The following is a 60,948-nucleotide window of genomic DNA, read 5'->3' on the forward strand; positions in this document are numbered from 1 at the left end:
ATTCACTCTCCTATAATAGATTGCCAGTTGTTAATTTCAAATATATATTTATTTGGATCTGTGCATTTTTAAGTAATTTGGCGTCTGCAGTGAATAAACTGTTAGGGAAAGCCACAAATTGCAGCAAATTGATCGGTTATCAGAAACATCCCCATATAATGCTGTTCACCTTGGGAGTATTGCAGGACCCCAACTACCCTGGCAGTGTACCCGCCAACCAGCCGGGCTCCTCTGTGCCATTCCGTTCATTTATAGCCAGTAATGGGCAACGTGTTCTTTCGCAGTAAAACTGAGATCCCCTGAATATCAATGCTGCCTTTTGGAATTGCGACTGAGATACGGAGCTTCGGCATTGACCTTCTTATTTCAGAATCTCTCTATAATGCAGAATTTTGCATCCATTAATTAGCTGCGGCCAAGGCTGCGTGAAGATGTCTGACAGGAGCTGGCTGCTTCTCGGTGCTGGTGCTTGAAGCGTATCTGATTGAGGGTCGGTACCCAACAGACCATGGTTTGAAGAACATGAAGTGGGCATCAGCATCCGCAAGACCGTGCCCTAACCCATTCGCTGCCAACCCGTCTGCGCAAGGGTCCGGCTTACTCCATAAAGCCAAACTGTTTAACTTAAAAAAAAAAAGTTGAATCATTCGTCATCCCTCCTTACTTCACAAAACATTCTTTTTAAATGCTTCCAAACATTCTTTTGTTTAACAACATTATAAAGTTAAGACTTTTTAAAAATTTAACATTTAAAGCATTTTTTTACACTAAGAATATTGCTGCAATGAATCCGTACTGGCGCCCGGAGGAATGTTTAACTTATTCTTTGTAAGATGAGTTTACTGTAAAAAAAGAAATCACAGAATGTCGCAGAGAAGGATGGATTGTTGTAAAGACGGCTCTGCAAAGTATTTTAAACAGAGGATGGTCACTTTAACCTTAAAACTCATGTTACAATATGGAGGAGCGGAGATGAAAGGCATTACTGCAGAGGACAAGCACACCTTTAACAATTTATTGATTTTACCTGCGCAGGATCACAACTCCCATGACGCCGGGACAATGTATATTCCGACCTTGAGTTCTGGAATCTGATATTACAAATTACCCAAAACTGCTTCGCGTTTCAAGTTATAAATGTGGTTTCCTGGCCCTAAATCTGTGCAAGATTGGCATCGCCCAAATTGGCGCCTCATTAATCCAGCCAACCGTTTAACCCTTCAAAGCAGATTCTGCGCATAAGAACAGCTAATAAAACAGCACAAGTGTAAACACTGAACATTGTAACAACATTAAAGAGCCATCCAAATACCTGTAGTTTTTGGAATAATTGAATAAAGATTTTGGGTTCGAATTTCATGAATTCAAGGTTTTTTTATGCATATACTGGCTGGCCGGGCCTGATCCCCGGCTGAACCCAGAACATCTGGAGTGGACACGGTGAGTGTTACGGAACTCACTGAAAAGTACTCAGAATTTGGGCAGCAATGCAAATGTTTCCTATATATATATTTAAGGCTAAGGAGAAAAGTGCGCATGGAAATTCAGAAGCAGGAGTGTACGGAGCCGTATTAGATGAAGTGCAATTTCAAGCCCATCTGAAGGAGGATGATTAAGTAGTAGGAACGTTCCTGGAACAGCCATTAAAGTCTCGCTTTTTACTCCGGCATATGGTTTGTGTTTAAGGATTTGCTGAGCATTTATCTCCCATGTCACGTATTTCCATGGCAATGCGCTCGGGGACCCAAGTCACAAAGACGTGTAGAGTTGGGGATGGATGTACGTAGGAGGCAAGAGTGGTGGGAAAATTGGCGTATCCAGCAATGGCATCAGAAGGGAAGCTTTCATCAGCGGCTCCAAATGCATCTGCACAATGACATGTCCCAGTGCCTCCGATACAGTGCAGCACGTAGAGACACCTGCCAGATAGAATTACTATAATGGCCAAATTGCCGAGGCTAGAAGAGTATACGCTCTTTGCGGAGAAAACTTAAGGAATCCGTTTATTGCACGTGGCTCATAATGGTCCCTGCTCACATTACTCAGCTTATAGCTGCTGGAAAGAGATCGTTTGTCTCAGGAGTCCGCGACTTAAAAGACAATTTAAAACAAATACTCCAGCACCTTGTCACTTTAACCCTTCCTCTTAAAAAAAAAACCCCTGAAATGCATTATTCAGCCATGGCGTACGGGGCCCCTGGCGGCAGAGGGACTTATAGGTTTATTATGTTTCAGTTGTGCAAAAGTAACTCGTTCCAGTGCTGTGCTCCCTCTGCAATCAAATTGTAAACAGGTCTGGCAAGCTAGCAAACTGTCAAGGACTCCCATCATGCTCAGAAAGACACCTTATGAAATATCCCACTCCTATTAATGTAATTGTTTTTTAACAATGTTTTGTGGCATCATAAAAGATTTTGGCCCACACTATCCACATTATCTTACTGCAACAAAGTCCGTGAAAACGTTTTTTTAATCACACGGTCGAAGATATTTTCCTCCTGCTTTCATTTTACCATTTTAGACCTATTTACTGTGTAAACGGCAGCCTACAAGGCATTTTCTATTCTGATTGGGGTTCCAATGCAGAACTGTACTTAAAATAGGAAATGTTTGGTGTCTTGAACGCTGCATTTTTGTTTCATTTCATGGTATTTGCTAGCCCACAGAATTCCGTGACTCCGTGTCGAAGCAAAACTTGTCCCAAGCAGATGCTCCACATTCCAAAAAATACATGCAACCAGACATATTGCATAAAGCAGAATTCTCCCGTAATCCTGGGGGACATTATCGCAACGCATTCCAGTCTTGGATTCCATTGATTCCAGAGAACTCCATTTCCACAATTTATGAAATTACCCTATCCAGGTGTATGGGCTGAGGTGGTTAAACAGCTGCTTAGGGGCCCCATCACGTGAAGCTATCCCTGAGCAGATGAGACCCATTGTTCATAAAGTTTAACGATGTGTCCCCATTTCAAACAGACTTGAGACCATAACTTATACATTAGGCCCCCTAAAGAGCATTACTCTTGGTAGCCTAAAATTTCACGGGACACAGAAATCCCGGCACAAGTCAAACTATTGTTGAGTAGACACTCAGAATCATCTGCATTTGATACATTTATCTACAGTAACTGATTATTCTCAAATGATCTAAAACAGGAAATGTAACCATAAAAACAGTATTGGGTAACACAATCTAGAGCTATCATTGAGTCCGGAATCTCCACTCTCTCGTGTAAATTAAATAACTTTAGCATCGTATAATAGAGTAATACTCCAGAGCTGCATTCTAGACAATGGTGCACCACCACCTCTTTCCTCATTAAGTTTCGTTCCAAAGTTATTTTCTCATCTGGTTCTAGATCACAGGATACCACTCATAGGTTCTAGGTGCTTCAAACGGTTTAAGTGCAAGAAATATGTAAGCTTATTAAATATCCAGTTCTCATCCTCCTAACGGTGCAATTAATGTCATTCGTAGAACCTCTTATTTAACATCTTCCAAATTCTATATAAAATTGAGTCAATTTACTGGTTCCTCCCTAAGCTATTGGATCATCTCCTGTCTGGATTAAGCATTAAGAGTGAACCCAAGATAACATCAGGGTATAACCATGTTGCATTTATCACGTGTGCAAAATACAGTTGCAAACATATTCTCTTTCCTTGGATGTTCACAGATCACACATCATTACGGGGGGTTCGTTTCATGCCAGCTACGCTTACAATGTCAGAATGACTCCAGAAATACTGTCTCGTTCACCTTACGCAAGTCTTGGCCGCGGCTTTCTTTTCCATCTTTGGGGAAATCTTTTGCAATGAAAACACATTTTTTTTATTTTTGAATTCCGTGATGAAAAGAACTTGGAGGCAGACAGCGGGAAATCTTACATATAGTGCAGATGGGCATCAAAATACAGAATTTAGCTCATCTTAAGAAAGAAAGAGAATGTCTTATATTACATTTATTTATATAGCGCCAGCAGATTCCGTACCGCTGTTACAATAGAGTAAATCAAATAAATTAGAATCATACACAAAAACAAACTTGTACAAAAGGAGAAAGGGCACTGGTCTTGGGAGCTTGCAATCTCGGAAACTTATCAGAATTTAAAATACATGTCATTTTTAACTATGTATATGCCAGACATCTTATTCTGCTCTGTCTTGCCGTATACAGAGCATAGTCCGAATAACTAGACTGAATTCATTATTTTTTTAAGGGAATCCAGAACATAATCGATAACATCGATAACATAGGAAGGGGTGAGCTATTTTAATAACGGTGTCATGTATAAATCTTACTTTTGCTTTATTTTTAAAATTGTTTGAATGAGTGTTAAGTATTTGAATGGAATAAGAACATGCCAGACAAGAAATCAATTCAAAATCAATAGAGATCAAAAAATTGTAACATTGTTGCAGTGTTTTAAAATATATTTTATCTAAAAAAAAAAAAACTTTTCCGTAATAATAATTAGATGTCTTTTCTATTTTGGCCGAGCTGTCACACACGGGCGATAATCCCTATATACATATGTACAGGTGATAATTGTTTCATTGCCACATTTGACGGTTTTATACAGCTCCCCTACTGTTATGTTACTCTATTTTAATACTGCCTTTTCTCCCTGTTAACAACGTACATTTATCCTAAGCTTTTTATTCCCGAGACAATGAAAAATAGATATTAAACCATGTTTACATCCGAAAAACAGATTGTGTGTGTGTGTGTGTGTGTGTATATAGATATAGATAAAAATATATATAATATAAATCTGTTTTCCACTTACAAGCACCCAGTAATCAGCAGCTTTTTGGAATAGTTAATCACCAGATATCAGGGATAAACAATATTCTATATAATGATAGCTAATATATGCAATATATAAAGCTAATATAAAATTGCTAATAGTGCTCTCTCTCTCTCTCTATATATATATATATATGCACAATCACTGATTTTAGTTTTTTTGCCATTTGTGCTTTTTCATTAAATCGGATTTTTTAAAATACACTCAATCTGATGGTTAATGTCCTTTTGAAGTTTTATAAGTTAATTTTCTCCTCCCTTTTGTTTGTCTTTACTTTATTTTCAAGAATCAACCCAACCACACGCTTTATTTTCTTAACAATAATGTTTTTCCCCTAATGAAGATCACATGAGTTCATTCTAAACACAGGAACCATTTTAAACTGATAAATAACACAGTAAAATAAACAGAATCACATTAAAGGCAGCATGGACAAGAAAAGCAAGCGGGGCGGATGTAAATTAATCACACGGCGGCATTGGGTCAAAGACAAACTTTAGACCTGTGTCCTACTACACAACTCCTGTAACTCCCAGTGGATGATGGGCATTATAGTCAAAACAGGTTGAAGCTTCCCAAAGCTTACAATAAGCTTTTAAGATATTATAAATAGGGTGGCTAGAGATCTATACAATCTGGACATTGAGGTAGATGTTAATATAGGGTCTCCCTTGGCTGCCAGGGCCTTTATGAGAAGAACATGTCTATGATCAGTTATAACGTTCTCGCTTCAGCGACAAAGGGTTTTGATTTCATTAAATACATTAAAATGGCTAAAAAGTCACATATTTATACATACTGAATACAGCGTGGCCAGCTTAACTCTTTTAACATGATTATAGACCTAAAACAGAGCTCTATTCATACTCCCCGTGAAACCATCATAATCGATACAGAAATATTACAGCTGTCCACGGAAAACGGGACATTGTTTGCTGCAAACGGTTTGTGGTTGACGCTGTCCTGCAGCCAAATGGCACATCTAAAAAGCTTTATTTTCTTCGAGTCGATTTAATGAAATAAGAATGTACAAATTTTTGTACATATATATTTATATATCCGGTGCATGCTTCCACCCCAGCTTGGCTCAGGCTTCGGATCTGGAATCGCGTCTTAGAAAGCTTTTGACAAGAACATGGACGCGTAGTCGCCGTGTCCAGAAAAGGCTCAGATTAATCATTACCGAATGTCTGAAGATTGTCAGTTATTGGGGTTTGCCTGGGACATCTCTAAACTGCACAGTGTGAAGATGTGGCAATCTTGGCCATGGAAATGGGGGAATCCAGGACTTTTCCCTTCCCATAACGTTTTTTTTGTTTTTTGCTATGTTACTAATACTTCTTGTTCCAAGATCCTTCGGGGTTCTAATGGGCATTGGCCAGCTCCCTCTCAATCACTCTGTTAAAAACTGAAGAAGGAAGACATAACATTTGTATGCAAGGACTATGATCAGGGGTAAAGAGATTGCGTTATTAATGTCGCTCGGATGAGTTTGATGCTGTCCATGTAAATGGTCAATAATGTTCAGCCACTGCGTTCATCATGAGTCGGTTATACCATGATTCCAGATCTATCCCCAATCCTTTTAATTCCACTATATTGTATAAAGCCCAGGGATGAAACGTTTTAAATTACGATCTGTGACTTTAAAATGAGAAATAATGTAACAGATATCCTTTTTATATACATCACCCATACGATCAGAGGAAGACAGCACCACAAAGATTATCTTTGTGTTCTCTTAAAGTTAGGAGAAACATCGCTGTCCATCAAATGTAAAGATACGTCTGCCAGATACATCACATGGAATATTCTCCTGACGCCGGCCCTGCCTGAGTTCGTCACGCAGTCGTTGATATGTTTGTGGACGTTTCTCTACCGTGTAATGTCTTCTGCAGATCTTTTTTCCATCTTCTCATTTTCTGTATTTTAGTTTATTTTACAAACACTGCTGAACAAGCACCAAGATATTCCATGTGTGGTTAAGCCTTCCAAATCCAAAGTTGTGGGCAACAACTTGTCCACCTCCGTCTTTTACATGGGGCAGGCTTCCCTTTAAAGAGCTGCGGCTATCTGTAAAGCTAGAGAAAGGGCCGATAGGAATGGGCCAACATGAAAACATTGGCCAGATAACTGTGGTGGTGTTTGATGATGCTGATTAGTTAGAAATTAATAGTGCACCTTTATTTTATTTTTTTGGAAATCCAAAAAGTTACCGAAGTTACCAAATATTTCTTTTTCGGTTTAACCTGGTTCCTGATGGTCAAATTTCCATCGATTTCTCCAAAATCTCGCTCGGTCTCACAGCCACCTTGGCAGAACTTATTCCAACACTGTCCATGAACAATACAGCTGCTACATTATGTATCCAGACGCACCACTGCATTCCACTACATAATGGAGATTTAAGGAGCGTATTTATTTGACTTTATGAGTGTGCTTTCATGCAGTTACAATAAACATTATCACAAGGCAATGGGAGCCTTCCAGTAACAATAACCACTCCGAGAGATTTCTTTCTGTGACTATCTTCTGCTGCAAAGACTTGTAATACTTATCGCTCGAGCCAATAATTTTAAATATGTGTTCACTTAATGACAAGGAGCTACAATTAATTACTAATCCTCCGTTCATGTATATTTTTCATCGCTTCTTCATGAACAAGAACATCACACATTGGGAAGCAGGCTGGGAGGGAGATGGGGCTTTTTGCTCTCTGGGTACTCTGAGTAGGGTGTTTGGTGATCCAAGGCTGTAAGCAGCAGTTACCCCTGTCTGGATCTTTTCTGTGATCCTTTCTCTGTGAGGTAGTTGTTGGTGAATGTTTGTGGGCCTTTTGGCTGGTCTTGTCTCTGGATACGCCATGGCTGTATTGTTTAGTTCCTGGCCTGTTAACACTCCCAAGGTGCACCTGCTAAACAAGATCACCCTTCAAAAGTTGTGCTAAACAAGGAAATCCTAAGAGTTTAATCTGTTGCTTTCCATGTTGATTCCCATGTACAATTCAATGCACCGCTGGATTCCGTATGAGAACCACTAACAAGGCGTGTGCATCATTCTCTTTCCCTGCCACCAATGCTCGTAATATTGTGGTCGGTCACGGATGTTTTTTGCGACACGTATGATGAACCTGTTTATTATAGGAACAGGTTTGCAGGAAAAACTTGAGAAATTATCTTTTTATGCAGCCATTACGGATCGGGTGTATACTATTCCTGCCTAGGTCTTCGAAAAACAGCATGCCTAATAAAATACGTCGCTCTACGGTTGTGAATCATGATACCTCGCTTACTAGCAGAGAGTTTCCCGGTGCTCGCAAATTACCGAGAGATGCCAGAAGTGAAATGCTGTGAGAAAACTCCCTGGAGGACACAGGGAAGTCCATGCACTGATTCTAAGGTTTCCCTTCTGGAACCTGAGCATACAGTACATGTTCCAGCTAACATGGCAGCGAATCCCCCAGCCTGGGAAATCTCAGCACCGCACCTTCCATGCCTTTCATGGCAAGAACATTACCCTCCTGCTCTAGAACTCTAAAGTACAGCGCAAGCCAAACAGACACTTGGATACAAAGTTCTACGTGTTTCAGCCTCTGTACGCCGTTTAAACCCATGTCCTGTATTAGTCTTGGCAGCTGCGACTCTTATGACATAAGGTTCTGGTGCATGCAGACGCGGTATAGTAATGTGAAACACGCGGTATAATTTATGGTATCCTTACGTGGATCTGGCCAGTTTGACTGAAGTCGTTTGATGGTCCCGCGGCCAAGCATGCACTTACATACTGAAACCTTTGCCAGTACAGGAAAGACACGGCTCTCATTTGCCTCTTGTAAATCTTCATTTATACATTACAATACTTTTACGCACTGGCAATGTAAAGAGCATTTATGTTGCTGCAGTTTTAGCTCCGTTATACACAAAGAATGAGTGACTCAATGGGCAGCTACACTAAGGAAAATATATTTCACAGTTTTGTCGTAGATGCTGAATAAAAAAGGCTATTTTTTCCAGGTGACTATTGTATGAAAATTCTACAGAATTACCTGTACTTGAGGTAGGATTTGCCCCTCCGCTCTGCTGAGATCACTGGGGGACTTAAGCTGCACCAGTTTAATCTGTGTATATGACACTGCCACCTACATGGGAGGGTTAGTACCAATGACCCAGTAACATACAGGCTAAAAAATGTATCTACTGAATATCCGGTACCGTAAAACACGCATTCAGCAAAAGAGTCTTTGTAGAACATTCCATGAAAGGAGCATGGAAAGGACCTTGTTGGTAGTAAATGAGCCCTAAAGTTACCCATGTCCACCTTGTGGCTGTATGTAGAACTGCAGGTAAAACACACAAAAAAGCTTCATTAGAAGAGCAGCACAGGGGGTTATTTCTTCCCCTGCCCCCTTGATAGCCCTCCCCTGGCTAGACATATTAGAAGGAACTTGTAAGTGTTCCATTTTGTTTTGGGGTATTTAAGTCATATCCCATCATAAGAAGCCACAGTCTAACATCATCCCTGGCATCAAGACGAGTGATTTCTACAGACCAGCGTCCTTCCCATGAAAAACAGCTTTAATAGACCCAATACCTCCTCGGGCAAGAATCAGACATGAACCTGGAATGGAGCAAGAGGAACCGCTTCACACAGCCCTCGACGGAATAGCTATTCCCAGCCTCTGAACGGTCGAAGGGCTTTTCCTGAATGGATGTGAACACAGATTAGCCTTTTTTTAACGCCGCTTGATGTGTTATTTGCCTGAATTGCCCGTCAGTGAATAAATATTTCAACACCGATTTCTTCTTTACAATTTCACTAACAACCTCTGATGCGTACGGAAACATTTTAACTCTGACAAAATGTGCATCTTTTATTCACCAGCCTGTGATCTTGGGACTAAATGGCTTTCTCATTATCTTGTCCCTTGGTATTACTTCGGGAGGAATGATATGAAATGCCATTATACAGTAATGTTCCCTAGGATCCTGCAATCATATTAGCAAACACAGAAGCTTATACGGATCGTGTGTAATGCTTGCTGACAGTTAAAGGTTTATTAAATCAGTGGCACATGAAACAAGAAAGAAACGGCCCTTGTACAACCTTGTAGATAGAGTCACCGGGGATTTTCAGGGGCTCGCTCTGAGCTGATATTTTGGGTCGGGGTAGGTGGGTTGTACCGTATGTCGGAAACATCTACTACCCCAGCCCTGCTCTTCAATCCTGATTGACGGAACGTAGACGGATACAGTCTGATTTACCCTGGGTGGGTTACCCACAACCCCGGGGGTACCCCCACATTACTTAAAAACGCAATATTACCTGTTACAGTCATCTCCAAATCACACCTTTACAGCCATGTTAAGCAAAACCGCAGCTGGTTAATTATAACGTTTTACATTCTATTGATTTCCATGGTGATTGGTCCGAATTTTCACTTCAAACTGGAATTATCCCTCTTTTTTCCTTTTGAGTTGGAAAAAAACAGTATTTTGCTGAAAAATTTATAAATAAAGCAGAAATCCGCATTATTCATCATTCGGGGTTGTCTTGGAGAAGTTTGCATTTGAGTTACGCCGGTCCAATGTTATCAGAGGGTGTTAGCATTAAGGTATTTTAGTGGATTGGCTTAGCTGTGTCACATGATGCATGGAGTGGTTCCGGATTGGCTGTTGCTGTTGATTATTACAGTTGCACAATACAAAGATTCATCTTTTCGTACAGTTCAGAAAGGTGCACATTCTGTATTGTAACATTAACCTCTGTGTTGGTAAATATGAATTTATAGGGCAAAGTCAGATGTTTCCTCTGGGATTTTTCTACATTTACGTAAAATCATGATTTGCATGGAAAACGTTCCCATAATTCATTCGTAACACCCTTACACAAGGGGAACAACATTTCTGCAATGCCAAAGTCGGCGGTTCTGGTAAAACAAAGGGATCTAGTGCTGCATTAGGCAGTGAATTATATCTATATACCGTTACAAATTAAAAACGTCATAAAAGGGTTATGAAGCAGAATTAAATATTACCAGGACAAAAACGGTTCAAAGGAGGGATCAGTTAGGGGGTAAATATGGAAGTGGTTGGAAGACCCCAAAATATTCTCAGTAGACCCTCATCGTCCTCATTTGCTTCTTGGGCATTCTCTACATTCTCTAAATTCAAACAGTGCTGTTAATCAGTATCCGGTGCCAGGCTTACCGGTCTGGGATTCCAATACTGAGATCACAGCCCTTCCAGTTTTTACGGCTGCAAATGGTATGTTTATACTGTTTTTTATTTGTCCTAGTCCGGAACATGATGCAGCGGTTATAGATCATAGGGGGGGAAAAACCGACTTATTCATTACTACATCTTCTTTACTCCTGCACATCTTATTTTTAATCTAAAATACTACATTCAAACCCTGCCAGTAAAGGGTGCACCCGAGATGGACTTCGTCTTCCCTTTCCCCGCAGTTGCAATTCCTTTTCACGTTAGCTCAGAAAGATGTTATTGCTGTAACTGCGTCTGAATCATAGCTCTTATAACTGTCATCTTCCTCCGTTTGCTTTGGATCACTTAGTTTCTTATATGTATCATCTTTATCTTTTCACTGCTTGTTATACGCAATACAGCAATCTCCCGGGATGGCCTCTGTACACAGTTATTCCGTCCTAACTGTTTGAGCCGGACGTACACTCCTATCGTTTTGATCAAAGGCTCTGAGATTACACTCGGTATATTTTATACCATACGGAGCAGGTAAAGGATGCCTTTGGCAAATATCTCTTGACCTCCAACTCAAGCCAAGAAAGAAGAAGAAAGCTATGAGGTCTTCCAGTCCGGACTTTTAGTAGAGTTCTCCACATCGACCTCTAATATACTAGTTGGCTATAAAAATAAAAGAACTTGCCCAATAAAAAAGTTATCACTGCGGTCTATGATGCCCAAAATTTTATACTTACACAACCAGTCTCTCTCTTTCTCTCTCTCTCTATATAGCTATGTGTATATATGTATGTACAAGTTTTTATTTTTTCAGAGCCAAAAATATTCACATTTTGTTCTTTTACATTTTATAATTAATTCAAAGCAGACTTATGTTTTTGAGATGGCTTGCCGGGACACACACTAAACTGCACATCCCTTTAAAAATGTGCTAATCGATATGTTTGCCTTCGCTGGCGGTGAAGAGGTTAATTTGGAAAGGGGGTCTTGCTCGCTCAGAAACCTGATTAATGTTCTAATGATGATCGCTGTTGGATCTACATGAAGAAATTCCCTTTAGTAACACACAATACAGAGCTCCGCTAAATAAAAGACTCCTTATTTATTTATGAGGTTGGCGTACCCCCCCCGCGTGTTTGCTCTGGCGGAGTCCTGATTATTTATTTAGCACTCGGGGCCCCCGGGGGACACACTTCTTGTATTTGCTTTGTACTCAAAGCATCTGTCTTATTTCATTACAAGCGGGTGTTATCATTTTAAAAGTGGGCAGCCAAGTGAAAAGGACTGTACAACTATCCCCCTGCGTCCCCGGGTCAAAATAATGGTTTCCCTGTCTTGGAAGTTTCAGACACAGTTCGTAATACCGACATTTAATCTTTCTTTACACAATGGTACTCAAAAATTAGAATAAAAATTCCCTTAATTATTAAGTTTATGAGAAATTCTTAAATAAATCATACTTTATTGAATAAACCTAAACATTCCAAAAGTTTTTTTTTTGGATTGTACGATACTCAGAAAAGATTAAAAAGTATATACATATTTTAATAACATTTTCCATCTCCTGAGTAATTACCCTAATAATTTCAGTACATTTGCTGACGAGCCGTCTCTCATAAAATGTATCCCTGGGAGATTTCAGTCTAAGGCAAACAATTAGACTTTTTTATTTGTTAAACATTAAAGTTAAGGGGATATCTATGGAACCGGCAGATGAAGTGGGGATGAGGTGGGATTTACTCATAAAACGGATTTTAAGCATGTGTTTAAGTTTTTTTTGTATGGACCCAGAGCAGCAGATGAGGGTCTGACAAGGGAAACCGGAATCCTATACATATTGGAGAAGTGGTCTGTTCTGGTTTATAATCAAATCTCGGAAGGACGCTGTTTGGTTACGCTAGCAGGAAGTTTAAAAGGCTTTGAATTTACAAATAACTTTCAAGTATGTTCGTCAGAAGTATTAAAATCTACAAGTAGGAACTAGAGTCGCAATGCGCTGCATTTCAATGTATACCCAATCAACATCTGTGAGCAACTTGAGCACACGTTATAATCAGGTTTAAAGAGCTGAAATGTAATATGGAGCCCTGATACAACAGGCATTTCATTTAGCAAGAGAAAAGTGCCTTAGAAACGGCTCTGTGGCTTTCTCTCAGTCCCCAAATCAAGAGCTGAAGAGTCATTTAAACTTCATACTGTTTACAGAAACCGGCTTTGATGCAAGCACAGGAAATCGCCCCTGCTAATCGAGATCCTCAAACTGCCCCTGGGGAAAGAAGACTGCGGAGCGCGGAGCCCCTTGTGTTTAGACTCGAGCCACTGTGCATTCTGTTTCAGTAATGTGACATTTCATGGGGGTCGTGAATGGGAACTTTCATCAGCTGACAATTCCCATTAAGGCCACGAGCCAGTGACGCTCGGGGCATCTGCATCCTCAGGAGCTCATCAAGTCTCATGTAGAATTCCAGACCACGACATGCGAAACCCTCACCATCGTGTATTGACTTGGAACAATTTGCCATTTGCTTTGATACAGCAACATTGGAAATACTATAAAGCTCAAGAATCGATGAGTTTCTGAGTTAGGGTGAGGCAAAAGATTTTAACTTAACAACGCATTGTGAACGGTCTAACCTTCTCCCAGGAGGACCAAGTTGTCCCTTCCTAATACATAACCGATACAGCGGTGATATGGCACTCCTTCCTGCATTATACTGCTCCATCTCATACACAAAGGATTAGTAGAAGCTTATTTTTGAGAATGTTTCACACCCCAGGCTTTTAATCAGACCACTGGCAAAGAACTTGTTTTGCTATCTGTGCGTTGTGAATGGCGTGCCGTGCCGACAGCTTGTCAAACAACTGAACATCAACTTGGCCTTGGCAGCTGTTTGGGATTTCATGTCCTATTAGATCCTTACAGGGAAGGACTTTGATCAATGGCTCAGATGCTGTCATTCCCAACATGTTTGTCCTGGCAAATTCTCCAGCCACGTTTTAGACCCATCATTCACAGTCAGATTTTTAAATAATTAAACACCATCCATTAAACAGCCATGGGATTGTACTGGATCTGGTGGTGTCCTTGTGGAATGTCTGTTTTATGGCCAAACAAGAGTCGCACATGAGCGAAGTGATCACAAGTGTTAGATGGCTGCACATGGAAGTGACATTGTGACTCCTGAGTATCCTACAGGAGTGGAGTTATAATTTTTAGAGGTTTTTAATGCTCGTCTCAAACGTGCCCATGAATGTAACGGTGAAATGCCAAAAAATTAACCAAATATAGAAAAAAAGACCATCATCATCATCATCTTTTCTCCTTCACAAGAATCTCCGCTGGGTGGTCCAGGAGTGGACATTTTTAACCCTTGCAACCATTTTTAAACATCATGTGAGAGTTGTCCAGAAAATATAAAAATTGGATAACGTGAACGTTATTTTTTTTTTAATTGTCATTTTTATACTTGTCAACACAAGTGTAAAAACATGTAAGGGGCCATAACAATGCCCCCCAGTTCCCCGAGGTCTGCGTTGGATCCTGCTGCTACTTAACTACCCACTAGGGGGTGGAAGGCGACAGGTCTCCGGGGACTCCAAGGGTACCTGAGCTGAAGCTGCCCCCTCCTTCCCACCCCTGTGGATACACCGCTTGATACAAGGGAGTTAAAGTAAACACGATTCACATAGTTGTCGCCTGCCTTTAGGAATTTATAATCTAAAACAGAACAGCGTTTCAACCAAAAGGTAACGTAAGTGTTTTAGGACAATCTCTTATTGTAACAACAACAAAAAAAAAGCTCTAGTTTGAAACAAATGTCTTAAAATAGAGATTATTTTGTTATAAGCCAATTCTATTTTTTGATGGGCTAGATTGCATCGAATGTTATATTATTGTATCCAATAAATAAGATCTTTATAGCTTCACGTTCCGTCGGAGTCTTTGCATGCTTGGCACGCGGTCTGGATGTGCACGCTAGATGGATTTTATTTCCTGAATTTCAAACAACAGCAAATCCTCTATATTCCTCTATATTAACCATATGATCTGACGGCGGCTGAACGATTCAAGCAGGAAGAACTTAGCTGTTGATTTTTTTTCTCTAGTTTTCTAGACCCCTAGGCTACTGATTTTAGTTCTCAAAGCTCGTCAGTTGTTAACTTTGCGGCTGGCACAAAGCAGATTTCAATAAAGGCTCATAAGTTCCAAATCACGGTTTATTTATTCAAAGGGAACATGCATTGCTGCTCTGAACCATATGGAACGGAATTCACAGAATGATGCTGAACACGATACGTTGTAACAGACAAAAGAAAGATGGTTATTAGGACTGAAGGAATGTTAAAAAGATATTATTATATTGGCCCATTATGCAGTCATTACACATCAAAAGTAATGTTCTTCATAACTGCCCCTTTCCCTGCAAACAATAACCTGTTTTATGGCATAGAGAATTGAAGACATATTGAGTTTTTCTGGTTTTTTTTTCTTATAGTTTCATTTAGTCTGCTGGTAGACTGATACACATCTCTGCCTCTCTACCGTGTCCATATGCAATGCATATGTTTGTCATAAATAAGTGAAGGCGGATTGCCAAGAAAAGAAATGCTGATCACAAGGAGATGATCACTTAGAGCGAACAAAGGGAAAAGACAAATAGAATTAGTTATTTTCTGGGGCAGGCTAAAAAGAAGCACTTAACCCCTCACTGACTGTATGCTCACAGTCCTGACGATATATTTCATACAGTCCATATAACAACATGTTTAGAGATAAAAAGCTCACTTGCTGAAAAAATGCTACATTTACATGTTTTGCCCACAAGGTAAATCTTATTCCAGCAAGTACAGTAGGATGATCTTATACATCATACTTTTGTATGGCCTGTTGACAGTTTGTTAAAGTGAAATAAATTTGTTCATCTCCGTCAAGTGATAGGGTTTGGTTAATACATGATTTCAGTAATGTTACCTTTATCGTATAAATTCTTACACTCTTTTGTAGACCCGTCGTTAGATCCTGCGAGTGTCCGCAGGACATATCTTGAATCTTCTTTCAAAGGAAAGTTTCATGCTTTGAATTTCTATAGGATGAAGTCCGTACTGGCAGAGCTCTGTGCCGTGCAACATTTCCAGCTTCAGGTTTGTGGTGAGGTTGCGCACATATTGGTTGGTGGTAGGTGGTGGATACATGGGACAGGTTTACTTGGGTTTTCATGAATTCACCAAGTGTCTAAATTCAATTAAAACTTTGAAGCCCGTTGGGCCAAGGTGCATTCTGCCTACTCCTTTGGGAGTATTACATTAGTATATACCCCGGTCTCTCATTCCATGTCGCTGTCCTGCATTTGTAGGAGGGAAGAAACTCAAATGTAAACTCTGCTGAGCTCAGGGGTTTGTAAAACGAGCCATGACATCACGGAGAATATATATTGTCAGCAAGTTTAATTTGTTGAGAACTTTAGAACTTCAAGTCAAAACTCATTTAGTTTCTTGTGTCTTGCGTTTTCCCCCAAAGCAATTTATTTGTGTGCTGGACAATCGTTCCAAATTATTGTAGCAGCACCTTAATACCTGTGGGTTCTGCTGGTCGTATTTTATAGATTTGCTCAAAGTACCACTTTGCTAAAAGCCAAAAAAACAAAAGGCTTTCCTGTAATAAGACACCCGCAATTTTTACACATTAAAACAATTTACCAGCAAAGATGTGTTCAGCAGACTAATGGATCCTTATTACACCGCGTTCCGTGAGTAACAAGACAATTAAAGTGCTCTTGTTGCCTCGTATATGATGGATCTTCTTGTAAACTTCACTTTTGCTGATTTTTCTAAGCCCCTTGCTGTCGGCGGATTCATGGTCCACCATCTCTTCTGAGACCTGAGTGGACACCGCTGTGTCCGGCGTCAAGGCAATAAAGGCCAACTTAGATGATTATCGACTTTAAAAACGAAGACAATATATCCTCATTTCTTAAGTGCCAGAATGAACAGTGAATTGGTGTGAAGCTAATTTAGCATTTAATCTTTATAACCATTGCCGGAACAACTCAAGAAGTCAAAACGGTTATCGCTAGAACAATATAAAAAAAACAAAAACCTCATGTGAACAATCTGGGTCTTTAAATATGGAGTTTATTTGATGCCGCTTTAGAATGGGGTAGAAAAAAACTAATTTCCAAAAGAATAATTAACTATGCTCGTTCAGTGATACAGATACTTACTTTCTAGAATAGGTTGATACATTTTAAATCTCTTTTTCGTCATAAAACTTTCCTGCCTTAGACAAATTCCACAATGTTTCAAACCTGTAATGACATAAGAGGATGACGAGTAACTAGGATTCAACCTTTATTCTGTTCAAATCCAAACTACCTACCTAAACTCTCCACTAGTGAATTCTAGAGTCTCCAGCATTAGCCCAGTGGGCTTGCAATTAACTTAGGAATACATAAAATCATTCTCTGCACTTGTACGTGACGGTGGGTGGCCGTATTCTCTGTTGGCTAGAATGGCCATAATGCAATTACAAAAATTACATGACTATGTGGATGTTGTCCAATATAATTTGCCAGAGGTGGTGCAAAAAACATGGGACCCATAGATCCTCCACAGAACCTCAGTCAGCAACTGGTTTTCATGGAATTTTGTTACCTTCCAAAAATAAGGCACTTTAGACGCAAATCTAAAATGAAATATAAAAAAATCAAATGACACTCACCTGTCATATAAATAACCAAAAATTCTACTCCAGTATTTGTTTTATCCATTTAAGTGGAGGTATCACACTGTCTGAAATTCTACTATAGACAACCAAACCATCTACAATGTGTGAACCTTCCATTCTGTAAACAAAATGCTATAATTGTTCTACGCAGAAAAAACAAAAATCAAGATAATTTCTGGGCTTTATGAATATTACATTTTAAAAAATTAGTATAAAGAAGTTTATTATTTTCTCTTCCAAAGTTAGTTTTACTGAAAACTGGTCTTTTCATTACAAAATAATTTTTGTGATTTACATAGTGTCTCAAATTTCTAATTGCTAAATCAGTTTTAAAAACCCCATTTTAGCACAAACTGACCATCATTGATTTTTATATGTAAGATTTGTAAACCAAGCATTTGTAATTTCCCTCTAACTTCAATATTTCGCCATTTAATGTTATTACAGGAAATATTTTTATTACTCCGAGTACTGATAAAATATACCAAATTTTATTTGCTGCAATAATTTTAGATTTAAGGCATACAAACATCAATTAGCATTTCCCATTCCCACTTGGTTTTGGAAACAAATAAAATAACCAATTATATAACAAGAAAAAAAATAAGATGATTGTGATATTGTTGAAATACATCTGTACTTGGGAAGACAATATTTTCCAAAAGGTGCTAGATGCCCCCTTCCCAAATCTGTGTATGTAAAAAAAAAATATAGGCATATATTATATTTATTCTCCTAATAATCCCAGCCAAAATCATGTCCGGTCATCTGGTAGAACTTCATATTGAAGGGTCTGTAGAATTCTCGTAATCTTTTGACCACTTCGGGGTTGATGTTGGGGTGAGTCCTACCCTTTGTTTTCCCCAGACAGTGGGGCTTGCTGCTCCCCTCTGCCTTTTTTAAACACGGGAAGCCCTTTGTCTTGTTGAAATAAAAATGTTTGTCAGTAATAATCCTCTTGAGTCCTAGAAAGTCCTGGACGCGCCCAAGTTCCCCGGCCGGGTCCGTAATGAGTCTCTCCCCACTTACAAACAGCATCTGACCGATAGGGAAGTCGAGTAGCCAGTTCTCCAAGTGCTTGGCGTAAATCCCTATCTGAATGGCGCTCCACGTTGTGTCGATGAGACCCGTAGTCCTGTTTTTGAAAGTTAAAGCCTCGAACGTAGGGATATCGGGCCGTTTGGACAACGTCTGGGTGTAGTCAGATATAACTCTGGTTACTGGGTCTCTCACCACCACGATCAACTTGGCGTCCTTGGACATGGCGGAGACTCTGGCTGGAGCCTCCTTGGTGACAAAATAGCTGGGAGTCTTCTCCATTGTGACTTGACCGTCCAGAGTCCTCGGCATTAACTCTCTATGGAGAAAAAAAGAAAGAAGGATGTGTTCATAGAGTAAAAACAGTTTGTACATAAAGATCACTTGTCATTTTCGCAGTAGATCTGTGTTTCATTATCGGCTCATGTAGTAAATGGAAATGTTTTATTTCAGCATCTGCTTTTGGTAATTTTCTAATATCTGGATACAATTTCTAAGTAGTTGTTATTTTTGACCTTCTGAAGACCAACCACAATTTTTACGGTTATGATTGTGATAAAACGGCATGATATTTTTGTGATTTATAAATAAAAGATGCCATTAATAATGATGTGGCTTTACTGGAACATCAGTATAAATCTCAAGTACATCAAACTAGGAAATGTTTGTCTTATTTATAAATAAATCTCCATTTAATTCAAACGAACTAAACACTGGAACGGGACGTTACACGGAGCAGAGGATGTGAACATTGTGGCTTCAGTATTTTATGATTCTTTTACTAAGTTAACTACGTGACTAATTTTAGAACACGTGTACAGAGGTGAACCTTGATGTTGATGTGGAGATCGTCACACGAGACGAAATAACATTTTTACAAAAGGACCTGTGGCCTATGTAATTGTTGTGGACATTTTGCACGTTTTTCCTTGTGTAAACGCACATTAAGGACTTGGGACATAATAACCAAACTTGGGGTTGGTTTCAATTTCATCATTAGGTGTTGGGAGTCCTAATGAAGCATGCCCCATGGACTCAACGTTTGACCTCTAACTGGGACCCTGCTGATGCAGTGCATTTAGTCTGCTGCAAGCATCCCATAAAGCTTGGAATAACCAAAGTTCATGTCAACTTCATAATGAGCCTCGTTCTGTAGAAAACCTTCCGTCTTCTCGACTTGGCCAAGATCAACAGGGCTCTGAGCTGCTTGTGGAATAGCAAAGTCCCCTTGTTCCATCAGCCAAACTCATTATGAATGAAGCAAGGTGTGGATGACAGGGAGTGAATGGGTATTTTTGCTTTTTTGGGCCACCATAGTTTCTTTACAAACCGCTTCATGAATGGCCAATGCTCATGGCCTTCAATCCAGGTCTTTGGACTTGTAACGTGGTGGGATGTTTCAGTGTTAATACTAATTGCCTCAGAAGCTAAAACACACGCTTTAAGTAGACTCTTTTTTTTGTTTTACAATTTTGGATTTTACAATGACCCCAAAAATATACAGCCATTAAAACTGGCAGCTCCCACTTTGTACCAACATGTACGTATTTACCTTGTCGACTTCTGAGATTCTCTGGAAAACAGAAAATGTCGCTATGGAATAAAATGCTAGTTTCTTTATAGATTTATATATTTTTACAAATGATCCACAGTTTTACACCATGGAATGTTTTTTAAAATCACGGAACATGTTCTATTAAGCCACAGAAAGCTATTTGCTGCGTGAAAGGGAGAATGACTAATTCTGTAATGACACTAATGAAACACAGCGGGACACACTGTGAAATTATTTTATTCAACCTCCAAGTTTGCATAAAAAAATATGAGCCGAGCCAGCTGGAAGCCTGTGAGAGGCAGCATTATGGCAATGTTTTCATCTGGTTACTGACCTGGCTTTTACAGATTAGGCTGAAACTTGAAATTCAAAAACTGCGGGAATACTGGGTTAATTATTCATGTTCAAACGCAATCTACAACCAGGAAAATGACTGTTTAGTTTTCAATAAAATAGAACACTGGAGACTACTTTAAGATGTTCTAATGGATCCAAAACATGATAAAACACTGAAGAATGTATTTTCATAGTGATACGGTGAACAGAGGCAGTGCTTCCATAGAGTCTACAGAGCCCCTCGCTCTGGGTATACATTACCCACCCCTAGGGGAAAAGCCACAGGAAACGTAAATGTTTAAGTTTGTTGCATTAAGAGGGGCTGGTAGCTTGACCTACCTGGGAATAAATGTAAGCTCTTTGGACCACACAGACAGTGCCAGATTAAGAGGGACCTTTAGGCATAGGCACATTGGGGACACCCGAGCTAGCATGTAAGCATCCTACCATAACATGTAAGCAAGAGTACCCATTGTACAACCCTGCAGAATATGATGGCGCTATATAAAATATTTTTATTATAAGAGGGGAGTGTATCCCTTGGGTGATACTAATCTATAATCTGACACTAACCGCATGGTTTATTTTAGTGTGATTACACTGTATCTTTACTCATGCAATTACAGTGCATTGGTACTCGTGCGATTGCAGTCTATCGTTATTCGTGCGATTACAGTGCATTGGTACTCGTGCGATTGCAGTCTATCGGTACTCGTGCGATTGCAGTCTATCGGTACTCGTGCGATTGCAGTCTATCGTTATTCGTGCGATTACAGTGCATTGGTACTCGTGCAATTGCAGTCTATCGGTACTCGTGCGATTGCAGTCTATCGTACTCGTGCGATTACAGTGCATTGGTACTCGTGCGATTGCAGTCTATCGTTATTCGTGCGATTGCAGTCTAACGGTACTCGTGCGATTGCAGTCTATCGGTACTCGTGCGATTACAATGCATTGGTACTCGTGCGATTGCAGTCTATCGTTATTTGTGCGATTGCAGTCTATCGTTATTTGTGCGATTGCAGTCTATCGTTATTTGTGCGATTGCAGTCTGTCCTTATTCATGCGATTAGAGTGCATTGGTACTCGTGCGATTGCAGTCTATCGGTACTCGTGCGATTGCAGTCTGTCGGTACTCGTGCGATTGCAGTGTATCGTTACTCGTGCGATTGCTGTCTATCGGTACTTGTGCGATTACAGCTCATTGGTAATTGTGCGATTGCAGTATGTAGTTATTGGTGCGATTACAATGCATTGGTACTCGTGCGATTGCAGTCTATCGGTACTCGTGCGATTGCAGTCTATCGGTACTCGTGCGATTGCAGTCTGTCGGTACTCGTGCGATTGCAGTCTGTCGGTACTCGTGCGATTGCAGTGTATCAGACGGTTGTGTAATGTTAGATTCTGTAACACAAAGAGGGAACAATTTGGTCACGGGTTCAGAGATGTTGTGACCAGGCAATTTCTGACTCTGCTCGCGTTTGTTTAACACAGAGAGACATGAAGAAGTTATGTAGTTGTGCAATTCGTGAGGCTGATGGCTTCAGTAATTGTATGTGATTCGAGCTGGTGAGGTAATACTCTCATACACTTCAAGGCACAAGGAAACCCGAATTAGCAGAGACCCAAACCTCCTCCCGCTCAGATCACAAAGCACGCCATTAGCACTTCATTTAATGAAAGAAAACTGGAGTTGACATCCAGAGCCCAGGGCACCTCAGATAATTAGCTCGATTTGCTAATGCTACGAATCGGTAATTTATCTTGAAACATTTGGCTCTCTCGGGAACTTGGTGAAATATTACAGGCTGTTACTCTATATCAGCGACTCGTACAGTAAGATCAGCCTGATTTGGGCCGCCAGGGATAAGGAGCACAGGGGGGAAGAAATAAGATACATCGCGTCGGATACAGGAGGTCAATTGGATTTGTCCAAAACAATTCTGCGGAAGAGTTTGTGGAAAGGGTGAAATTATTTTAATTACCTTCATCATTCTGCATACTATAGATGCTGAAGTTTAAAATGAAAAAAACATGTAGCAAATATGTCCTACTTAAATGAGAAACCGAGATCTATAAGGACATTTCAACCCACGACTAAAAAATACATTCTACCCCTCTGTGCATGGGCAAACAGTACTAGTGTAAGACATGGGCTAATGTTAAACAGAGCCCTGCTCAAAAGAGCTAACACTCTAACAGACCACATAAATCTTTGTGGTTATAATCCTGAACCGGCTTTGTAATTTTGAGGGCATTTAGATCATAATGTGGAACTATGAGTAACCTGCAGGAATAGGCTATATAGGAAACCGATGAGAAGATGTTTGTGTGGTTTCGGACACTGCTTAATCTACGCCGCTAGGCAGCGCCCCCTGGAGGTCTTACAACTTTGAAAAAGTTATTCTAATTGCATTTAAAAATCCAGGTTTGAGTCCTAATAGCTGTGACATAAAGCACATACTCTTTGGAAGCGCACAAAGTAAAACTAAATACAAGTAAAGGTTTCTAGACATGCTCTGTAACTTAAGGCGCTGTCTGACCTTTTTTTCTCACAGCCTCACAAATCTCCCATCACTTTAGTCTGACATAATCCATTGTAAAATCAATTGTCTAATTGTAAAATTGCTCCGGCTAATTGGAAGCTGTAATGGGCTCATGTCTTCATGTGTGCCGGGCTGTGAGAACAGATGGGATGTTAAAGGCGTTAGCAGAACTCTGAGTCTATCCGTCAATTACAGCTTGTGACACTTTTAGGGACGGTACAGCTTGTGACACTTTTAGGCACGGTGTGGCTTGGTGCCAACTCTTGATATTAACTGATGCATGGTAGGAAGAAAGTCACCTATTCTGGGACTGGAACACCCACAATCCTCAGACCAAACCTGAAGGACTGGGCCATACATCTATGTAATTTCTAGTAATAGTTTCAATTGAATACAAAGTCCAAAGTTCTGCTTCAGAAACCTTTTCCTCCCGATTCTACCTGCTATTTGTCATACTTGCATTATCCTGACCACCACCATCTATAACCTTACAAGTATTTGCTGGTCCATAGACCACATGTGATGTATACAACACCTAGCACAGGTTGGTAACTACTGAAGGCCATAAGCATCAGCCAATCACTGTCTTTATCTGTGGGGTCACCATTCCATTTTAGAACGATAGCCTTTAGTGTCAGATTCTTGAACATATAGATAGAAAAGGAAGAGACGAGGGAAGTCTGTGTTGTGCTCGACCTCTACGTTGGGTGTGTTCCTTGTAATACTGATTTATATTTGGATGACATTGTGTGTCTGAGGCTGTTCCTCACTTCCTGTATACTTGGCCTGTTTATGTTATGGCCGAATGTGTACACATATACAGATGTTCTCTCGGATGCCCGCCATGTATTAGTCTCTATAAATATCTTGGATGAGGCCTTAATCATTTAAGTTCTGTTCTCACTGAGCCATCTCCAGTAAATTCTTGGGAAATGATACCGATAAAGTGTTTTTCAGCACCTTATTGTTCCAAGTCTCTGATTATCTGGAATCTCGAGACAAAGTATCACACATTTTAGGTATTTGATTTCCACATCCAGCTTGGTACGTAAATGAGCCGCTAGGATATTCACCAGAATAAATCAAGCCAGGAAAGGAATTAAAGGGCTCCTGTCTGAAAGTTTATGTAAATATCTCATGTATGCAAATTAGCTTAGAAGTGAGCATCCTGGGAGTTGTGGTCTACAGCAGCTGGAGTGCCAGTCTCTGCTATGTAAATATTCCGATCACCTCCATCATCTTCACACTACTAACACGGAGCCTAATAAATGATTTAATCACATTTTACATTGAGTTCTGCTACTTCCCCCTTCTCTGCTCCAGCTGCGGAATGACTGGAGGTTAAAAATGATTTCTTTTTAATATAGAATTATCGGTCCTTTGCATATGGAAGCTCAGCTGATAACGCAAATGTGTTTTACAGAACCCAGACAGATGAAGTATATGTCAGTAAAAGGGAAAGGGGAACATGGGGAATCTGCAAGCTGAAATGTTATTATTTTGATTTATATAGGCTCGTTTTCTGACATTGCTGGGTAATGTAACATTTCCCTTGTGCGCTATCGCTGGTTATTTCAGAATGTGAGCAGCCTGTGTATCAAGGCATCCGGCCAAATGAACGTTAGAATTGTGTGTGCTTTAAAAAAGAATAAAGAAACAAATATGGGATGCCACAAAATTTCACATACAATGTTTCAGGATGTTAGAATCGATAGATATTCCTAGGAAATTGATTTTCAAATGGAAGCTTTGTGGTCATTTTAAAAACTCTAGAATTCTGTGACTTTCAGCAGTTGCCAGAATCTAAATATCTCCACATCCTCCAGGCCACCGTCCAGCACGGTGTGACGTGCTACCAGTGACAGAACGATAATGTACGTGAACCAATAAAGATAGTTTCATTGGTGGCCCAGAAGCGTGTAGCTAATGAGCTGCTTCATGTCACCAGGCTCCGATCTCCTCCTGTGACACAGATGGCTATAGTTATCTAAAATAAAATGCAGCTTGTCTTTTTGAGAGCACCCTCTATGTTCCTTCAGTGGGTTTTCTACCTGTACAGTTTCTTTTGTCTGGATAGACGTGCTCAATGTGTGTTAATATTTGGAGTTGTCTGTGTGTCCATTGTGTTTTTGCGCTGGCATATAGTTAGGTCCATTTGGCCCAGATATCCCCACGGGCTGGACGTTCATAGCCTTCCTTTGTGAACAGGCTTTCTGGATGTCTGAGGAACTGATAAATCCTCTCTAGAAGAGAAGAGGGCAGTTGGGGCTCCCAAGAAGTTTGTAATAAGGACAGAAAATGTGAAGACTACAAAACGGATGAGTTTTTGTAAATTGAATATTTTAGACCAAGATTGCAGAAAATCACTCTAAATTTCACAGTAACAGCCTCGCTGCTATCCGGACATCATAGAAAATCAGCTTATTGACTAGTCACAGAGCAGATATTACTGAAAGAATATTATGTTTCTAATTCTTTCCGCCTCACAGTCTTAAAAGGAAAGATCCTCATCTAATAAAAATAATCTGACGTTAACATTGCTGGTGGAACTTCAGATCTCCGCCACTGCTTTGGGAGAGCGACCAAAATCGAACGTTAAATGACAAACTGAGGGGCAATGCAAGGTGTGAAACACAGCAGGGGTTCACTTTTTTCAGTTGTGGAATATATTGAGCAAACTCGGGGCAAAACCAAGTTTTTTCTAAAAACTATCACAGAATGATTTAGAGCTGTTTGATATGGACATTTTTCGATTCTCCTTGGCACTTAAAAGTTTAAGAGGGAACATTATTTGCCCTTCAGATCTGCTTTGTGGCGATCATAAGAAAAGTAGAGTTGTTGGAGGCTGTAAATAGTAAAGAGGATGCAGGATCCAAGTTTATTCCCTTGCCACCCCCTTAACAGAAACGGCTTCCGTGGCATCAGCGTACCTTCTGTGCGATTACGGATTGGCTATTTTATTTTGTTACATTTTCTAGCGTGTAACAATGTAGAAATGTTGGATCAGAATGTAAAAACAAGAACTTATATCCCAATAGACAGAAAAGACCTTGGGGAATTTTTTGTTTTTATATTTTTTTTTTACCAAAGGTAAAAAATAACTTCAGGCTTCCCTTCCCACAGAACATTTAGCAGTGGTTGCCAAATTGTAGCTGGTAGGGATGCAAGGTTAATAGCCCAAAACAGTAGATTGCCGACACCACGTTATTTGCTTCTTATTATTTGTTTTAAATGTCTCCTGGCCACCAGGTCAGTGTATCTGGAGTCCAAATAAGATCCACGTGATTTAAAGGAGTATTTCTGGCCGTTCCTACTGTTGATTTGTTAGCCGGTTGGGGTAGTCTTGTTAAGGCCACCTCTCTGCATGGTTTCCAAAAATCTTAGTGGGTGGGAATCGCCCTGAATAGATGCATTTACTGTTGCCCGTAAGGGAACTTCAAAAGCCCCCGATACCGAGTTCCAGCTCGGGACTGTTATGAGATGGATTTGCATGTAAGAATTGGCAGGCTTGTCATGGAGACTTCTCTCTTTGCAGCCTTTTACTAGCTGAGCAGCAAAATACAAAAGGGGCTCTATTTACGAGTCCACAGCGATAAACCCCAAGCATTAGCAAGAGGCAGATTAAACTTCACCGCACCGGGACTGTGTTTTAGGCACAGCACTGGAGTTAGATTACCTTCTGATAATCTACTAATTAATTTAAAAGAAATTAATTATTTGACCCCGCAGCCTTGGAGAGGGGGAGCCTTAACAGGGCTAATAGATTTCAATCTGACAAAATATTTGGGCTCATTACGGTATTTAAATATACCATCAGGTTCTGTAAACTAGGAGGCACTCTTGGAGATACGTGTTCACTATTCCACATAAAGTGATGTGGGAGCATAGAAGGTATATTAAAGCAGACGTGTGATCTTGTCTGTTCCTTGTAGAGCAAAACAAAATTTAAGAAGCTGTTGGTTCTCCTGGGCAACAGACCCCATGAGTTGCTCTCTCGTTGAGTAACATTGGCCTAGAATTAAAGAGACAGTATAACGTCCCCAATAACCCTCGCCAAAAAACATTTACCGTAGGAGTACTTTTATATGTGTTTGTTTTCTCCTCTGTGGTCTGACAATTCTCACCACCGATTGGCTCCTTGAAGTGGCCCCAAAAAAGAATTTTTAAGGAGGACACCATATAAATGCAAGTGGACCACTCAACTCTCATATGCATTAAAGTACAAATGATGGCTGGAGTGTCCCTATATTCAGACCAGGAGGAAAGTAAGAGTGGGACAAAATGACAATCGTGAAAACGCCCCCGGGGTCTGCTTTTTCCAATAAGGAATAGGTCACCAGCTCTAAAAATGATGATTAATGCACAGAACCGCTAGGAAGTCTAGTGCCTTCCATATTGCAGGTTGCAGGATCAGGCTGCATTTCATAAGACCTGTAATATTTATGTAGCCTATTAAAATGAAAGCCCGCGGTTTCTTATCTACAGATTTGTCCTCCCTACAAAACATCTCATCGGGGACCCCCTGTCCTACGCTAACCGATTCATTTCCCCCCACGTAAATCAGTAATTGCTCTCCATAGGCCTTGCTGCCCTTAAGATAAGCAAGGTTCGCCAAAATAATTTAGTAATGTTTTTTAATAAAAACGTGTAAGAACCTAAATCGTCGATAGGAACGTGTTCTATATTTAATACAAATAATGTAGAAAGATTAGGCTTCTTCTGTTATATCTCTACCCTGGGAGGACTACGAACGGTGCAGAACGTCTAGAACAACACTATGAAGCCAGATATTTAATGCGGGTAATTGAGCCGTTGTGAAGTCTTCAGCCGATGAGTTCTCTGTGACCTTAAATTACTGAAACAATTTGTTTCAATGTTCTGCCGCTGTTTAAATCTCTGAGATATGTTTAATTAGTTTTGCGATTCCCCCTCCCTGCTCTGATTTATTTTTTTACGTGCTGGAGATTTGCAGATAAGCCGGTAAGTGAAGTTTTATAGAGCTTTGATTTGAAAATATTTGAAATGCTTTCAAGGATGTACAGAGTGATCCAAATGTTGCATTTACAGTTCTGCGCCGGTTAAAGTGCTTTCAGCGGCATCGCCCAAAAATTCTTCTTTTATATCTTTGCTTATCAGTGTGTCCACCCATTACGCCCCCCCAAAAATAAAATGTACTAATACTTAATCCATGACAGCCTCTCTATCACCCCTCTGGGCAGCGCTGCATTATTTATTACGCACATGCCTAGGGGCCCTCCAGATTGCTGCACTGCCTACAACTGCTTTAAGAATATAATGCAGCGTCTTGGTCTTTTCTCCTTTCTACAAACCAGAGGTTAAGAATTAGCCGATTGCCGGAAAAAGTGATGCCCAGCTTGCCTTTTTGGAAATATCTGGTGTTTCAGTCCCCTTCCCCCCCACGTCTCTTTGCTCTGAAAATGATAATCACACATTGGACGTGTATAAAAATGGCTCCTATTACATTGTTTGAATGCACCGCTGATCGTGGGTCTGAAATGTTGGAACGTACGGCTCATTGGTTGCAGCTTGAAGCTAATGTTGATGTGCTTTATTGGAAGAAAACATGTCATGTATCAGTTTTGTTGCAGAGAGACGGATACCGGCCGACCACTCACCTGTTTACCTATATATTCTCCATGGCCGACCCCAGGCAGGTCTGCAGGTGAAGCGGACCCTTCTTAATGCTAGCAACGTTTTCATTTGGCAGGTGTAAAATCTACCCCTGCCCCTCCATGTCTATACGCATCCCCTTCTGCCTATTCCCTGACCATAAACCCATTCATTCATATTGTTTCACTGCTGCAGACGTATAAATACATTTTTCCTTGTTTTATTGTTAATAATAGAACCAGACATTGTCAGCACCTCTTACTTCATAGATCCGGATCTCGGTTTTGACACTCCGCACTGCTATTTATGGCCACAGCTCCAGTCTTGTACCGTGAAACCCAATTAATTAGTCTTATTTCATTAAGTGGGGGCCTCTCCTGTAACACATTAGCGCCTGTCTCATTCCAGAATCACTCTTCGTCTTGAAGCAGAGACCTCGCTAAAAAAGGGCAGGTTCAGTACCCCTGCCCTCACGCTGTGGTAATTCACGCAAACTCAGCACATCCGTACACTCATCAGTAAGTACCCGAGAAGCCTTTAATAAATGAAACTTAATTAAAACATCAACATTAAGACAGCTCTGACAGTGACCTGTACGGAATGCCAGCCAACTGGGCAGGGAAGTTCTCTCCCTCTTTACGGGTGGGAGGAAAACTCAGTAACTTAACCATGGGGAAATAACTTAATGGGGTGGACTGATCCTTCAGATGAAGATGGCTGCTTCCGTGGGATTTAGTAACCAGTGTCGCCAGCTACAAACCACCAGAAGCCTCTGAATCAAAAGTTAATACTTTGAAGGTTACACTTTTCAATCACTTTTCTTATGGAATTCCATAAGGATGTATCAAGCCACAGATGGCATGGAAGGGGTTACCAAACTGGTTGTCAACAGAATAGGAGACGCCATGTTCAGACGACTTCCAGAATGGAGGCAAAATGGAAAAAAAAGTACGAAAAAAGAGGAGTCATTAACGGGAATTGTGTCTGAGCATGTCAGGGATACTGTCAGTTCCTAAGTGCTATCGACAAGTAGAAGATCTTCCAATGCCATTAGCTAAGCCTCTCATTGATTTCGGTCTTTTAACAAGAAAATCTTCAAGTTTATGTAATCTTAACAGCTCTAAACGGCGCTGTCGTCCCCACCTTGTTGATAATTGTTTGGACAATGGTATTATTGAGTGCAGACAAAGTGTCCAGACCGGTGAAGGAAAGATTGCATTGATGCAGGAATGTCATCAGACGTTCTAGTTTTATTTTCTAGCATTCTAGATTTGTTTTCGCTCTATAGACGTTCCCTGACTTCTTCTAAGCTCCATGTCCCCTTGTCTGTCTTGTCTGACACACGACATCACTTCATACTTAAAAAAAAAATTAAAAATTAAGAATGTTGTACTTTTTTTTTTTTTTTACATGAATTTCACTGAAAATATGTCTAACCATTAGAATTTAGACTGACACCCCTAGATGTATAGGTTGGAGGTTTATAAAATTTATTGCTAAAAGAACCCGAGGTGTAATCCATCCTTGAAACAAAATAACTATTTTTGCGGCTCCTAAACTGCATTTATTGAACCAACCCATCAGACTGCCAACCCCACCGCATGGGGCAGCTCAAATTCAGTAAACGACACCGTGCAAAAACTTTTACGAGTCAATGGAAAATACAGAAGAGTCTAAAACCCAGAAATCCCAGCTAAACAACACATTCTGTCATCAAAACATGAAGGTTAAAGACGAAAGACTCCTCAGGAATGCCTCCAAGAGCCACAGAGACAATGGTCAGGGGGAATGCGCGGGACTGCTCAATGATAAATCTCTCTGCTGCTGAATAGCAGGATTGTAGAATAAACACGAGAACATCTAGGAGCTCCATCCCGGGGTGTGACTGATGGTCTACCGGACTCTACGCCTTTTATACCGTAACCCGCAGAAACATATAAATAACCGGTTCTTTAATTTAAATGTTTCAGATTACTGCTCTGTGTGCAGGCCCTTGGGGTTATACGGTCTATTTTTAATGTCAGATTCTAACCCATTTTGCTATTTAGTCATTTCTCAGCATGGAGATGTTATCTCGGCCAAGTTGTGCCTTTTTGTGCCTTGAATGTGGAAATTCTCCTTAATAATTCACTCACTTGGCCTAAGCTTATGTCCCTTGAGATACGAAATGTCAGTTACTGCTAAAGGGGCAGTTAATGGACGTTACCCAGAAAGGGAGAATTTGGAGAGGTTGAGATAAAATGTTGATTTGGTTCCCACCAAACGGCTTCAGTAACCCCCCCGCGGTCCTAAGAGCAGTTTAGCTTCAACCGTCTGTGCATGTAATATAGAGATATACCATAAGACAGGGGTTATGTACATACGGGGGACCCTTTTCCACTAAGCCCATGCCCAAGGATGCTGTAAATATTATTATAATTCCACCACTGGTGGGTTAAAACAGCATCGCGTACACAGTGTCCTGCGGATAGATTTTGATTTAGGAGGATAGTTGATGGGGTGTTTTTTTTTTATCCACAAAGCACACGGGTAATAGTTTAACAGGAGAACGCGACTCTTCCGGCTCTTCCCAGGTTCTCATATGGAATCTATATTTCCACACGCTACATTTGTACAGGGTCCCAAGACACAGTGTAGCCTTATATCATCTTAAAACAGACATTTTATTTCTTGGCTAGCGCCCTAAAATAGCTTGTTCCTCTATCAGCCCTGCCTCAGGAAAGATTTCTCATCGTAAATTTCCATCAAGGTGTATCAATCAACATCAAATTCCTATTAGCGCCCCTCCCTCTGCTTCCTGTTGTCTGCTTGGAGAAATATGAATGTATCTCCTTTAAGGGGACGTTACTGCGCCGTAGCTTAGCGTTTAATCCCTTAAGTGCCGAAGGGATGCCTTCTTCCTAATGCCTTTAACTCTTCTCAGCTTCAGACGTCTGTAACAGAGGAAGCTCCGCTTAGCACATGCCGCGTACACACAGAACCAGAAAATCAAATCTTTGTCTTTATTTAAGGAACAGTTCATGGTCTCAGTACACTAAACGTAACTGTTATCCTAATAAGCAAATGTGCATTTAATCGGTGAAGACAAGAACAGAACACTAGATATTATTCTTCTCTAGAATGTCCACTTTCCCAAACTCTAAATGTTGCTAAGCATTAGAAAAAGGTTATAGTTATTTTTCATAAACATCAGAGCACATGCAGCCACCAGCATGAATGTTATCAGAAGGGAAGCATGCGCACCAGGCTTCCAGGATAATATATTAAACGCTGCTCACCAATACATATAATTACATGGCAATTACATACAAAAAATCATGTAATATTCTGGACCACGTCTCCACTGTATTTAGCTCACTAGATCATGGTTAGTTGCTGGATTTTTACCCGATCCCTGCACGCCCTGACTTCAGCCTAATCATCATTGATCGTCTGCTACCAGCATTGACCTGGCCCGTCCTGACATCAGATGGTATGATATGCTACCTCTAGGTGCAAGTGGATGCTTTACCTAGGATCCAACCACCAGATTCCTTCAAATGTTCTAACCAACGTAAGATTGGACTGGAGGTTCATCTCCATTGTACCAAAGACTAAGACAAAATTCTATAACCAGCTAGCAGCTGTTTCAAGGGACTTGACTGCTGTCACAACTACTGGGTTCTCCAAAAGAACTATGACTGGAAAATCCCCTGATACAATTACTAGCTACCATCTTCTAAAGATCTAGGTTCATCAACAAACTAAACGCCATAACCAGCTAGCAGATTCTTCCAAGGGATTTAAAGGATCCCACAGCTTCTTGCAAGGGCCCAAATAATATGGATTCTTCCCCGGACTCATCAGCTTTTGGATTGTTACCAGGATATAAGGGGCTACCAGCCACAACCAAGTTCAACCTCAGAATAACGCCTTTACTTCAAATAAACAAAAATAGCTTGTTAGGTTTTATTTCAGTTCTTTTAAGCTTTTTTTCTACTTGTAAAAACTCAATTTTCAGTTCATTCATAACACGGCTAACATCAGCATTCTTCTTAAACCTTTAACCTCCTGCAACATTTGCCTCCTTGTTCGAGTTGTTTATTGCAGGACGAGGCTACAATTCGCATCAAGCTCAAGAAAACCCACAAATGCGATACTAGCGGAAGATAAGGGTCTAATTCTGTCTCCCGGTCCACGAATCCCATCTCTGCTAAGCATTATCTCGTTGATGGAAAGCTCTCATAGTTGAAGAAGAGCTCAGCGAGAAGGTTGTTTCTCAAATTACCCAAGAAAGGTGATCCTTTATACAGACCGATATATTTCACATCTTCCCATGTGTGATAAAGAGGAGTTTTTCGCCTCGGGCTATGGTGTAAAATATATGGTTTCCCATTCACTTATGTCAAGCAATTCGTCAACCCAAATGCGCCCGGGATTATGGGATCATTTTTCAATGGTCTAATTCACTTGCACTATGTTGAAAATGTTCCCTTTTTTTTTTTTACACAGAGCTTTCTAGGTATAGTTGTCACTTTTATTTGCAAGTGCGTTTGACCTCTGTACAAAAAGAGCTTGCGCTCTGTTCATATTACCCCAAAGAAAATGTCGATACAATGAAACAATTAACATTTAATAGCAATAAAAACACTATCCCTATACATGTCATCTATACGAACACATAGTTACTAGCAGGGGCACAATTTCTTTAAAATGTTATCTTAACTGCCCTATTAATCCCCATTGTACAACATTGCGGATTATGGCGGCGCTATATAAAACAGTAGATCTCTTATTCAAATATTTCATGATCTCTGCAAGATACTCTCCTTTTAAATTATTTTAATACACTTTATGGATATTTTTATTGAGGTAAACGACTAAAAATGAAATTTTAAGTTACCAATTTTGAACTTTTTGATTATTTTTAAAATAAAAGTTGGCTTTGTAAAAAAAGCGTTAGTTCCATGATACCGGGTATCAGTATACAAACCCCCATCATGTCAGTCTTCACACAGTTTATTAAAATCAATACAATTTTTGTTCTTAACAAACAATTTTCTTTGTGCATAAGCTTCTGTAGGTTCTTAAAGTCCACATGAAGTGATTGTAGATTGTCTCGTTTACATATAATTAAAGAGCATGCGCAGCCGCAGGAAAATGCTGATAAGAAATAACGTGATGGGGTCGAAAAACCTCAGCACCTGCCCTCAGTTTTGAGTAATTAGCAACAAAATAAAACATTGTCGGTTTTTCTAACCCTGATCCCCTCAGCCGCCCAAGGGGTTAAGTTGCGTGTCCTCTTTGTGTTAATCCCAGGCAAGGCAAGCGACTCCCCAGAAAAAAAACATTAATACCTTCGGACCCTGTCACATAATTGTTTATGAAAAGATGAATGTGGGTAATAATGTTCCTCGAAAGGCTTCTGATGTATGCGTCGTTAATGGATCGGAATGATCGCTTGGTTAATAACTACCATGCGTATTTGTCAAGCCCGACGCAGAAGGGGCATTAGTATTCAGCCGCCAGGAAGCCTTATCGTGACAGTTTTATAAGGCGTTGGGTGGGTGACAGGACTCCTATAGACCGACCCGAGAGTAAAATAGAGAATGGAACCCGGACATAATTGAACTGCCAGTGAGATGTAGCCGGAGAAAAGAGAGAGAGACGTGATCTCTTAATAAGTGTATATAGGAGGCAAGTAATGGATGCGGTTTGTGGGATTTAATGAACACACACATCAGCGGGTGACAAGGTCTGCAGCACAGCTCCGACCGACAACTGCTCATCCGGCCAAAGCATTTCTTTAGGGTATAGTGTCACCCTACACATTAAACATGCATGGGATAGACATACGGCTCCTGAATCTAAGACGAGACCAACGACTGATTAAGGTTTGGGTCTTTACAGCAGGAGAAACGGGCGACTAGACAGGGGCCGGATGGGGCCGATCTGTCAGAGCATTCTATGTTTTTATGTGGAAATTGGCAACCTGGTTGTTACAAACGACGGTAACATCATGTTCTACCAAATGTCAGGCTGGAATTGTCACGGGAATTGTAGTCCACAGACAGCCTTCAATGGCCCCAGAAGAAAGAAGGGGGATTTGGGGGGCTACCAAACATCTGCCTTTCGTGTGCTTCCCCCACCGACTGGGCTACAAACATAAGAATTAAGGGGCCAAATTACTGGAATTAGTGAAAATAAATAAATGCAAATTATATTCCATATAATATAATCTACCGTCGTTCACCTAAATCTGTCTTTGGGGCAGCAGAACTTTTCGGTTTAAAATCCGTCACAGAAACGGGTTGTTCTGCAACCATGAACTGCATCTCAAGGGAGTAATTCCTTCATTAAACAGAAAGTCTCATCCAGTTAGATTAAATAACTCCTCCGATCCCCGGAGATTAAATGCCATTTTAGCTAAAGTCTGAGGATTTGAAACATAACACTGATTAGCTTACATAGAAAAAGCTCTTTTTCAAGACATTTGTGTTTCTGATTTGACTCTTAAGAAGCCAGGTCCGTGCGATGAAATCTGACTATTAAATAAATAATTCGGAAATATGTGCAAACCGTAGCGGCCTCACATAAAATGCAAAGAGATGGGACTGTTACTGGCCAAAAATTTATATCATTAAGTGAAAGGGGGCAAAGGAGCAAAAAAAGCCTCAATAATTCCACAATTACAGAAAATGCAGAAGGGAAATAATCATCGAAGTAACAATATTTTATCTGCCAGCTGGCTCGGATTTCTAGGGACAGTCCCTTAATGCCCAACTGAGATGAGTTCATGGAAACTGCTAGGAAGATTCTAAGGGGATGTGAAAAGAGACACCCTTTAACACTCTAAGGATTCACACCCAGTATGGTGACACGGATTTATGGCGTGTTGGGAAGATGGCAGCGGTGCTGTGTTCTCTGATGGGGCGAGGGAACGGCCAGGGCTATCCCATCTCTGTCCTTGTTCGTGATGGGAATTGTCAGAGAGACTGGATAAGCAGGGATGCCAATCACTGTGAACTCATGTGATGCAATAAATGAAGGAAGGGTGAGAAGGCACCCGAGTTCTTGTTGGTGGTTCTGCTCCTGCTTAGGGCCCCTGCCGCATAATGCAAGCGGTACCATGCAATAAATGCACAGGTGCAAGCATAGGGAACCAGAACCACAAAAGGGGTTACATTACCAACCCCGGTGTATCCGGAACCTTTAGAAACCTGCACGTAAAAGCTCTATAGCTTCTCACAGGTGCGCCGATGTATGGATTGATTCAATTAAGGTTTGATGTGACACCTGTGGGAATGAGGTGATGGGATAATGTGTCCCAGGAGGAGGAGCGGGTCCGGGCCCCTGAGAATGGAAGGCAAACATTGTACAGAATTCCTTTGTGTGCCGCAGGGCTCCGATAACCTGTCATTATCATTTTTTTTTTGTTCTTCCTAATCGCATTGTTGTTGTGTCAAGGACCTGCTATTAAACGTGAGGCAAAACCCGGATTAACGTCCTTAAAAAAGGAGCAGGGGAGGTATTGGTGGCCGGATCAGGGATCTGGTAATTTAAGGTTTTAACAAGCCCTGTCCATCAGCTTGTTCTGTGTGGGAATTTGCCAAACTCGATACATTTTCTCGAGCCTCTGATAACCCTGCTATACAATGCACGGCCCATATTAATGATTATATTAATCAAGAGAGCATACAAATCGGTGTATGTGAAGAGTTAAAGAATAATTTTTTTTATTTTGTGTGATTTAGAATATTATACATTTTCTCTCCCATTACATGCCTATTAAGCCAGTTCCCATCATGCACCTGGCCTCCTCCCATGATTGGATGATCTTTTTTTTTATCGTTTTAAATCTATTGGAACTTGTGTAAATACCGGTGCAGGAATCAAAAAAAGGGAATCAATTTGTGTAGAAAATCTTGGTAGCAAGTAGATGAAGGGATAGGTCAGGCATCCGAGCGGTGGGTGATAGTTTTTAACAGACCCCTGTTATTTTAGTTGGGATGATAAGGGAAATAGAGATAATTTCCTGGGCTTTCTGTAGTATTTATGAGTTTCAGACTTTTCAGCAGAATCCAAAGAAACATCCAGCCCCGGAATAATGGGGCAGCAGCCGGATAACACATTGGGATGGATTGGTGAAAGGCTAACTGGGAGCCTTCAGCACCTCTCGGATTACTTACTGTAACAACTTTGAGTCATAGGTGTTGTAGTTCACCAGAATCTGGTCAAAAGCATTTACTCGCTGATGGATGAACGTCTTCAGAAAGACGGATCAAAAATATGTCTGGAGTTTTCCATTCTGATAATACAGATAAAGCATTTCCTGGAGCGTAATAATACTTAGTTCTTTTCGGGAAATCTGGGGAGGGTTACACCATTAATATGATAAAGGGCCTTCAATGGCAGATTTCACTCAGACGCCGTTTATTCCATATTTATTTAATTGATAACGGTCAGGGTAGAAAGTGTTTTTCCAAGGAGGAAGCCAAGGAGTGCCATTCTCTCCCCGAATTCTGCCTCTGGATCATAGAAGATTTCTGGGTTGTCCCAAGTTAAAAACACTGCTGGCATCGATGAATACTGAAGACATTGTCTATTACATAAAGTAGGTTTATAGAAATGGACGAGACCTGCAAGGAGCTTGATGACCCACCAGAGAGAGAGTGGCCACCTCCTTGTGAATGTGACCTCTCTTTGGTGGGTGAGACCACAACATATCAGAATGCTTTGTATTCATTTGTGCAACACCTGAAAAAAAGACTGATGTCCTCATTACTTCCCCAACACAGACAAACACGTTTCAAACCACAGGCTGTGAGTTCTAACCTTATTACCCCCAATAAAATAATAGAAGAGAAAAGGAAACAATGTATTGAACAGCTTCAATGCTTGTCTTTTGTCTCACAAATGGAAACATTTTAAAGGAAATGAGTGTGCAGAAAAGTGTTAAATTAAAAATGAGCAGGAAAACTTCCAAAGGCGGATTCTGAAATCAGCTTTCCCTAAAGACATCTACCGTATGCCTAATCTCTGGTCTCTGGAAAGCAGTGGTTACTATGGCCATTATCAGTAAAGTTCCGCAGACCTGGCTGCTGATCTTACATCCCCCTGAGGAAATTGCGAAGGCTTGATGCATCTGTCTTATCTGGACCCGCCAGCATGACCAACGATGGCTGCGACTTCCCATTACTATTGCCTTAGAGACCCAGCGTCTTTGTCATGGACATTATACACCAAGCTGTTGAGCAGAGTCTTTTGCTCCAGTCTGCTGGTCTTGTCCGGTACCAGCTGGTGCTGCTCCAGATCTCGTCGACTGCCCCAATCTTCACACAAACAGACACAGCGTTTGGTTTATCCACTGGAAAGCACACAAATGACTTCTCTGCTGCTTCTGTATGGGGACGGAGCCCATCTCTGTCTAGAAACACCGTTGGACCTGAAGGCGCCTTTAATGACTACAAGTCACTCAACGCACAGCAGGGAGTCACTTTTTTGCTTTTAAAGACTTAGAAAAAGTGTACATTTTCAGAAAATTTTAAAAGCATTCAACGCATAACATTTCATCTGTGCTTATGGGGGCTTCTGAAATAATGTTAAGAAACTATGTGATTTGGGAATCTGGTCATGTGACCAGTCACCATTTCAGTTAATTAAACAATACATGTTAGAATGACCGCTTTGCCTTCTTAGCACACAAAGTGATGATTTATTCTAGTTGTTCACTAAAGCAGATTAGGTCATTTTCGCTAATGAGCAGTGACCCCCAGATAATCTGCTCTCTGTCCCAAACAAGATTAGATTTGAGTGAGAACATTAAGTTTATTGGCAGAGCAACCAAAATAGTAACAGAGGGCGACTTGTCAAAATATTTACAGGACAAATGACTGCCGATGGATCTTTTTACTCCAACGCATTCCGTAACATTCTCAGAAACTTTCCTGCAAGAAGCATCCCTGTTTTAACGTAGACTCACACATTCAGGAGTGGCACGCAGTGTTTAAGGAGGTCTGAGATATTTCACCCAACCTAAATGAGTCAACAGGTGTATTATGGCCAAGGACTTTATGTACATAGGACAATTCTATTGCACAATTCTGGTGCGGTAGAAAGATTCCATATGGCAATAGCAGCACTTCTAGAACTTTCTCTGATTTATAAATATTGTCCTGTGTCACTGATTGCCCCTGTCCCACCAAGAAATGTCAGTGTCAAAAGGCTTGTATATGTTATAGACATCCTGGTTACCCCTACAACTGGCATCATGGAGAAAGAAGATACCACCTTAAGCTTTGCCGCCGGGCCACGTTCCTCCCTTTGCCAGGAATATACATGATACACCAGGTTTCTACGGCTATTTATTCTGCCCCTATGTATAAGCCAGTTCGTCCAAGCAGCTCCATCAGTGGTAAAATGAAGGAGATGAAGGGGGGGGTTCAGGATTTTCAACCCATGCCAGATCAAGCCATGTGCATGTATGATAAGTGGCAGCGTAAAAGCCCAAAAGTAATAAAAATATTACTTAGTTTGAAACAACAAGGAGCTTCTGGGGTAATTTAAAGAAGTCAAAGTTTCTCGGCTACAGAAGAAGTCTAGAGGTATTTCTACGTGTCGGGTCCCTTGTGTTTTGTCACACTGTTTTCCTCTCGCCACAATGATTTCAAAGACCACGGCAGAGACGCCATGAACCGGCGGGAATTTCTGGACCTTCGACGCATGATCCTGAGCGCATTTTTAGAACATCTGAGTGGAAGACCGAATCTGGCACCTCCGCAAACTCTCAGATTTCTTCTCATGGTCTCTGTGGGTGAAACACGTTTCAGATACAAGGCTGGAAATGGATCGTGGGATGGAGACACACAGCCGGACACAGCTGTCGCAAGGAATTTAGAAGATCCGTGGTGAGCTGAGAACAATTCCGTGACTCTACGCTAGTGGATAAAATGCACTTGCAAAGTTACATGTTTGGGTGAAGAACACGTAACACTGAATCGAAACAGCGTGAAACACCAGGAAAAAGACTAAAGTCTTCTCCATCCTTCCAGACTGTGACGGCACAGTTTTAGCATCCATACCTCACCAGCCTGTAATGTTTTCCCATGCTAATCAGTTATTAGTAAAGACGAGATTGATGTGCAGTATAAAATGTTGCCAAAAATGCCAAACCGTAATGTACATTAGATGGTCCAGTGCAACGGCCCAAGTCAAACAAAAACATTTCTGGGATCTGAATGATATTGAACAATTGAACAGTTATCATTGAATTAGTTTTGTTGTGCATTAAGTATAAAAACACAAAATTACAGCAATATTTATATATTAAAGCTTGTATTGTATGTACCCTGACAATGGGTTTACTTTTACATCAGGTAACGGCAATTGTTAATAGTTAAAAATAAATGTAAAAAAAATTTCTTATTTCTGCAGTGGATTCAGGCATCCGTAGACGCGCCGGACCCCCGGGTGTCAGCAGCTCAGATTAAATATTTCTAATCATGGTCTTAATAAGACATCTCCCTGTGAGTTACTCGCCACATGCAATGTTTTTATCTTTTTCTTTCTTAATTTCTTGTTCTTTTACATAATTGTGTTAATTTATTACACTGAGACAACAATCTATTTTACTTCTAAGGCAAAGAACTGCCATTGAGCCAAGGTTGTGGTCTCCCAGGTCCCAGACTGCAGATATTTTTTGTTTACAGAAGAAAAAGTTTTGATACAAGAAAAGCTCTGAAGGGTTTGTGGTTGGTGTAGCTAGCAGTTCTGTTTGGGGTAAAGCAGAAGGGATTGAAAATGAGGATGGACTCATGGAAACCCTTCAACTCAATGCCTAGTGGTAAGGAGCCTTCCTCCATTGGACAAAATAATTAAGGCCGCTGTTGGGTGATTTCATAGTCCAGAACAAGTGCTTGGCCGCTTATAGAAGGCATTCATGCTGCTGAACTAGACCTGGGGTTGTGGAATACCCTGCCAACAAGACGGGTAGGAAGACCTTAGGTAAAGAAGTGTCCAAACACAAAAAGCCTCAAGAAGCAAATGCACACTCCATTGGGTTGTTCCATGTGCCTAATCAGACCCAAAACACAACTACCGAGGTGCCAGAGGCTGCCAGATAGCAAAACTTAATTTCTAAGTAACCCTGCTTTGTCCAAGTTTTGGCACCGACTCTGTGCACTCAGCCGGGGTCTCCACAATATATTCTCCATGAAAATACTTATTTTCAGCAACTTCAGCTACATAAGAAATAATTTACAAGTTGTATTTATAGCTGTCCTTCCCTTGGCCAGGAATTCCCAGTTTCCAATGTGCACGAAGCAACAGCCCCAATGCTCTACAGCGAGCGCAACCAGAAGACACAAACGCCAACTTCTGACCAATCATGAAAAGAAAAGAAAGTTCCGTGACACTGCAGGGTTCTGTAGACTCTGTCTGACATTTAATTGACTTTATCTCCATCCATTAAAAACTTAGGAATCAAATTGGCGCAACAAAGTTACTAAACCCACAATAATGAATTAAGTGGATCCGAGGAGTTGTCACCCAGCAGTGGTGGGAATGTCCCGAGGAGATTTTAACACATGATGAAAGTTCAACTATTAAACAGAACAAGTTATCCGCATGTTGAGCATATTTAGCAGGACAGCGAAACGCCAAACTTGGTGTCTCTTAAAGGGTTAATAACATCCAGTCTCACTCTGAGGATTCTACATTTAAAAAAAAGCAAACAATACCATTTTAATGCAAACACATAAAAATCTCCGATTTCCGAGAACCTGTTATTTTTAATTTGCCGGCTGTATTATATTACAAGCAAAACCGGCTGTTATCACCCGATTAACATTTCAAAGCGTCGGCTCATTGATGACATTTTTTTTTTTCTTAAAATTTTCTACCAAAATTGAAAATACATATTTTTTTACTTTGCAAATATTTATTTAGCGTCCAATAGAAAACAAAAGAAACTTAAAGTTTTTTGATACATAGCCCCGATCAGCTTTCACGGGGAAAGCGTTACTTGTAGGTGTCTGTCAAACACATCACCTTGGTGTTCATTGGTACAGAAAATAATTAGTTTCCTTAACTGCGGCTTTAAGTGACTGCGGTTTAATAAAACAAGAAAGAATCTTCGCAAATTATAATGGAATTGCTTATTTTGAGTTAATCAGCTGGAAAAGATACTTCTGACTTCATCAAAAATGAAAGAGTCGAGGGAGCTTTTATGAGACGGCCTTTAAATCCAGAAACTCGGTGTAATATTTCAGAAAAAACCCTTTCCCCGTAATTATAGACTACATTTTTGTAACATTTTTAAGTGCATTCTTCGACGCTAAAGAAGTTTCTTGGGCTTTTTTTTTTTTTTTTTTTACTACACAATTACGGCAATTTCTGTTTGATGGCTGTCAGAAAAAGCCCAACAAAGATTAAACTCCTCGGAGATTGATTTTTCTGACAACACTTTAAGAAAAGTGCGAAAATAAGATTGTTAAACACGGGAATGATGACTTACTCTCCGTAATGAAAGGGCTCCGAGCTTTAACGCTGATGGAAGACGCTCGTGACATTAGTAAACTTGGCTTGTAAAGGATCGGCTTACGCACAAGTTGCTCACATGTCCCAAATAATTGAACGCACGATGACGGGTAACTTAATGGCTCACGGGCTGGAGTAATGTTAATTGCTACATATATTCATATAGCCCTTTCTTATATGAAAACAGGAATAATCTCGTAAACTTTCCCACCATCTCTTCCCTACTGTTTGAGTTGCTGTCGCAGAAGCACAAATGGTTAAATATTTGAAGTCGTGATGATTGCGTCTGAATGAGCTCTGTGCAAATATTACATTCATAACACAAGCCGGCAATGCCCATTCGCTGTAATATTCCGAGGATCAGGACATTATTTCTCTCCATTGGAGAAATCTACATGTCTGTATCTACCTCCCTGCAAGATACAATAGAGGGGGGCTCAAACGAAACGGGGTAATTCCTGAAAAATAAAGGCTGCAAATAGAGGACATTTTACATTATACCCCGCATATGATGTAAATACTTTCATTGATTCATTGTACTGCAAAGGCATCTACATGATTGATAGATGGATAGATACGGACAATGGATAACATTCTCACTAGGTATAAATCTGAGTCTAACACATAGTAAACGCAAATTTTCTTTAAACTGGTTCAGTGACACCGGGGTCACTAACAACTAGCCTCCCCTAGCCTGTAACTTGCATGTCTGTGGTGATCCTGTCTATAGTGATATAGAGTATCTCTACACCAAACCTAGTGTGCTAGAAACACGTTGGTCTGGTAGTCTGTGTATCTACAGCAGCATGTAGTGTGTGAGAGTAGGTCTGTGTGTATCATGTTCCAGGCATGTGCTGGGTACAGGGGCTGTGTGTGTGTGTGTGTGTGTGTGTGTGTGTGTGCTGGATACTGCTGGGTACAGGGGGTTGTGTGTGTGTGTGTGTGTGCTGGATACTGCTGGGTACAGGGGGTTGTGTGTGTGTGTGTGCTGGATACTGCTGGGTACAGGGGGTTGTGTGTGTGTGTGTGTGCTGGGTACAGGGGGCTGTGTGTGCAGTGCTGTTTCTTTTGCCCTGGCAGCTGCTGGTGCATGCAGGTTTTGGCCAGAGAGGGGCAGTATAGACCCATGTCAGCACACAGTTCTTACCTGTACCACTCCAGTCCCTTGTCGTAGTTCCGATCAAAGAAGTGGGGTTCAGCTCCCACCGCCCTTATGTCCGGGTGCACCCTCAGGAACTCCAGCAGAGCCCGGGTGCCTCCTTTCTTCACCCCAATTATGATAGCTTGGGGGAGCTTCTTGCTGCCATCCCCCAGTGGGGTGAGGGTGCTGCCTCCCTCCGGGTTGACATTGCTGCTACTGGTTAGCACCCCATCCTGCACAGAGTATGCCACCCCAAAACTGGGGAAAAGGCGGCTGAGGAGTGACCCTTGGACCACCTTAACCCTTTGTGGGTTGTTCCTGCTCACAGTTTGCCAGGAGTCCAGTACCCACTCCCCATGCCCAGCAGCCCCAGTGATGGGTGCAGGCAGGGGCTGGCAGCGCTCCGCCAGACAGTAGAAGACATAAAGGGACATGAGCAGGGAGAAGAGCATCAGCATGAACCTCCGCAATGTGCCCCTGGGCAGTGGCTCCGGCAGGGACCCGGGGAAAGCCATGATAGCCCAGGGCATGCTGAGCTCGCCATGCTAGGGTGCCCAGGCTGCCCGGAAAGGGGCACACACCTGGTGGGGTATGCCACCTAGCAAAAATGGGGGCACATTAGCTTCCAGCTCAGAGAATGGTCCTGGGGTGGGCTCCCTGAGTTCACACGCAAATCATGTATCTACTTGTGTTGTCGGAAATCAGATTGCAAGCTCTACAGAACAGCAGCCTTCTGTGTATGGCAGTCCATGTAAAGCCTTGAGCTTTGGTTACTCAGTCTGATTTGAGAGCTGGTGGGGTATAGGGTCCAAGGGGCTGCACATGTCACATTGGGGAAGAACAGGAGATTCAGGGTAATCCAGGGCAGGTCCTTATGAAAAATCCATTTTGGTCCTCTGTGCCCCCAACTTATTCTTCTTATGAGCCACTCATTGCTGTCAGCTCAGAGGCACAGGCTTCTATTATGGTGAAGGTTATCAGATTCAGGTATCCTGCCCCTGCGGTCTGGTCTCCTGCCCTTCTGCCAATGCAGTCTGGTCTCCTGCCCCTCTGCCCCTGCAGTCTGGTATCCTTCCCCTGCAGCCGGGCATCTGCTGTCACTGCTGCTCACACGTGGGTTTCTCTACTCAAAACTTCTCAATGACATCACAGTCCTGAGCAGGGACAGACGCATAGCCAATGGGCACCTGCTTAGGCATCACTGAAGAAGGGAGGAACCAATAAGCTGAAAGAAGGGGGTGGCTTCAGAGAGACACCCACTATCTGAGCCGCTTCTGGCTTTATTATAGTCCTTATAATTAAAGAGGTGGATGTGAGAGAGAGTGTGTGTGTGTGTGTGTGTGTGTGTGTGTGTGTGTGTGAGAGAGAGTGTGTGTTTGTGTAAGAGAGTGTGTGTGTGAGAGAGTGTTTGTGTGAGAGTGTGTGTTTGTGTAAGAGAGTGTGTGTGTGAGAGAGTGTGTTTGTGTGAGAGTGTGTGTGAGAGAGGTTGTGTGTGTGTGTGAGAGAGTGTGTTTGTGTGAGAGAGAGAGAGAGTGTGTGTATCTGTTTCCTAGTATTTTACCTTCAATCCACCCACTCTCTGCCCAGGATGCTGTCTCTGCATCCACCTCTACCACACCTGCTTCTGTTTTTGTCTCATCCACACACTGATCCAAGTGAGGACAAAGCACTGACAATGCAGTCACTGTGACCCACTGCAGCTCCCATCATGCATTAGGTGCTGTGCCTAATTACCCCCTCACCAGAGGTGCCTGGCTCTTCACCTGCTGTGAGCTACAACTCCCATAATGTTCATCCTTCCCACTCCTATCTCTCCTATCATGCTTATCTAGAGGAGCCTGGCGTTCAGCTTTACTGTAGCTACAAATCACATCATGCTCAGACCGCATTGCAAGGGCTGTGCATGGTGAGAGATGTAGCAAAGTCTGCTTATCACTGCCAGACCCAGACAATTTGTGTGCCCTTATTCCCTTTGTTCTACCCCAACGGACTGCCACTCTTATCATGCTGTGTTAGGCATTAAGCTCTCTCTCCTCTAGCCAGTTACATGCCTCATTAGAGAGCAGGGGTAGTGGACACAGGGCAGGTCTCATGTATTCAAAGCGTTAGTGAAATGATCCATGTTCTAGCAGCTCGAGAGCATCGCAGTCTATGGAAATCAAGCTGCCTTTAGTTTGCATGGAAAGCTGCGCTCCCATTTGAATAAAGTCCGATATTTCCGGGCTATATTTACTATGTGGGATTAACCCTTTTACTACAAGGATGCATTCAGCTGCTGAGCCCTATGTTACAATTTAAAGCCAGTAAGGATATGACTGCATATGGAGAATTAAATAAGCCAAATTAACTTCAGCATCACAGGAGTTAAAATCCTACATTAAAAAATCTCTCTGAAATAGGGCTCTGCGCCCGGCCCCGGCCACCCTGTCATCGTATACCCACTTTACACGTGCCGAGAGGAAGAATATTCCTATAATAGGTCAGTGATGGATTCTTAGCCCATTAACCTCCCCAGAAGTGATGGTGGCGGCGAGTGCCAGCGCCTTCTAACGGCTTTATACGGAGAGGCCGGGTCACCAATCCATGTGTTTCTCGCTATCCTTTACAGCTGCGATTAATATGTATAGCTGGGATTCAGCCATAAGTTATACGTGCGCACACTGGCGCATACTGCTATCATTATTTCATATGTCTGATGTAAAAGAATATATAATAACGCAGCGCACACACTGTATTAATAACGCGCCCGACACAATTACAGCATGTTACTTACGCAAAGGGGTAATAGCTGGTGTGATTCATGTCATATGTTAATAGAGCTATAAAACACGCTATTTGTTAGGATTCGCTGAGATATTTATAAATGTTACCGTTAAAAAGAAACATTTCATTGTGTATCCACGGCTAACAAACCGCCGGTAACAATGATGGCCGGCAATCTGGTGTAACAATGCAGGCCGTAGGGCTCAGTGACTGACACCAGTACCGGATCTGCCCATTCTCTGCTCTCTCAATGGTCCATTGTGGAGGTGACAGAGGCTTGGAGGTATGACATCACTGCTAGACTGTGATGTAATGAGTATGGTGGTGGGGATTTCCATTACCCCTTTGTGACCCATTTTTAAAGGGAGAGGTGATCAGAAGAATGCAGGGTTGATGGGTGCCCCTATCAGGCATAGATATTCCATTAGGCATGTGTCTTAACCACAGTTATTTTAGAGGAGCCACAGGGGCAAACGGAGGGGCTTAATGGTGGCCCCACTCATACTACATTTCCCCATAACACTTTGTGCCTAGGGCTTCCAATCCCTAAAATCTAACATGGGCCAACCCGCCTCGTACCTGCTGTACGGCCCATAGTAACAATGAGTCCGTAATAACATGGTTATAGCTGATGGCGTTTAAATGCCCATAAAGCAGGCTGGGGGTGCTGGGTTATCAGGGTACACAGAAGGGACACACAGATTGTGCCATTACCTTAAAGCAGCAGGCAGGGTCCTCTCTCCAGCACATGCCACTCTTATATTTAGTAAAATCCGTAATGTGTGTGGCATTGTTATGCCACAAAATCCCATCCGTATCCTCTGAGCCGGGCAGGGGGCACGCCAGTATCTGCCACATTATAGAGAAACACGTACAATTTCCACTTTATAACTGAGCTTTATATAGAAAACACTAATATCCGAATAATTCAAAGCCCCCTCCTCTTCAGTCTTTTCATAAATATACTTCCGCTAAATCTCTGACCACAGATGTAATTAAAATGCTTTAATCGCCCCGGCTGCCTAAATTACAATCTGTCTCCTGCAGTCAAATCCAAAAGGAGTTTTGTGGAAAGAATATTTTTTTCTTTTTGTGTTAGCAGCAAAAAGCCGGGGGAGGCTTTGCGAGGATCTGGGTGTCACAGATGGTACAAACTATGCTACGTGGCTGGCTGAGGGTCATTAGAGTGGTGGCCCACAGCAGCTAGAAAGTTGGAGGTTGTATTTGTGAGGTTTTCAGTACGAGCTGGTAATGCCAGATGAGCATGGAGCCACATCCCATGTTTCATGCATAGTTATAATATACACGGAAGAGACCCTAATAAGCCTCTGTTGCCATATCAGCATTAATATCTTGTTTTTAGTTATTAAAACTCACATCAGAGCATTATTTAGTAGATATGGACATTAATAACTAAAGAGCTGTCATTAATCGAAATTTCCAACCTTCAAATGCTTGTAAATGTGGGAAAAAAAGTAAATATATGAGAAAATCTTCTTAAACTCACAAATATTTCCTTTTTCTTATTAATTTTTTCAGTTGCCGTGCCTGTTAATTGCAAGCGAACACAGGCTGTAAGTGGAAACTGGGGATCTATAACCCAATGCGGCATTTTTGTCCTGGTTTTCATGCCAGGAGGTGATAAGTAACTCTCTTTTATACATAAGCCCCGCGGTGTTAAATTGTATCCAGCGTCACACTCTGATAATTCGCCGACGAGTACAATGGGAGACTTTAGACGGCACATAAAAGAAACCCAGGTGGGCTGAGAAAACCCAAAGAAATGCACCAGCCTTGAACCCCCTGAGTGCCGAAGGGGGGAAGCGGATCACCGCCATCCTCCCTCAGTAAGAATGCTTAACCTGTTGAGTTTACCTGCAAAGCCCTTCACCTGGCATCCACAGGGTTAATCTGACCTCGTTCCAGTGCCCTGCCACCTGTTCTGCACGCACAATACTCCGATACCACCTCTCCAGGGGAGAGGGCAGCCTGGCATTATAAGGGACTTGGCAAAGACCAGGGGCATCTGGGAGATAGCGAGCGAATGAATTAATAAAGTGCGAGTAAGAGGAGACGCCGGGGAGGCTAGCTTTACAGCTTAAAGGAGAGGTTACACGCTCACTTTTTGGCTTTGGGATTTAGGAGTGCAGGCTGTACCCCACTATATAATACAGACCAGGGGCAATAGAGCAGCTTATCCTTCCTGATGCCCCTCTTTTCTAGGCGCTCAGAATGTTTGCTGGGTATTAGGGTATCGCAGGGTTCTACGGCTCTAAAAGCCCCGATAATGTGTATATAAACAGCAGGAAACGGGTATAAATTGGGATATTATCACTATAAGGTTTTGTTTTATAGGAATGGTCTCCGCTGCCCCCCTCCTTTCACAGAAATGATTGATTTCATTTATTCAGATATTCCACTTATCCTGTAAATAATGAATGTTCAAAGTCAGTATTCACATGCAATTTATCAGTTTGCCTTTGTGCTGGGCGCTGAAATATATACGTATAATTTTCCATATACACACAAATGAACGTGGCAGACGCGGGACGCACAAGTGGTGACACAAATGAATTAGCGTGATTTATATGCAAATGTGTCATGCATCGCTCAGGCGCGGGGTTACGGAAAGGGAACCAGATCCGGCGTTCAGAACATTAGCCGTAATCAAGTTTCCCCTTATACCACAAACCATGGCGGCTGACAGATAAAATAGTATGATTTATTCGGCGCGTGAATAATATCTATGATGGGTAGGGAGGGAGGTCTGTAATGTGACTGACCCCTTTTAGCACTCTTCGGGATGAGAAACCACCCCAAAGGTGTTTGCATTTTGGAAAGGGAATGGTTTTTCCTCCTCATTACCCAGCTCTATTCATGTAAATCCAGTTGTGGATTCTCTAGGTGTTGTGTTTCTGGAATAAGCTGGATAATTAAACTTATATATCCAGGAGAGAGGGGTAGAAAGCCTGCCCAGCCGGGTTGTAGAAAAAAAAAAAAAGTTTTCCGAGCCAGAACGAGAGAATTTTTTTAGGACTCCACCATCTGAAAGCAGAGCAGACCACAAGTGCGCATTCACGCCAAGAGCCTTCAGGGACTTGTAAAAGCCAAGTTTTACTTGGTAGATAAGTGGAACAGCTTCCCAGCAGAAGTGGTAGAGGGTAATACAGGGGGTATTAAACATGCATGGGATAGACATACGGCTCCTGAATCTAAGACGAGACCAACGACTGATAAAGGTCTGAGTCTTTACAGCAGGAGAAACGGGCGACTAGACGGGGGCCGAATGGGGCCAATCTGCCGGCAGATTTTATGTGACTGAAGGCAGAAATCAGCCCCCAGGGGCAAATGTCAACATTAGACTGCCCCACAGAAACTGCGCTTTGAGTAGATTCCGGTAGCGAATGCTCTCTTAGGCTTTTCAGATACCGTTGCGCAGTAATCCGTATTCTTATGGAATCTTACAGATCTCGTTTAGGACCCATTGGCCCCTGGTAGCTTAGTGCCAATCCAAAGATTCCCAGCTCGTGTTTCATCGGGTTGTCTTGATGCAGAAGAGAGCTTTTAAAGACCTCCTAAAATCTGAAAACATCTTTATGGAAACTAATGAGACCTCAATCTGTCTTCACGTTCACGGGGAATTATTGAGCTCCCCAAGAAACTGGAAGTGAACATGATGTCACCCCTCGGACCTCTGAACATGATGTCACCCCTCGATCCTCTTTGTTCTCTCTCTCCCTCCGGGAACATCTTGAACGCCATCTCATCCATAAAAAATGTTTATCTTATCTGCATGAGTTTTTAATAATGCTGTAAGCCCAGTGGATGTTACTTAATTTTAATCAGAGGGCTGCCCCGGGGCAGGTGAGGGGGTAACAGTCTGGTGGCGGGGGCAAGAGAATGTTTTATGTGCATACTTGGAGGGATATGCAAGCTGTTGGATCTTGGCCGCAGGTTTTATAAATCGCCTTCTCCCGGGTCTTAAGGTGAACAGGATCGTAGATTGAAATCAAATGGAGCTAATCTTTCCTGGGTTTATCTTGCAGACTGTGGGGCAGTGGAAAAAGTGGTCAATGCTTTACTCTGGGTGTAATACGGTGAAGCCTTGAAGCCAGATGTTTGAGACACATGCGGCGGTGACGTGAGCAGAACCCGCGGCTAAGCCCAGAGATTCCAGCTGTGGTCGGCAGAAACGTGTAAGAGTCGCAAGGATACGGGGGCGCTAAGCCGCATTACCGCTAAGTGACCGCATAGCAGGGACAGGCAGCCTATGGAAAGCACCCTTCTGTGGGACTAGAACTCCCATGACTCTCAGACAGTAATGGGGCTGATCACAAATTGCTGTCAGCATTGGAAGAATCGGTTTTTGGAAAGATGCATCAAAATCTCCAGTTTAATTTTTTTGTTCCTGTCGGTCTCCCTATATATGGTGAGCACTTTTTTTGCGTCCTTTTCCATGGATAATCTCCATAAATTTATATCCTACAGCGCCATGGAGTATGTTGGTGCTTTATTAATAATATCTGCCGTACTACATTCTCTCTGCATGCAGCGAGGAAAGAGGTCATCGCTGCACGCGGTTCCCCTCGGCTTCATATAACCGTGTAATTCTGGACATTAAAAATATTGTATTTTTTTTTGCAACAATGTTAGGAGATATTTGCAAGTAACGTTTTTTTAAGTTTGCGTAAAAAATAGTTGACAATTTTTTTTTTTTTGTAACTGAGGCTAAGCAAATAATTCATGTAAGATTGCCGTTTATTTATACAGATTCCACGGATTTATGCCGATCCAAATTATTAATTTACATATAAGCAGCGAGCCGTGGATTGGAGCAGTATGATGAAAAGGTTTGCGTTTTATAAACAGGAGTAATGATAATTCGAGGCTAAACGCCTTGGGGCTTAGCGGCTGATCTTCCTCTTCCTCGGCGTTCGTTGGATGTGGTTTTGCCGCACCTCTCTCCTGATCTTCATCTGAAATACTTGGCACGACGTGACCACGTATAACTCGGCTCCATACGGCCCACCAAAGGAGAAAGCCGACGGTGCAAACCCAGTCCGTTCCTCTGCTTCTTCAAAGGGCTTCTTTGCTTTCCTTACAAAAAAAGGAACAGGGATGGAAGCAAATGTTTCAGATCTGCTAAGACACAGTTGCTGTTTTGCATACGAAAGAGCCACCAGTTTCCTAATTACTGACAGTCCATGAGTAGGAAAAGGCTTGTGGGAGGAAAGGGTGGCTCATGGGCAGATGTCACGGTTTAGGATACAATGCCGGTGCCACCCAAGTTCTTACGATCATCTTACAGAAGGATGGGTTTGTTAACTTGGAGTCTTTACAGGGAGACGCTCTCCAAAGCAGCTTTTTTTTCCGCATAATGGTTCGCCACAACCTCATTCTCCTTTGTGGCATTTCTTTAAGAAGACACGAAGCTCACCTTTACACGTAACATTCAGCAAGTAACAACTTTAAAAGTTAAGATACATCTTTATAACCATAAAGTTACAATTTTCAATACCCCCTGACTCGGTATTCATCGTGCTGCAAATATAAGGAGCTGAATTCTGCCGCTAAGCGCCAGGAGCCTGCAGAGAACACGCAAGCGCCAATATAATAAGACATTTATCAAACTACTTTATTGTTCTATCCCGATTTCCCTTTATGATGCAAATCGAGCCGAGGCGCTAGCAGAAATTGTCCCTTCGAACGGAAAGGAAAGTACACCGAGATGAAAATATTTACTTTCGAGGATAATTGCGCCAAAGCGGCCACAATTCCCAAAATTCGCCCCTTCAAATTTACTCCGAGGGTATCAGAGATTTGTCACAAAGCATGAAATGGAGGAATTCTGGGAGTAGATGGGCGACGTGTCCGTCCCGGGTTCCTGCCTTCTATTGCTGATGCAGAACATTTAAAATCCACCAAGTCTAAACGTTGTACAGAAATCTATTTTAGTAAAGGATTCACCTCGACCCCCAACCTGCACCGGCCTTTGGGAACTGAGGTTTGGGTTGGGACGGATAAGCGGTGCGCACCACGTCCTCTCACACAGAAAGATTCAGTTTGGGCTGACTCAGCAGAGGCGCGGGCCACCCCCCCTACATACCCCTTATTATTAACTAAATGACAGGGCATGTGGGAGACTCACTGTAACCAAATCAAATCATTCCACCTGTGAAAACAATCTATTGCCCTCTTCTAAATACAGCGAAGCAGTAATTATCCCGCACGTAACTACTGGCATCCTAAGAGCATCTTCCTCTCACTTGGATGGGGAACAAAGAAAGCACTCAGCGGCGCGGCACCTTCTGCAAGCTCTGAAAATGTAACAGACCAAAGTATTAATCTCAGGATTAAACACAACATCTGAAATATGACGGCCGTGCAGATGTAGGGAATGCTCTTTGAATTGAGAGTCATGGTAGTTGCAGTCCCAATGTTATATCCCTTGTGATGCATATTAACAACTATGATTATATATTTTAGAGACCAGTAAATCTTGAACACAACCTTTTACACGTTAAGTGCAGAAAACATTGATTTTAATCTGTGCTTTAGATGGACCTGCGTCTATTGGAGATGCTTGTTAAATCTCTTGATGTATTAACCCAGTACCACCACCGCTGGAATGTACTACTACTGAATTAGGGTGGGAAAGGATGAAATAGCCAATCAGCATCTTAGCAGTAGGATTTGTATATATCTACTAGTCACCAAGTGATGTGCCGCGGATGCCGAGAGTCCCACCATAGACCTTTGTAGTTGTGGATATCTAACCACATTTGGTTGAAAAGCATTTTCAAAGCTTTTATCAGTTATTTGCCTCGATCTCAAAATGGCCCAGATGCCTCAAGCATGGATGACTTTTTTACCCTTTAACAGAGACGTGGGGAGAAACTTTTAAGTTGATACTAATATCTCACCAGGGTCAAGTTGACCATAGATTTAGTACACGCTTTGCTTCAGTGTCTGTCCTGTGATGCCAATTTGTTTATTTCTTCTGCAGTGTATTTTTGTTGTCGGCCACGTTGAATATTTAAATTGATATTGTGTTTAGGAATGTTGGACCAACGCGGTGAGGTCGTAACCTGTGCAGTTGACTTTCAAAAGTTTTAAAAGTCCACTTAGTTGAGGCACGGTGGGAGTCCAGGCACCTCCTCGGTCGGGAGTTGGCACATGGCAAGACATCTCCACTTGGAAGGGTGTGATTTCCCAGCTGAAAAACAGCCGTCCACTGATGAAAGACCCGAGCGCTGATTATTTTTCTAACGGATCGGATTTCATAAAAAATAAACTGTTTCATCCAAACAAGCTGGTTTCCTGCAAAGAGCTCTTCGTTGGTTTACAAAACTTAAAAAGAGTCCCACTTAACTCTCAGGAGATGCTGAAGAACTATTTCATTTAAAAACGATGGTGGTTCCGTGGAATGGCCTCCATGTTGAGTCATATCAAGTCTACAGGTCTACTTACAGGATACTTGCGTTTTTCCGTATCCCTAGTCAAATGTAATTAATTTAAGGTAGTAATTATGCCTTTGCCTTGAACCAATCTACAACCAAGCTATGGTGACCACAGATCAGAATGTTACATTTGTGTTGGGATACATTAACTCAGGCCATACCCCATATGCCTAATGTTTCTCCCCTATGGTAGATCCAGCAAGAGGCCACCAATAAATGTTCCTGGAGCTCAAAAAACTAATCGAAAAGTGGAATATCCACTTTTACATAAAAAAAAGAAGGGATCGGATCAACAGGGACAAATACATTCTGGAGGGTTGGCAAAGCTGTTCTTAAATGATTTAAGCTCTTTTGGATGTGCGTAAAATCCATCCCTAATGAAGAACATATTTGCATACACCCAACACGGACTGTATTTCTGTGTTAAAGTACCCCGATCTCGCCAAACGTAACATTTATTGGTAACACTGTTACCGCTATTTAGTCCAGCAAAACTTATTAGTGATCATCTCATTACGTGGAACCTTATTAAGTTTACCTTGATGCCTCCCCCCCCACCTCGTTCTTTTCTTTTTCCACAACAGGCCCGTCGTAAAATATTTACAAATCTCCGTGCGTGACATCTGTTTCCTGTATTATTTGTGATGTTCTTCTTGGGCACTTTGTCACACGGCCAGGAACTTGGCAGCCCTCGGCGGCTTGCGATACAATACGCCCAGAGATAGTGCACTAAGCCCGAGCTGCTAGCATTACTTAATCATTATGATCGCTCGCGGGTTGTGAAAGCTAATGAGCTCCACGCTTTACGGATCCGTTGAAATATTAGCTTCCAATTACTTTGCAAAAGAGAAATCCAGTATTTGAAGGGAGTCAGGAACTCGTCGTCCTGGCTTCACACCAGATGTAGCAGCTCAATTGGATATCTGCTTTTATTTCATATAATTGTTAGTCCGATATTATTATTATTAATATTATTATTATTATTATTAAACTGAAATTGACTTCCATTGGTCAAATACAGTTGAGCCGGAGATACTTTAAATGTAGCAAGACTTGTAAGTCATAGACTTGTTCTTAAAATGGATTGAGACCTTCTACCCTCAGTGGAACATCTCTTCTCATGTCAGGATGGAGCTCCTACTGTCACCCAGAAACACTGTGTGGATTCTAGATCCTGGTAGATATGGAAATCTAGTAAACCATGTCTTCCACTTGCTCCAGGATGTCCTTGTGAGTTTAGTTCTTTGAATAGAAGGCAGTATAGGTGGCCAGGGATTGTCCTGGTGGGATCCAGTGTGGGTATGTGGCCGGATGATACATTTCTCGAGAACGTTGATGGTTATCTTGGAGTGGTTTGGTATTTGTCCATGTTTGTGTGGTGTCTGTCCTCCTTCAACCTCATGGACTTCTCTTTGAAGGCAATGGCTTGTGGTTCCCACAACTACGTTTTGAGGAATGTATTTCTGCACATCTCCAAATGATAAAGTTCTGTACGATTTTCTCATGTAAGGGTCTTTTATTATAAATCTTATCAGACAGACTGAATGCTTATGTTTACACTAAATGTTGAGTACATATCTCCTAATTCTCATCATGTTGTGTCGCGTGCTTAAAGAGCTTGATACATGAACACAGATACAGTAACAGGTATCTAAGGTAAACAGGGCCTTGTAGTCAGAACTCATTTTATGTTATTAAATAATGCAAGGCTTTGTTAGCCCAAGTCCTACCCACACAACCCTCCAGGCGAGAGACACAAAGCCAGCCATTTTCCTACTAACACTTGCAGTCTTTTAATGTCCTGCAACAAAGTGAACACTTTCTGCCACGAAGTTGGGATTTGCCACCATTCCGCACTAATTACACCAATATGGACCAGGCTGAATGTATTTTTACATTATTGTTTTTCTGCCGTTCTTTGGCTTACAAAAGGTTTGTATTGAGTTCTAAAACAAATTCCAAATTGACAGTACAAGATGGTTAGGGGTGATCCTTCAACCACGAGGTGTTGCATTGGCTCACGGTCACCCTATTGCTGGAGTAACATTGAGGATGCGCGGGATTAGCCTCTCTGGATAAAGATGCAGATGACTCCCATGCGCTTATCGACAATTTCAATTTGGACAAATTGCCTTTAGTTCCCTGATAGCTTCAAAAACAAGCCGCTTCCAAAAAGATCTGTTTGTCACAGCATGGAACGTGTAGGCTACACAGAACCTTTTTGTCCTGCTGTGACCTTCTCTCCGAGCTTTGCATCCTGTTTGAAGTAGTTTTTTTTTTTGTAGAATGTACCCTTAGCTCCGTGCGCCGTTTGTTGTTAATAATTATCTTCTGTTCGTTACATCTGAGAGTGATTTCATGGTTATGCCAGATCCAAACAAAGAGATACCAAAGGTTCTCTCTGTAACCAGGATTCAAAGGGAAATGTACCCGGATTCTGGCCAGATCAGCCTCAAAACAGACCCGCGTAAAAAAAAGAAATGAAGGAACCTCCGATTTGGGCCAATTTAATGCAGCTTCGATTCATGTTTCCAGTTTGGATCTGCAAATAGATGAGGAAACGTTCCATTCAAGTTGATGACAGGTATTTTAACGAGAGTTGCTTAAAAAAGTTTATAGCATTAAAGAGGCCATATTGGGTGAAATCAGATCAGATTAAGGAGTCAAGCATTTTCTCAATTTTTTTGTTTTTTAAACAAGTGACAAATGACGTGTTACTATACAGGGATCGCTTATCCATTTAGAAGGACGGAAACATATTAAATAGAAATGGACATTTGCTCTATATGTACTGGATTATTATAGTAGCCTCGGTGTTTCTCATCACTTATCAGGCAAAAAGAAAAGATTTAAAAAGAAATTATGGGAATTCCCTTCTCTGCTGTGTAGCAGACCTGGTCGCATGGAAAATAACTAATGAATGTCTTTTTTTTTGCGGGTGTCACTGGCAGGTAATACATTTTTTCACGCCTGGCACACACTGAATATTTTGTGTGTGTGTTTTCCCCACCATATTTGTTTTCTGATGTGTTAATTTAATTAAATCTGCAGCATGGAAGCTCCATTAAAGGTGGCCATGTGTGAAAGATTCTTGGTGACTCTACCTGAAAAGTCAGAAATGAAGACGAGCGTCTAAATGCTTCGGAAAGGAACGTGAAGCACAAAGGGGCTATACTTTTATTATACAGAGGATATCTTAAAGAAATAAGTAGATAGTATAACCCTGTACTGGAATTACATAGATGGAATACTGCATGCTACCTAGAAATAAAATAGTTATTAGAGGCGAGGGCATGCAAATCCATCACATGACAATAATTCATTAATAATAAAGCAGATATTCTCATGTTCCGTTTCTTCTAAAGTAGATAACGTTAATAAGAGGAGGGGAAAAAAACAAACATTTTTGTCAGTATTAACACCTCTCAGCCATCTGGAGCGGGTACCAGACACTCCTTACCGTCCCACCAGTGGAATGGTCCTTCCGGCTCGGTGGAACCACTAGAGGATTTCCACAGGACTAGAGATAATGTTCGTCTGGGAGAGATCATCCACTATTCTTTTTTTTTTATGATAAATGTTTCGTCGATGGAAATTGCTACATCAGTGTAAGGTGTTGTTTAACTATTACAGGAGTCACTTTCAGGAATATTCACACAAATTGCATAACAAGACCTCATTATAAAGGGAGAGCAACCTAATTACCATTAACAGAAGCCCCGAGGAAATATAAAAATATTGAACATATTGAACATACAAAAGATTCCACTCAATGAAATATGTATGAGCGGAATTGTCGTCTCTTTACGCAATTCCAGCATCTTGTTAATCAGTTGGTAGCCGGAATTAATGGAGTGCTATTTAAAACACAGCTTTTCTTATAAACACAGTCCTGATCCTATCAACTGGTTTTTTTAACCAAATATACACTTACAACAAAATTTGTCGTTTTAGTCTAAAATTCGCATCTCCATGGGTCGGTCCAACCATTATACGTATGGAAATACCCCTAAAATGTAGGGTTCTAGGAGTGTCGACAACGCAGACACATTGTATAACAGCCTTGTTGGGTACATTGACGTTTAACTTACAACTTAATCAGATAATACTGGGTCGGGCTTCATGGCCATCGAGGGGGTTCGATACCCTGGCAGCTTTCAAACATTAAAGGCGTAGACACGGCACATGCCTTCTCTTGAACAAAGAATGCTTTATTGAAAGTGATTGCATCCAGACACCCGTTACCTGCAGTCTCCATCTTTCAACATGAGACCACGTTATCTTCCTCCACATCATCGCCTCTGCCGGAGCTGTTCTAATTTATTCAGCCCCCAGATGCCTATGAATGTAAACACGTTGGTCAATTTCTGGAGTACGGTCACTAATTGGCAAGGCATGGTTAAGCGAGTGAGTTACGCCGAGACACCCCGAGGCTTCTGCATCTGTTTACGATCATCCTACAAGCATCCCATCCACACTCGGTCTACAAACTCAAATTGGATTTTCTTTTCAAACCTCGTTGTTTCTCCATGGAATAAAGTAACATATTCATTCTCCTTGGAAAAAAAAAGACAAAAAGTTTATTTTTTATTTTTGTTTTTCCGAATCTTCAGCTGCCATTCCATGTGGTTATTTCAGCTGTCCTCGTGCCCACCGTGTAATGCATTTGTGACTCGCTGTACGTTTATTGATAGATTTTAATGCAATCTGACGTGTTTTTGTTTCAAACACTTTGCTCTGTATGACGACAGATGATAAGGGGTCTGTCACCCATAAATATGCCCATTTATCCCAAGTAATTCCAAGGTTGGCCATCTTTGCCATGAGTCTACCTTGATTTCAGAAAACGTAGACGCTCAAAGCCAAGTAATGTTTACGAAAATGACCTCTAGGTATGGGTGGAGATAGAGCCTTCTTAAGGCAACGGTAGCCTTTAGATTTGATATATGCTCTCATCCAAACTGAAAAGAGGCTAAATGTTTTCGTCTCGCTAATATTTCTTCTATTTTCTGATCAGATCCTGAAGGCCAGTCCCCAGAGAGCTTCAAAATCCGACGTCTGCCAATCTTCTTGGCACATAAATATCTCCAGCTCTCATTAGAGAAGGCAGTCCCTATATCTGTAACTAAACTCCAGCTTGGTCCATAATTGCACCAACCAAATGCCAGATGGGTGGCCCCGAATAATGAACGACAATAAACACCTGCTTCCCCTACTTTGGCAGAGGACCCCATCGCTTTCCCTGTTTGCTATTGTTCCGTATTCCCGGAAGACATCTAGAGTAACAGGAATAATGTGTCTCAGCCCTGGAGGGTCTATGGGTCCCTATACACGGCTTCGTTTTACATAGATGTATTACGTTAACCGAAATCATGTCATAGAGAGTCCACATCGATTAAATGACATCACCGTGCATTCAAATGTCCACCGCATGCCTTCCTCCTTAATTTTACCACTTAAAGGAATACTAATACTACTTCATACCAAGTACTCACTTGAAGCATAAATTCATTTAGCCCTGCACCTCTGTGATATAGCCCGACCTTTATCTAACCATTGGGGCCTCAAAGCCTCTGATATAAATGTGCAGAGCTCGTCGTACCCCTGCGAGAGGCAGCGTTGTTTCCTTTAGTCTGCCGGGAAGGAGACTGAACCCGTTATGTCTCCAACTACAGTGTCTGCCCAGTGCTTGAACCCTGACAACCTCAAAGGTCTGTAGTTTACCTTCTCCCAGGGGTCAAAGCCTTGAAACAAAGTAACAAACGGTGTTACCGGCTCTAATTGTATCTAACACACCCCAGATACGTGTCCTGTGCGTGAAGTAACCCGATGACCGGAGTGTGGGCTTTTCAGATACCTTGCCGGCTACTTTACTGATTCTTAGCATAACGTGTGCTAGGACTGACCGGCCCCCGTTATTCCTCGACTCATACTGCGAACCATCAAATACTGAGCCAGGTTCCTGTTTATTGTTTCAGAAGTTGACACAAGTGTGTCAGTTACAAGTGGTCGCGATCTGACAATTGAAAGCATTAAACCTCAGCGGGAAGACCACCAGGAACTACTTAACAGAAAGGGTAGTTGATACACTGCCTCGTATACCACAGTTACGGCCCATAATCTTCATTTTTAACTTCTCTTTTGCAGCTTGAGACTTTTTAGGGGTTAACACGCAGCCTATGCATTTAAGGAGTTTACAAGAAATGTAGAAACCTTTCTTGTAATGTTTTCATTACAAGAGGACTACCTTTTTCCATATAATGTGATAATTGATATTTTTATATGATGTAGGACCAGCTCTTTTTTTCTATTTTCTTGGGCCATTAATTTTAATTGCTGTTTTGTAAATAGTTTTCTGCTCTTTCTAGTGTAAAAATGGTTATATTATTTTTCACGAAGTGGCCTTCGGTCTCCCCTGTGCCGCGGCGTACAGATGTACAAAGCTCGATTAGCAGCAATTCCGCTCTCCATCGGTGACGGGGCTCCGGCTGACGCTCTGTGTCCTCGCTGGAATAATTCACATTATATCAGAAACCGGGGAAAGCGACGTCATCTAACACACGCCTTTGGTTTTATTTTGATACAGAGCAATACGCACGTTATTAAACCTATGGCCATCAAAGAGGTATTGGGTAGGGTAGAGGGACTTGTGTTCAATGGCCTTTTTGGTGGTAGTTGTTCTAGATGAGCAGATAAATCCTTTTAGCTGCCTCTACTTCCAGGCAAACATATACATGGTTTAGAATTATCCCTGTGGACTAGGGGCAAAAGGCATTAGAGCTCTCTATTAAATACAAAGTGGACATAGCTAATCAAGGTTCAATAAAACCATACGCTGACTCCAGCAGAGAGACGGCTGGCTGAGGGTGATGGGACTCCTTTAACAAGGTGAAGCAACCGCATTGCAACATGTGTGTGTGTTCCTTCCAAAGTTATTCCCCTTTTTAATTTCATGGAAGGGTAATCCAGACGATGGAAAATCCAGAGACGCTGACAGCAGTGTTACTTAAACCAAAATGAATAATATTGAACTAAATATTACATTGTAGCACTTGCAGTGGCCAGGGTGGGCAAATTCATGTAGAATTTATTAGCCAGGCAAACAATCTCAGCAGCCAGATGGGTTTTTCTATATACATTTCTTTGTGTGTAATTACATATAGGAGCCAATACTGAAACGCCAAGCAGTACCAAGCTTTTAGGATTTA

At 41.6% G+C, this 60,948-nt stretch overlaps 1 protein-coding gene across 1 annotated transcript; it reads right to left on the minus strand.

Annotated features, from left to right (window-relative positions):
* Positions 1-18,490: 18,490 nt before the first annotated feature.
* Positions 18,491-44,032, minus strand: LOC149281938 (heparan sulfate glucosamine 3-O-sulfotransferase 3A1-like). Its single transcript, XM_089498835.1, has 2 exons — positions 43,524-44,032; positions 18,491-19,112 (listed from the first exon to the last, which is right to left on the minus strand). Exons 1-2 carry the CDS (start codon positions 44,030-44,032, stop codon positions 18,491-18,493), a joined length of 1,131 nt encoding a protein of 376 aa, XP_089354961.1.
* Positions 44,033-60,948: the final 16,916 nt, after the last annotated feature.

Source organism: Sceloporus occidentalis, unplaced genomic scaffold, assembly GCF_023333645.1.
Source record: "Sceloporus occidentalis isolate IW3139 unplaced genomic scaffold, rSceOcc1.0.p SCAF_126, whole genome shotgun sequence".
NCBI lineage: Eukaryota > Metazoa > Chordata > Lepidosauria > Squamata > Phrynosomatidae > Sceloporus > Sceloporus occidentalis.

Bases quoted from the DNA above. Each gene is read 5' to 3' on its own strand.
- LOC149281938 (XM_089498835.1), bottom strand. From the start codon at position 44,032: ATGGCTTTCCCCGGGTCCCTGCCGGAGCCACTGCCCAGGGGCACATTG. The intron at 19,113-43,523 runs GTAAGAACTGTG...TTTTCTCCATAG, and splicing joins AAGGGACTGGAGTGGTACAG to AGAGTTAATGCCGAGGACTC.